We start from the raw sequence: 50,579 nt of genomic DNA, 5'->3' as shown, positions 1-50,579 counted from the left end.
CTGCTTTTTGGTCACAGCCCCCAAAGTGATGAACTGATTACTACAAAGAAAATATAGCAAAACTACAGTAAATACAAATGCAAAAGTACAATGCAATAAATATAAAATAAAATAAAATAGCAACAACCCAGACATACTAGCAGGGCTCTTGTGAGTTACAGTGGTTTGACAGACCCCAGGGTAGCAGGAACACTTTCACCTGCTGCATAACTATTACCTGGGAGTAAACTTCATTTAATTCAACAGGACTTACTTCTGAGTAGACATGGTTAGGCTTGCGCTGCGAAGAACTCAACGCAAGGCCTAGTGATATCTAGGACTACCAGATCTAGTAATATCTCTCATTTTTCAAATGTTGCTCTTGGCCCCGTGGTAAATATTGGGGGGGGGGCTTGGAACCCTAAAACACCCAACTATAATAAAAGGGTGAGGAAATAAGGAGTGGATGCAGCCTGCCTAACAAAGGATCTGAAGGAGTAACCGCGGATTTGGGTTGAAGCCGCAGCTCTCCTTTCTCCAGCGAGACCCCCCTCCCATAAGTACTCTTGAGGGGAAAGGACCATCTTTCCGAATAGACCCCTTGATAGCAGCTATAGGGTGATGGTGGCGGTTGTTTTCTGAACGAGAAGCGGCTGGAACAGGAGCAGCCTTCGTTGGGGGGCGGGATGCTCGAGGGGGACCCAGCCAGAGGCAAAACGCCCCACCAGCCGACCCCGACCATCCACAGCAGAAAGAGGAGGCGGCGGCGGCTGCCGTAATCCGACGGGACCCGGAAGGAAGGAGCCGGCGAGGGGCGGAGCGGAGCAGAGGAGAAGAGCCGAGCGGAGCGGCCTCGGGCTCCTGTGTTGGTGCCGGGCGGAGCTGAAGACGGACTGGCCCGGATCCCAGGCTCTCGGTAGCGGGTGAGTGGCGCTTGGCGGCGGGGCTGCCGGCCGGGAGGGAGGGAGGGAAGGTGGTTGGCCAGGGACTGGCTCCCCTTTCTCTCGCCGCCTCTGGCCTGTCCTCCGCACAGAGCCCCGCCACGACTCTCCGGCCCCATAGCCCCTCTCTGCCGGGGCTGTCCTGCTAGCCATATGCTCCCACCTTACCTATGCTGCCCCCCACCCCCCCTGTGCCCCGTCCTCTCTTGCCCGACCCCTTGGCTCTGCTTGTGCCCTTAGTGCTGTCTCTGATATTTGTTTGCCCCTTCCCGCAAAAGATCCCTTCTTTCGTCCCACTGATTGTTTCCCCTTCCCACTAAATAATAACAACAATAATAATCTCGTGCTGTTTCTTACCCTCTCCTTTTGTCACTTGCCCCCAATACCCCCTCATCCTCCCTGTCTCTCGATTGCCTGCCCCCCTCTTTATTTCTTTATGTTCTGCCCTGTTTTGTTTATGACGGTGGTTTTTATTTATTTCTTTTAAAATAGATGTTGGTGGCTCCGTAGTTCATCAGTGCTGTCATGCATTTTGCCTAAGTAAAGGACACTTGCAATTTAGAAAGGAAACCAAGTATGGTGCCTTGCCCAGTTGTCATATGATGAGTCAGTGCAGGGAGCAAAGGGTGAAACTGGGTTGGTGATTTGACTAGTAGTAACCTTTGCCGCTGTCACATATCAAGTTGCCACTAATGAATCACTGCTATAGCACACATAACGAGCTAAAAAATGTGTGGCGGTTTCTGTTTCTTTCACCCTTGACAACAGTTCTGTGAGGTAGGCCCTTGTCATTTCCATATACGGATGCGGAACTCAGAGTGATTTGCCCAGGTAACTTCCCACATAAACATAAGTCGGGTCAAGCCAAGCGCACCACCTCTGGACCAAGCTGGCAAGCTGTGCCCATGGCCACACATGTTCTCACTGAGGACATGATGTTCTCAGATAAGATGTCAGTTGGCAAATTCTTCCAATGGATAATTATGAAACAAAAGGCTTAATACTGATACATTCTCAGTGGTCGGAAGCTCAGAAGACACACCACTGCCTGTATGGGAAGAACTTGGCTTAATTGAAAATTAGAAACTGCTGCCTTGGTGCTGGTGGGCTATTATAGTGTAGTATATATAGCAGCTTGGGAGAAGGAGAAAGCACACACCATAATTTTTATAATAACCTTTTTTGTCCCATCAGCTATTTTGTACAGAATTAGATGCATACATGAAGTGATAAATAGCCCATAAACTTATAGTTCGTTTACTATTTTGTCCGCTCTTCACTGCTGTTTCTGGGGCATCTGAAGTCACTTAGAGTAGGGGTGATGAACCTTAGGCTTTCCAGATACTACTGTATTAGACTCCAGCTCCCATCAGCCCCAGCCAGTATGATCAATGGTCAGGAATGATGGGAGTAGTAATCTAGCACCATCTGGAGTATCACTGGTTCCTGCAGCTCTACCCTGGAAGCAAATCAAAAGTATTGTTGGATAGCAATCCTAACACTACTTGCACCAGGAAGGAAATCCCATTGAACTTTGTTTGCTTCTAGCAAATACAATTATAATTTAGCTATTAAGAAGTGCTTCCGTTTGCTTGTTTTCCTACAACTGGTATTAAAACATATTTCATTACTCAACCAGCTCATTAAAATGTTTTCATGCTTCTTATGTGGAAGTCAGGCTAGGAGGCTTTTCCTGGGGAACTGTGTTCCTTTGTTAAAAATAATAGGTATGGATATTAAGGTTGCTTGATACAAATTAGTTCCCCCTGAACATGCTTTAACTATGTAGTGTTTGTAATCAGGATTTTCTAGACTCACCCTCCTACTTTTAAATTTGTTCATCAATGGAGTAGGAATGCAGATATCACATTAATGGACTGATGTTTGGTGGTAGGAATTTTAGGTGAATTAATTTAGAACAAATGAGTGAAAATTTATGCATGTGTCAGAAGTTCAAAAAATGAATTGTACCAGAAGGCAAACTGAAAAATATTATTCACTGATATAAAGCTTCATATATTTCTAATATTTAATGTGGAAAAGAAGGCAGGCATTGTGTTACATTGGTAGAAAGTTACAAAGTCTTCAGAGATTAACAACAGCAAAATAGTATACAAGAAAGAGGTCTGTATTTAAAGAAAACATCAATTACGTGTAGAATGTAATGCATACCAAATCAATATGCTAGTATTTAAATGGACTCTGGAGTACACTAAACATTAACCACACATCTATTTAAAATTGTAAGTTCTGCTGTGGGAATTTGTAAGAAGTTGTTTCTTACTAAGAAGTAATTTTGCAATCTTAGTCATATGTAGGTCACTGTAGGTCAGGCATGGAAGTTTCACTTTGATTTCCTAACATTTAAGAATCTGATGACATATGTCAGTGTAGATTATTTTGCATTACTAACTCTACCTTTTATGGGTGGAAGGAGCATTAGGTGAAATGGAATGAATCAATAAAAAATGAAATTCATTCAAGGTAAATTTAAACAGTATTAAATTACTTTTAGTTGATCACCATTACCACCTCATTATATAATGAATACAGAAGTGCCACCATCTCTCTGATAGTGAATCTAATTGGCATTAAAATCATTGTATTTAATCTGTTATACATATATACCACTACAAAGTGCTATGAAGCAGGCCAGCTTTTTAAGAATGTGTAAAAAATAAGTGTTTGCATGGCATGACCTATATACTTTCTTAGCTTTAGCATTGTAGTAGTGCAACTTCAAGAAAGGTTGCTGCTTACATGTTGAAAGGTAGGAATGCAGTTGTGTTAAAAGGTTGAGACAGAGATGATAGAGACGCAAGGCAATCAAACAATTGCAACACTACTCCCAAGGTGTCCTTATACTTCTGATTACTCAAAACTAAGCAGTGAATGGCAGGGGTTGGATTACTAAATAATTGCCTTGAGCCTTCTGGTATGTTTCTTCCAAATCATCCAGCACTGGCCATGGTCTGAAAGTGACAAAACACGTTGAGTGCCATACATAGAAAACTAACACACACACACACACACACACACACACACACACACACACACACGCCCCTCTACTAGCCCAGCCATATGTTCTTACAACAGGTCACATACAGTGCATAATAGTTATAAAATGTTACTTGAAATGTATATTATATGCAACAGTTATTGTGACTCATATTACGCCACAATGTGCAACTTACATACTGTAAATATGTTGTCATATGTGTCATTTAAATCCCTTCTTAGGACTGTCATAATTCCTTCCCTGAGAATTTAATAATTATTGGGCCTAAAATTTGTACCATGTAGGGCATCTTATGGAGGTTTTGTAAGAAGCTTACAATCTGAAAGACAGGTCGGATGAGGAGTGGATATATGTTACTGCTTTCAAGAGAGAGACAATATATTTAATAGTTGGAAAACCTTTTAGGTTAATTATTAGTAAGTTCAAAATAGGTGTGGTTTGGAAAAGTGTAGAATTGATGTTGCTACTAGAATCCCACCCCATTTCTTGAAGCATATAGGGGCTTCTATCTTCTCCTCAGATATATCCCCCTCAAAAAAAAAAAAAAAAAAAAATGCTGAGCCATACAACCCTGTAAAGTTTGAAAACAGGCTTGAACACAAAGTGTATATGAAGTTTTCAGGTAATTTAAAACAAGCCAAAAACACCGGAAATACTTCCCCTATGGAAAATGTGGTTATCCTGAAAGGATACAGAAGCAGAAATAGCCACTGAAGTATTGGTGTCAGCTGGCAACTTCGTTGTTAAGTTTGAGGCAGAGAAATTTAAATGAAAATTTGTTGGCCAAATGATGCCAGATTATATTCATCGATATGAAATCATCATCTTAAAAAGGGGATTTCTGTGACCTTTGTTTTCCCTGCAAATGATGATAAATGTTGGGTTGAAAAGAAACAAATAATGACATTACAATTTTCCACATGGACTTGATGCTGACCTACAACTTGTCAATGCATAGTTAAATGTCATATACATAGGCTCTTGCTTTGGAGGCATTTATTTGTAAATGTCTGTCATTGAATTGTAACAAGTTATAGTGGTCACAGATCATTTGACAGAAAACCATTTTTCCACAGTTCCCACGAAACATCAGCATATGATTGACTCTTGTCCGTGAAACATTAGCTTTTTACATATATTGCTGCAGATGGATTTCTTTTTTTGATTGGTTTTTTTTTTTTAAAGACAATAACATTATTAAAGTTATAGGTAAATTCTTAAGGTTGCAAGATTGTCATGTTGGTCACATCTTTAAAAAAAAACACAAGAAAAAGGAAGTCTTTAAATTAAAAATACTTACTGATTTTGTTTTGGAGGGAAGATCAATAAAGTTACCACACAAATAGTTTAATGTTAATTGGAGTTCAAATAAAAGTAGCTAAAACACAAATGTTATGTACATAAGCTTCCAGATGTTATATTGGTCACTACGGAGTTGCCCTTCAATAATAGAGTGGCAGTTTTCAAACTGTGTTCACAAAACTTTGGAATTCCATAAAAGCTTGGTAGCTCCACAGTGATAGGATTATTAGTGGTGGGTGAGCTGCCTGATAGACAGTTTGTCTGTCATCATTAGTATTGCCTTGCAATGTGCAGCTGTGAAGGGGTTGAGGTGTGTGTTCTAGGAAGGCCTGTCAGCACATATGGGGCAATGACTAGGTCGAAACAATAACACATAAGGATTCAATGGAAGATGAGCAGAGATTCTGTGAACAGCAATATGAAATGGGATCACTGAAGGTCTGAGAAATTTGAACCCCATTGGTATAGATCACTATGACTATGTTCATTCATAGGGGACACATACACACACGGTGCAGATGGACTAGTTAGAGCTCACTGTTTGTTTATAGCTCCATCAATGCACAAAAGTAATTTGCAAGGTATGAGTGGCATGGGCCCTGTCCTATGGAGCTTACAATGGAAAAGTTGATACAGAGGACAGGGAGGGAAACAGAAGTGGTGTACATGATATACCGGTAATTTCATTAACTTGGGCGTAGTCAATTTCTTAACTATAGTTAAGAGACTGGGTGTGAGCCATTGCAGGCTGGGTACCATATACCTCCCCCTGTCCCCAATTCTTCTGTTCTGGTGCATGAATTGTCACTGCTCATACCCTGTCAGTCTGAAGCCTACCAAAATCTCCATTAGCACTAATTGCAGTTAAGGTTTACCAGGATTCCATTTTACTTGAGATTTGAAACTTAACTGGTTATTGAGACATCAAAGATTGGTAAGCAGTATTCAGTTACAGAAGTTACATAAAGATGCTTAGCATAGCTTGTAGAATTAGAAGCCTGCAGGTTCAGGTCAGCTTCTGTTTTTCAAATAAAAGGTGCTACCTCACCCTTTGGTAGCTCTCAAATAATGCATGACCATCTAATAGGTTTCACTACATTGTACTGTAACCAGATAGCCATAGAAAAAAGGCTTACATAAATCACAGTTTTGATTTATATGGAAATATTTCATTTGGAAACTTTCTTGTTCTCCAAGGTAATTGGATACTACTTAGCTTCCAGAGACCATAATATATTTCTGCTTTACTTGCATAGAACTCAATCATCAATAGAAAATTAGTTGAAAATACAGGCAGTTCTTAGAATGCAAAGTTCAATAAAACTGCTGTGAGTCTTGCAGAGTCACACAGTAGACTTTAAACTTTCATTTGCCAAGCTGTTTCTAGAAGATTGAATTTCTACAATTCTAGGTGCACAAAGTACAATGGCTAAAGTGCAATCAGATTGTGTGTTAACTCTTTCCATAATTTTTCTTAGAGGAGTTTTTACTTGATATTGCAAAACAAAGCTGTTGCTGTTATCTAGTGAATTCTCTTCTAGTTATTTATCATAATTTTGAGAGGGGGATTTCCAAAATAGTAAGTTATCATTTACTACGTTTATAAAATAATTACCTTAGAATTGTCATCCTGTATGCTGGCTAGGAGGAAGCTATGATGTTTAGCATTGGAGAAAGCCACTGTTTCAAATATCCCTTTATTCTAGAATGGGAAAGGGGGAATCTGCTGCCCTCCAGATGTTTCTTGCCTCGTCCTTGACCATTTGCTGTGGGGACTGGGGCTGCCTTCTTCTCGAGGACTAATATAAAGGCATTTAGAATGCATTTTAAAATGTATGCAAGATCCTGTAGGGTTAAGCTGTTTAGATCTAAAAAATGACTCTGCATTCTGAATATGGTAGCTAGGGAGTGAGGCAAAACCTTGGGTGCATATATGGTAGAGTAGAAGGAAAGTGTGCACATGTTTCCATGTGCTTGTGCAGACAGTGTAGAACAACTGTCAACTTCAAGGACCACAGTGTAGGAAGAAGGCATTGGATAGAGTTATGTGGGTTATGCTTATGCAATGTTACTTTCTTGCATCTGCCCTCTCTCTGCCACCCCATGCTGAGTGTGGGCAGCAGCAGCAACAAACATTATACTCTTTGTGAAAGGACACCTATTCCTAGATCATTTCCTATAACATTTACTTGCCTCTTGCTGTGTTTTTAGTAGTCATAGCCATAGGTATTCAGGCAGGAGTGTGCAAATCACATCAGTATCCTTGGCCTGCAGTGAGAGGTTTGAAATCAACCTTTCAAAGAAGCACTGCTGTATATTGATTTATATTTGGCAAAGCCATAGCTTTCTGAAATAAAGAACACCAGCTGTGTTTTGTGGGGTTTTGATACTCGATCTGACCTGTGCAAGCTTCATTGAAAAGAAGAGTTTTAACCACAAGAACCTGGGTCAGGCTGATCCATTTCTTTGGATATCTCAAAACATCACTGCAGAGGCCACATTGCACCAAACACATAGTAATGGACATTAGAATAGGACATTAGCAAATACAGTATTGAAATGTGCAATAGGTAATCAGCAGCAAAACGGGGGAAGGAATGATGCCCTCCCTTACCCTTTGTTTACTTCATGTGATGAGGTGTGGAAGATTCCTCACCCATTCCACAACTTGTTCTAGAGGCCAGTGTTACAAGTGCATGGAAGATCCAGGGTGGGCCCAGTATCTAGACCTGGTTCGAATTCTTGCTTGACCTAGAGTGACTTGGATGAACAAACGGTAAAGCTGTGGTGGGACTTTCCTTCTGTGCCGCAATCTCTGACACTCCTCATGCAGGAGATGCCATATGGGAACTTAAGCGTTTCTCCTCAAACAGCTGCATATGTCTTTTATTTTGGTTAGGCTTGAATATGCCTCAGCATGAAAGACCCAAACAGGATTTTTATATAAAGATATCTGGTGACAAAATCCTTAATAATACATGCCAATAGTACTGCACTATTGCACTTTTATGGTTCTTTCCCCTCCTCTTTTCCATGGTAGATATATTCAATTTCAGTCTTGTAGATTGTTATTGTTGTTGTTACTACTGCATCATTTCTATCCTGTCTGTCCTTCTGCAAGGAGCATAGGGCAGCAATTATAAAAGAACAAACTACCTTTAAGTATCAAGCTTCTCAGTAAGATATGTAATTTCCCATTTAGCAATAGAAATGTCCACTTTGGATGCTGGGTATCTTCTCTACTGTGCTCCCCCTCCATAGTTTGTTTCAATACAATATATTAATTTCCTCTCTTATATAGTGTGTTGCATTTTAGTGTAACTTTAAATAAAATCTCCAGAGGCCTCTGTTTTGATTTACAAGATTGCTTAACCCAAAAGGATCCTTCCAGCTCAACTTCCTAAAGCCGAGTCATGTTATTTTCACCTCTGAAATATGAGCAGTTATTTTGCATCACACCCTGTGGACTGATTTGTACGTTACTTGAGTAGATAGTTTTTCTAAACCTCTTGGAAGCTTTTCCTGTTCGGTATTTTGTTCAGGCAATAAATAAATCAGATGACGTGTATGTACTGCTGTGTTTGCTTGTTCTTGACCTTTGCTTTTCAGTCATGTAAGTGTCAGTTTTAGACGTGCCGTTGTGTAATGTGGAGTTCATGTGATGAGCATGTTCTGTCCTTAATGTTTTCTTTGTAATGCATCTTGTGTCTAATCAGTTGTTGTATAGTTTAGCCTAGCCTTTTACAGCACAATCCCATGCAGTCTTACTTGGGAGTAAATCATATCAAAGTCAGTGGTACTTAGTTCTGAGTAAACATAGGATCAGGTTGTCAGTTTTTTCTAATAAGGGGAAGCACAGCATAGGTCCTAATATTAGTTTTTTCTTGTTACACTTCATGAGATAGATCTTTGCTTTTTATGTTAACAACAGAAGGTTCTGGGGTTTTTTGATAATTAATAATAGTCTTCAGGAATCTAGGAAAAACATAGCTCCTCACTCCTAATAACAGTGGCTATAGAGCTGTTTTAGGTCTTGATCCACTGTTGAATTTTGCCCTGTATCATAATCGGTAAGATGTTATCCCAGACTTGTAAAGAGAAACTACCAGATCACCTATGGTGATTATTATTTTATTCCTGGTGAGCAGGGAGAGGAAGTGTTGTAAAACAGATTTTTTTTTCTTATTCAGCCTTTCTATGTTTCCAGATAGCTAATATTAATGAGGTAAGTGGGATAAATTTGTGGCCAATGGCTATTGTGGATGTATTGCAAATCTGTGAGTGTATATATTTTCATGGGAGAGGCCAGTGTATAGGCATTTCTGGGAGTGAAAGAACGTGAGTGCCACCTTTGCAGTTTGTTTGTGGTAATTGAAAGTATTTCAGAAGTTCAGAGTTTATCTGAGAGCTGTAATGAGTTCTAGGGACTTTAATAAAATAAAGCAGCAAGTTGGAAGCAGTTGTTTTTTCTCCTCTTTCAAATGTTTTTCATGCACAATACTGAGCACTGCAGTTCTCAAAAGAGAAAATAAGGATCTAGTCCTTGCGGTCTGGATATAGTTTCTGGCTGTTTCAAAAAAACTATTGACCATCTATCTCCATATTGCAACACCAGGTGATAGAAAGGTTTAAAGTTTCTCTTATGTGGCTTTCTCGCAGTTTCTATTGTCTTGTCACAAAAATGCACATTGGAGCCTTCTCTGAATCACTGAAGTTTTGATTACACTTGACTACAGCCAAGGGACTCTGAACTCATATCACCTGACCCAATCCACACAGATGTTAGGGGTGAACATTTATAAAAAGTTGTAACCACAGATTCCTGTGCCATCAAGGAAACTGAACCCGATCAGTAATTATCCTGGTGGTGTTGCAATCTGTTTCTGAGCAGGCTATAAATGCAAACACTCAAGGAGCTGAAGACATGTTTAATTTTGATTGGAAGTAGGACAGGGCAGTGATAAGGAAATAAGAGTGCCAGGGTCACTTGGATCCACGTGTTTCCTTAGACACGGCAGTGGTGATAGTGAACTGCTCCCCCAGCAGCTGTTTTAATTGTGCTGCTTCTAGTCGCATTCAGGGTGAAAAGATCTTTCAGGCCTGGCTGTACTCATACCAATTCAACTCTTAATGGCTGATGCAGATGCTTTGTGCAGTGTGTCTGGACCAGGGTTTGCTGTTGGTTCAGGAGTTCCAGGAACAAAGGGACACTTGCTGTACTTTAATGTTTCCTCCCAGTTTTACATTGAAACCCTATAGATATAAGCCCAGCCTGGTACTCTCCACATGTGTTGGACAACTATTCCCAAAATGGCCAGTGGTCTGGCATGATGGGAGTAGAAGCCCAAAACATGAATGGCAGCAGGAAAGGGATGGATGGTATAACCCTAATACAAGTACACCAATCTCATGCAATCTAAACAATTAAGAGTTAAGACTGGAGGGAAGTGTTCACTGGCCAGTAGATAAGAATCTATAAGTCCTGTAGGCTTCCTAGTTTGTAACTAATAAAACCGGCTCCTCCAAATGAGAGATATTATCTTGGTTTGCTCGAAGGATGTGCCCTTTGCTGAAGGCTGTTTAAGACTTAATTCCATACCATGATGTGCTCAGAATGTTGATTAGTTACTGTAACACACTTTTGGGTGAATATTTTTGGCATGGAAAATGGTCTTTCAGGGTCTGTTAGGTGGTGAACCTTATTTGCTGCCCCACTGATTCAAAACCATTTTGTGTGTTCTCTTTTTGAGGTCCCAGCCAGTCATGATTCATGTGGCCACTATGATGTCACTGCAGCATGTAGATTTAATTAGTTGGTTATGTTACAGAAGGCAAACAAAGTCCTTAGCTTTATCTTCATATGGAATGGAGAGGAAGAAGGAATACATCAGTTGTTTAACCCTGCTGTGAATGCTTTTGTGTCCTTTGGAGCCCCAGCAAAAAATGGTCAGAGAGAGTGAAAATTTTAATGATTTCCATAATGCCCCCCCCCCCGCGCGGTTATACTCAGCACTATTGGTTACTTTTCTGAGAACTTTCAGACAACACATCAAGCTGCAATAGTAGAGTTTAATTTGAATAATATTGTGATTTCTTGTGCTACCTGGCTGGTTGGAGAAGGTCACATTCCTTGTATTTTGAAATGGAGATGTCTCACCCAAAATTATATGAAATTGATTATGCTATGCTGGAAGAACTACTTAATTGTTTTTGCTAGCATTGCCAGTTACTCTAAACAAATGACCTGGTTTTCCTCTGGGTCTTTTACCTAGTTAAATAAACATGAATGACCATGAATTTAAATTATGATTCACAAAAAGTACTTCCAAATTTTCATATAGAAGGGAGGAGAGGCATTGTATTTCACCACTTTCATCAAAGTAAATTCTTATTTTGTAAAACATCAAAGAAGGGGTCAACAATCCCTTGGCAGAGATGATACCTCTTTATCTCCTCTGGATGTGATATTCCTTACCATTCAGTCTGCAACCAAACTAGATTTATGCTGTGCCACAACAACAGTTTGGGATGTGGAACCAATGCTAGTCTTAGAGTGAGATTAAAAAGTATAATTGGTTGAGTACATGTTAAGCAATGTTACCAATTGAAGATACATGCTTTTATTTGGAAAAAGATGAAACTGGCATTTCTGGGCTTTGGGTTCTACTCAACTCCCTGTTTGTGCCTTCTGGATTCTGTGATTTCTGAATCCAATCCTATTCTCTCTGTGTTGTTAATAATACAAGGGGGAAAGTGACTTTTGTGCATTAATGGAGCACTTCCACATTAGCAGACCTTGGAAACCCCACTAAATATGTGTGTCTCTGGACTGTAGCCACACAGTCACTTCACTTTTATTTTTACATGATCCCATTATATTACAATAGCTGCTGTAGACTTGGATCCAGGTTATTTCAGATGAAGTCAAGGGGTTTCCACATACTCATTGAGTCTTTTGTGTAGCACAGATGCTTGGCACACCACAAAATTTACTTCAAAATGCCTTTTGGAGATATCTTCTGATGAACAGATTTATGCTAGAAGAACTGTTCCCACAGGCACTCCAAGTTGCATTAGTCACAGAAAGCCACAGAAGACTGCAGCTTTTCTTTCTACATTGTGCTGTTCTTGCAGAGAAAGGCTGTAGGTGAGCAGATTGTATGGGTCTCACATTCATGCATGCGTACACCTATCCCGAGTGCAAGGGATGGAGGACCTGAAAAATGACACTTCAAACCCTGTCGGACATGAAGAACTAGTTGTGCAGAAAGTTTGCCTCTCCAGAATAGTTTTTAAGATTCCAGTCCATCAGTATTGGTGGTTTCACAACTGAATAATAAAAAGTGATTTATCTCTGGATATGTTAATTCTGTCAAGTACTCCACATTTCTCTATTCATTTTCAATGTTATTTCAGTAGAGTGTTAATGCCATTTGATGTATGGGGCTTCTCTTTTGATTTCTTTCAGAACCTGCAAGATTTGGACATGTCCTTTATATTTGACTGGATTTACAGTGGTTTCAGTAGTGTACTACAGTTTTTAGGTAAGACATCTTCATATGGAATAGACAATTCTGATTACTTCCATTTCCATCACACTGATTATATCCATATATTCATGGATGGCTCTTTGATCCAGCAAAGGCTTTCATGAATGGAAGCAGGAGAGGTATTTGGGGGGGGGGTAGATTCTCCCTTTCTATTCAATTACCCATCTGTTTCAGAGACTTGTGGGACCCTCCAGTTTGGGGAGCAGAGAGAACTATGGAGGGAAGGGAAACCAGCAAAATATACCTCCCTCCATCTTGCCTTCAAAGAAACCCCTGCTGATCAGAGAGCTGTCTGTGGATGGAAGGACGGCCTTGGATACAATCAACTGGCATGATACATATCTGCTAGCAGTCCACCTCACTAATGTTCCATTTCTGGTTTAATTTTTCCTTAGCCTATACTGTACCGTGCAACCTAGCTTTACTAGACAAATAAATTAACCTGCTCCTGGCAGTTGCAGTGGAAGGGGAGCCACAGAAATACACAGCATTGTTCTAACCCCATGTGCCATGTTCTTCTCCCTTGCTCTGCAAAACATGGGAAGCTGGAGTGGAAAGCAAAGTACTTTCAGTCGGCAATGTGAGAAAGGAAGCTGCTTGACAGCTGCCAAATTGGGCAGCATCCTTTGGAGAGCTCATTTTCTTTTCTGAAAGATGCCAACTGTAAAGCGTGTTGTGCTATTAATAATATCATAGGAACCTGCTTTATACAGAGTCGGATCATTGGTCCATGCAGTATGATTAAGTGACTAAGTACTATCATAGAATTGTGGAGTTGGAAGGGACCCCAACCTTCATCTTGCCCAATCCACTACAATGCACTAGTTCAGGCTTCCTCAACCTCCGCCCTCCCAATGTTTTTGGCCTACAACTCCCATGATTCCTAGCTAGCAGGACCAGTGGTCAGGGATGATGGGAATTGTAGTCTCAAAACATCTGGAGGGCCGAGGTTGAGGAAGCCTGCATTAGTTAATAATCACTATGGTCTACTCATTACAGACTGACCACTGCCTCTATAAATTAGCTTCTGTACCGCAAATATATACCTTGAATTAGGGGTAGTAATAAAGCTGCAATTAAAAACTAAAATGTAGTAGCATTTTCAATTTGGTCTATAAAATGTTAAAGTGGTCTGTCGAAGCCTTAACTATGTACTTGTTCGCAAGTCTTCCTGAAGAGAGAACACACCTTTTCTAATTGATTGAAACTGCCACTGGTTATTGTAAAATGCTCTTATCCCTGCTGAATTGCCTGCACCCCTGATAGGCCTTCTGACTTTGTCCAGTTTGGCAGCAATAAAGGCACCTTTGTATCATAGTACGCTTAGCAGCAGCGAACTTTGTCCTTCAAATCATTATGAGCTGCAGTTTTGCTTGGGGCAGATCTTTTGTAACAGATGAACTCTTTAAGACTGCCTCTTAAAGCTATCCAGGTTACTCACTAGCATGACAAACATAATAAATTGTACAAACCAGCACTGAACTGCAGATTACACATGTTTACTCAGAAGTAAATTTAAATGATGTAATGGGGCTTGCCTTGCTCAGAAATAAAGATGCATAGGATTGCAGCTCTGGACATTGAAATGGTTTAAGATGGCGCATTTGTAAACTCCTAAAGGAGGAAAATACATCTTATTGAGAAGAATAAATCACTTTAACTTTACATACAAATATACATACATATATTTCAAAAACTATCTGCAAGCACAGCACAACCCCACTATTTGCATTACTGTAGTGCATTGTACTTGGGGTTGCCTTTGAAGACTGTTTAGAAACAACAGTTGGTTCAAAATACAGTAGTTACATAACTGCCTGGAACAGAATGAATTATAATCCAGTTCTTTAAAAAAAAAAAATCCCAATATATTTTCAAATACAGTTTAAGGGAGGGGTAGAGAACCTGCTACCTTCCAGTTGGTTTTACACCCTCCGAATCCCCATCAGTGTCGACTAGCATGGCCAACCATTAGGGATGCCCCAGAGCACCCCTGACATAGTGTTGGTCCAAGGAATTGTGGGAAACTAAAATGGCAGCTTTCATTGGGAAACAGAAATGGTGGTGTTTGTATGCACACTGGAGGGCGCTATGCTAAGGACCTTCTCAAATCTGGTGCAGGCCCTGGATAGGTCTTTTCTGAAGTAGCATCCTCACTTTTAAATTATTTCCCTGGTTGCAAGTCTGGGGAGGAAAGAAGAGATGAAAAAGATTTTTATCCCCCCCCCCCAGCTTTTTAAAGCTATTAGGTCTTTTTAAAAGCTCTGCTTTTGGTGGTTGCTGTCTTTTTAAAAAAAGTGGTGTTGTTTTCCTGATTTTCATTGTGGATTTTAAATTTCATCATAAGCCGATTTGAGAATCTGTTGAACTGAAGAGCAGGGCAGCAAAAGCTAAAATTATAGATTGTATAAACCATTTAGGACCAGCAGTGTGAAGAGCTTCACTGCAATTTTGAAGCAAATGTGTCACATCATTATGTTTATGACACACAGGAGTTCATCTAAAGGTCTGCTGGTGCTTTTCATCACATCCTGAATGTGTCTAAAATAGTATTGTGTTCATAATTCTTACACAGAGATAGTCTATGTGTGCGAAGCATCATTTGTGAAGTTAGCTAGACTTTCAGAGCTGAGGCCCCAAGCACCCTGGGAACTCCCACCACTGCCCCCCCAGTGCTCAGGAGGAGCATTAGTGGCTGTCATCACCTGCTGCCTTTTACATGCTTCTGAGGATTGGGTCCCTCTGGTGGGAACCCTCCTCCTCCTCCTCAGGGGCAGCAGTAACCACGAGAAGGGCTGTGGCTCATTGGTTCGAGCACATATTTTGCATGCAAAAGTTCAAAAAGCAATGCTACTGCCAGTTAGTGTAGACAGCACTGGCTATAGATGGACCAATAGTCTGATACAGTATAAGGTAGCGTCTTTTATTCCTAGACTGGATGGTCAGAAATTTTGCTGGGTAAGCAGAGTTCTCTGAAATCCCCTGCAGCTGCTCAGAGAGAACATAGGAAGCTGCCTTATACCATTCATCTAGTCCACGATTTTCTATGAGACACCTGGGATTTATGGCCCTTCCCAGTCAAGTGTCAAAATTCACCATTTATGGGTAAGTTGTTAAAAGTGAATAACCCCTGTTAGCTCAGTCGGTAGAGCATGAGACTCCTAATCTCGGGGATGTGAACCTGAGCCCCACATTGGGCAAAAGATTCCTGCATTGCAGGGGGTTGGACTAAATGACTTTCATGGTCCCTTCCAACTCTATAATTCCTTGATTCACCTTAAAAAAATCAATACATGGATAAAGCATGAATTTTAAGCTAGGATGTTTTATTTTAGGCTCTGAAACGCATTCATTTTCCATTCATTTTGTGATGTTGCAGCTAATGGAAGGTTGTTTTTTAGCCTTTCAGGCTACATTTTCTTATGATTGAGGGAAAAGCACACTCAAAACTGACTTTGTTCTGCAGGCCTTCAAAGCAATACATGATTAGTAATTTTAAATGTTTCTGAAAAGGAGATAGGCACTGTGGGGGAGGGGTAATTGACTGAGAACTCATTGAGAAAGGAATAACTTTTAGAACTCAACAGATGTTTTATCACTTTTCATCTTTGCAATTTCTGCTTGAAGATTTGTGTGCAGCTCTGAAGCTTTCCCTTCCTCATTTCTTTTTTCACAGTCAGCCTAGCTGGCTCAGTAAAACTCAGTTCAGTTGACTCCTATTCTCTATTATTCATTATTCAAACGGGCTTAAATTAAAAATGGCATTTTAGAAACATAACTATAATTGCATTATAGTCATAGTAATGTGTTAGGAAACATCTGAGGGTTGACTTGTTGTTCAGCTAAGGAGAATGTCTGCCTGGATCAAAACACAAACATTCATAATGTAGATATACATACCCAAGTGACTTCGACTCCCATTATTCCTGACCGTTGGCCATGCTAAATTGGAATTGATGGGAACTGAAGCCAAGCAACATCCAGAAAGCTGCAGGTTCGCTATTCCTGATCTAGTTCAATAGTCTACTCTGGCATTGGCTCCCCAAGATATCAAACAGAGGTTTTCCACATCTCTTGCTATTGGATGCTTTTATCTGGAATTGTCAGGGAATAATCCTAGAAGCTCAGCATGCCAAGCATGTGCTCTGTCACTGACCTATGATCCCTTCCCAAATGTTGTGGAGATCTTAGATGGAGCCTCCTACGCTTGTTGTACTGCATTCTTCTTTTAGTTTTAGCAGATAAACTTGAGCTAGAATGATAGCCTGTCTTAAAGGTGTCATCCTCTTTCCATCTTTTCTAGAGTAACCTGATCCTGAATACTTGCATGGCTGTATTTACATATGTAGAATGTTTTGAGATTATGTGATGATAGGGAAATTGTTGTGTTCCATCCTAAATAAGCATTTAGCAAAACTTAATCATCAGACATTCTATTATGATGAGACACTTGTGGAAATTAGTACTTACTCATCAAATACTTTTATCTTTTCCAGGACTGTACAAAAAAACTGGTAAACTAGTATTCCTTGGTTTGGATAATGCTGGGAAAACGACTCTCCTACATATGCTTAAAGATGGCAGACTGGGTCAACATGTCCCCACACTACATGCAAGTAAGTCAATATATCCTTTCTCTCATACAGTGGTACCTCTGGTTACGAACTTAATTCGTTCTGGAGGTCTGTTCTTAACCTGAAACTGTTCTTAACCTGAGGTACCACTTTAGCTAATGGGGCCTCCCACTGCCGCTGTGCCGCCACCTCGCAATTTCTGTTCTCATCCTGAGGTAAAGTTCTTAACCTGAGGTACTATTCCAGGTTAGCGGAGTCTGTAACCCGAAATGTTTGTAACCCAAGGTGTTTGTAACCCAAGGTACCACTGTAATATGCCCAGTGCTGTTTCAAATCTCAGGACTTTAGTAGACTATTGAACTAGATCAGGAATGGGGAACCAGAATAAACTCTTCCATTCAGTGTGAGTTAGACTGCAACCTTATGCATGCTTGCAGATGATTAGTAGCATTTACTTCCGAGGAAGCATGTATAGGGTCAGTTTCATCACCTTGTCCTATACAGTGGTACCACTAGTAACAAACTTAATTTGTTCCGGAGGTCCGTCAGCACACAATTTCTGTTCTCATCCTGGGGCAAAGTTCTCAACTCGAGGTAACTCTTCCAGGTTAGCAGAGTTTGTAACCTGAAGCGTTTGTAACTTGAGGTACCACTGTAATGCAATATGGTTTATCAGTATGATTATTACCTTTACTAGAGAAGAGTTTGCTGTAAGATAGGGTTTTGAAAAATAGTATTTTCTGTTTCTGCAGCTGCAGAAGAGCTGACAATTGCTGGTATGACTTTCACTACTTTTGATCTAGGCGGACATACCCAAGGTAAGTGATGCTAACATACAGAAGGCTTCTTTTAACATACAGTTAAGCTTCCTTGGTTGCACATCAAAAGTTATTGCATTGCAAGAGGGTTGTGTATTTTCAATTCTGAAAACATTCCTGATTTTATTAAATTTTTACTGTAGTCTGTTATATACACATGTAAGGTGTGTGGGATGTTGGACTTTTTCATCAACACAGAGTGTGCACAGCGACTGGAGCGTAGGAATAAAAGGCTGTCCGCAATATCTTTGCTTCATTTTAATATTGAAAATGTAACATCCAAACTCTGCAAGCCATCACCACTCCTCACCAGCAGCATACAAAACATATGATCAACTTAAATACAGTTTTCAAATAATCAGTTATCCTATCACATCCCTTCCTGCATTCGGTGCAGAGAGTAACTCCCTTTCTAATTAGGCAAAAAGTCGAGAGATCACAGGTGTGCAGCTAAGTAGGTCAAACTGCAAACATACACCTGTGAGCTTCAATTAACCAACCCCGTTCACTGACCACTTTAAGATAAAGAAAAACCAACACACTGACGTGAGCTACAGGATGTTTCAACTGCAATATTTGTACTTAATAGAATGGAAGCGGTGCATTGCACTTATGGTGATAGAATTTTCTAAAAGGTCCAGGATTATTGCAGCATTTAATTTTCAATGCAATACTAAAATAAAAGTCAATGTGTGCCTTTAATTAGTCTCTGATTCTTTAGAGAGCTTAAAGTTGTGAAACACCTCTGTTTTCATTATACACAATAAAAATAGGTTAAGGCAGCAATTTGATCAAGTGGATTTAAGTTGATAGTTGTATCCAATGCAGTTCAATGTGTTCCTGGAACAACTTCGGCTCATGCAATGGAATTCCCCCTTCCTCTCCTACCCCTGTGACCCCAAAATCTGTTCCAGTGGGATTCGGGAACCCCCAGAGCAGATTTGGTAGGCTCTAAATATTTGGAAGAAAGGAGAGAAAGAGGAAGTTCCACAATAACAATGACTACCATGGATACAACCCTCCACCCTTACAGTGAACTGATCCTCAAATATTTCTTGGTTTTGTGTGTAAACACTTCAGCATGGATACTAGGTATCTGGTGGATCGAAGAGGGCATTTTCTAGAATTTATTAGAGGCTGAAACAGAAAATATGTTATTGTCTTGGCTGTAGTTTAATTTTTTTAGGAGATAAATCTTCTTCTTTGGCGATCACTTGTAGCCAAGTAAGATTGCCTTCCATAAACACGTGTTTAGGAGATAAATATTTCAAATGGCGATACGGCCATTTTGTTGTGTTTTTTAAGTTCTACCATGAAGTTTAGCATTCTTTTATAAAACTTGCAAGCCATGTACCATAGCACATGTTTAGAAGTGGATTTATGGCTATTAAGGCTGTTTCTTGCAGTAAAATTAATATGGTTTTTCAGTTTTAAACCCAGTACTTCACACTGTAGAACAAAAGAGAGTGGGCTTTTAAAAAGCTTTTAAATATATCTCCTAATGCCCTTTTTAAAGTTTCTGCTCCTTAATGAGGTGTTACTATGAATAGAGTTAGAAGAATAACAGATAATTTCCTCTTGCAGCTCCTTTATAACTCTCTTTTGTTAGCTCGCAGAGTGTGGAAAAACTATCTGCCTGCCATCAATGGGATTGTCTTTCTGGTGGATTGTGCAGATCGTGAAAGACTGGCTGAATCAAAGCAAGAAATTGATGTGAGTTAGTAATGTACTTGGTATTTGTAAAATACTAGTGAAGTGTGTGACATTTTGATGGATGGGGAAAAGAGGGAGAGTCTGTATTTTGCAGGGACAGGGGGCATTGCATCTGTATGGCTACAGCATCATATATGACCCTACAACTCAATAAAATAAAAATAAAGAAGAGAACTTTTTGGGGAAAGGTTATCTTGGTGGAGACTGGTGCATAAGAGCAAATGGGATGTTGCCCCACCAGTGTTGGTCTTCCTATTTAAAACCACCCCAGGGGTGGTACTACCTGTCAGCTTAATTCTCCTTAGTCTATAGCAGGGGTAGGCAACCTAAGGCCCAGGGGCCAGATGCGGCCCAATCGCCTTCTCAATCTGGCCCGCGGATGATCCAGGAATCAGTGTGTTTTTACATGAGTAGAATGTGTTCTTTTATTTAAAATGCATCTCTGGGTTATTTGTGGGGCATAGGAATTCGTTCATTATTATTTTTCAAAATATAGTCCAGCCCATGAGATGGTCTGAGGGACGGTGGACCGGCCCCCAGCTGAGAAAGGTTGCTAACCCCTGGTCTATAGGTTGTCCTTGTAGAACTCTGAAAATAGGATGAAGGGAACAAAACTAGAATTAGTTGGCTCTGGCTCCACCTACTGTTAATTTCCCTTCCTTCTGCCCCACCGGTCTCATTAGGCATAAGCCGTCACTGGATTATCTTGATTGCATTTGATTTTCACAGCTTTCTATCATATTTGGTATTTCTACTGGGTTTTTTTTTGTGTGTTTTAATTTATTTAATCATTTTTTCAATACAAACAACAACCGCAAAAGACACATACAACAAAAACCATAATAACACTAATAACGCAATTTGACAATTCAGATTTGAATACTGATATACCTATGACTACACCTTTTAAACAATATTTCCCCACCTCTCCTCCCCCTACTTCCCACCACTGTCCACCTTATCGCTTAAATATTCCTTCCAGATTTCTTCATATTTATGCATTCTTAATTTACATCGACATGCAATTCGTTCGTATGTAGCTAGTCTGCCCATATTATCAATCCATGTGCTCAGTGGAATCTTTCTACAGGTTTTATACATTTGTTAAATTTGCAGTTCTGTAAAGCTTTATTTTCTTTCCCTGGTTAATTAATGAATCTTTGTTTAGTTTGATGGAGGAAAGCCATGTTATGGTTGATTAATATGTGGCCATTCTCTCTATTTTTGAATATATTTTGGCCTTGATGTAAGAGTGAGAGAGATCCTTCAATGAAATATTTTTAAAGGTGTCAAAATTTTCTCCATCTTTTCTCCATTGAGTTTCTGAAGCTTCACTTCATGTATGTTGTATGTGAATGTATAAAACCTAACACATGTGTCTTTCCTCTCTACATAGGCACTTATGACAGATGAAACTATTGCTAACGTGCCTATCCTAATTCTTGGTAACAAGATTGACAGACCAGAAGCCATCAGTGAAGAAGGGCTACGAGAGATGTTCGGTTTGTATGGCCAGACAACAGGAAAGGTATTAATTGTCCTGTTCCCATTGCTTCAAAATACATAATTTCAATGTGCCTATCATTTTCTCCCCTCAGTGTTTCTGTGGTCTGCTTTACTGAAAGCTTGCATATACAGTGGTGCCGCGCAAGACGAATGCCTCGCAAGATGGAAAACTCGCTAGACGAAAGAGTTTTCCGTTTTGGAGGTGCTTCGCAAAACGGATTTCCTATGGGCTTGCTTTGCAAGACGAAAATGTCTTGCGAGTTCCTGCGGACTTTTTTTCCTCCCCCCCCCTTTTTCTAAGCCACTAAGCTGCTTATCCGCTAAACGGATAAGCTGCTAAAAGCCGCTAAACCGCTAATAGCGCTAATCCGCTAAGCCGTCAATGGGCTTGCTTCGCAAGACGAAAAAACTGCTGGATGAAGAGACTCGCGGAACGGATTCTTTTCGTCTTGCGAGGCACCACTGTACCGTATTTTTCCGTCTAAGACGCCCCCATGTATAAGATGCCCCCTATTTTGGGGGACTCAGGTTTAAGAAAATGGGGGGAGATGGCCCAGAGTATAAGATACCCCCTAATTTTTGACATTATTTTAAGGGGAAAAACCTAGTCTTATACACGGAAAAATACGGTAATTCTTTGTCGGTTCCATATGGTTCTCAAGATGCATTTTTAAAAGGATGCTTACAGGACTTCATAGATTCCTTTTTAAAATAAGTCACTAACAAGTAAGCCTTTACAGATTACTTGTTCACCATAAAGCCAAGCTGGCTTTGTTAAATTGTACTTTTAATATAATACAGAATTTTTAGAGCTAATTGTCTAATGGAAATATGAATTGTTGCCTTGTGAAATGTTCTTGCTAATGCCTCTAGCAATAAACCGAAGGGTTCCAATTTTAAACAAAGTTTATTTTAAATATTTTAATTAAATATAATTATAACCCAGGTTGTGTCATTTACAATAGGCAACTTTTATGTTTGAATACCAGAAGCAGATTTCTCTATTATTTCTTGGGCTTCTGAAAATGTTACCACCCACTCATCTGAAACCTACTTTTCTATGCTCAGGAAATAAGCCCTCCGTGAACATGAATGACAATGGAGAGAAAGACACTTGCCTTCTAGCGCTAGGGGAACCTATTCCCTCAGTGGTTGTGTCTTCATGGAATCATAGAATTGTAAAGTTGGAAGGGGTCCTGTTGGTCATCTCGTTCAACTCTCTGCACTTTATTCTGCTAGAGGCAAGAAATCCTGTTAGTATAGTGGAGAGGCCTCAAAACTAGTACAGAACCAAAACATGCAGCAGTACTGCCCTTGTAAGGTGCTTACGGGGGGGGGGGGCAGAGATGGAACCTGAGTTTTCCCAGAAAATTTGTTTTTATTGAGAAAGCAAAACAAAAGGCAGTTGTGTGTTAACCAGGCTTTCTCAGCCTCAGCCCTCCAGATGTTTTTGGCCTGCAACTCCCATAATCCCTAGCTAGCAGGACCAGCGGTCAGGGATGATGGGAATTGTAGTCTCAAAACATCTGGAGGGCCGAGGTTGAGGAAGCCTGGTGTTAACTGTTGAAGACAGTCCCAAAGAAGAGAGGGGTAGAGGTGAAAAGAACTATAAGGCTGAATTGTTTTCAATTATAGCTCCTCTACCCAACTTCTAGGTTGGATTACTGTAGTGATCTTTAACAGGGCTTGGAGAACTGGCCAGAAGAGGGTTGCGGTCACCATATTGGTCTCAGCTGATAGGAAGTCATTCAGTTTGGCTACTTGAGGCTCAAAAGGTACAGAGAAATGGGAAAGATTGAGTTTCAATTTATTGACCCACTTTCTTCTTTTTTATGTCATTTTCAGGGGAATGTTTCAGTGAAAGAATTGAACACCCGACCCTTAGAAGTCTTCATGTGCAGTGTGTTAAAGAGGCAAGGCTATGGTGAAGGATTTCGTTGGATGGCACAATACATTGATTAATGCCAAAATCACACTATCCCAAGCCTGTTCATTATTTGATCTCTCAGTGTACATAACTTGAACTCAATAGACTTTGGTTACAATAGCGTATTTTTTTTTATTATTGTATCAATTGTGTTAAATTTTAAGTGTAAAGACTGAAAATGGATTTTAAGCAAGTTTGTCAATTTGGATCTTGTAACATTAGTCTCTAGTCCTATAAAACCACTTTCTTTTGGGATTCATAGCTTGTCTCTTGTCTGCAGTCCATTTTTGTGTGACCGTGACTTTCTAGCTCGGTATGGTTTTTTTTTAATGCAGTTTTTAACAGCTCAACTCTGCAGACTTGTTGGTCATATATAATGCTCATCATGTTAAATTTTTATGTACTTTTTTCAAAACTGGTTTTATAAATGTAGAGTGTATAACCACCTCTCAAAGAATAGTAATGAATCAGCTTACGGATAATTGCATGATGCCTTACAGTTTTCAATAATATACTTTCTTATGCAACGTCATGCAATAAAACTAAATCCCGTTTCTTGACATCTTTAATGGGAAATACTTCATTTTAATGTGTCTTAACCTAGTAAGGATGTCTCAAAATGTGAATATGTGGGGTAGCTTTTTGAAATGCAGTATAATTTCAGTGCACTGTAGATTTTTAAATTTATTTATCTGATTACTTTTTTGCTGGGAATTAATCCAATTAATTTTAACCATGTTTCCTGAATATCAGCATTCATTCACAGTTTTCCACGTTGTACAGCAAGAGGTACCATGATCTCACTGTATCATAGTACTAGTGAATGCCTGGATTTCGTACAGGAATTTAAAGAACCACAGGAAGAATGAAAGGCTTTGTGCCCTGCTGCATCCATAGGTTAAACAGTGTTTTGCACAAGCTTCTGGGATATGGCAAAGGTGGATAATTTAGGATGGCAGTCTATTGGCCTAAGGAATAGGGCAGTGTACTCAGCACTTAAGATCTACAAGATTTTGTTTTTCTGGATTTTCTAATTTTTTCCTAGATTTCCTAGATTTTATTCACTAGGTTGAGGCCTCTGAGTGTAGCTGTTATACCCCCTACCTTGAGCAGTTTTCATTCCTCTTGGAAGTGTTTGTGCATTCTGTTAGTTGCTATACAGTGTTTGTTATCTCTTATCAGCCAGTACTCCCTAGGAAGGAGATTCCTAGTTGCCCATTTTGGCTGTGATAAAATGCTTTCTTTAATGAACTGTTCATGGGTTGATGATAGCTGTCGTGCAGAGAAGAAGCTTTGCAGTTACCTCATTCATGAGTAGGTACTATGTTGTGAATTTTGTATTAGCAAATGGAATAGTTTAAGATTCTTGGCAGAGTTGATTGATCTGGGGTTCTACCTACAAAAGTAACCTGGCAGAGTAAGCATCTCCTTAATGAAAGAGTCATGTGAGGAGCAGGGACTTGGCTCCTTCCTGTCACAAGAAACAATTATTGTGGCACCCGAACTTAACCTATGTCATGTAATACATCGAATACTTATTTTTGAAGTATGGTCAGAGATCGTTATAATGTTGAGACTTCAAGGATAGCTTTTCTATGTACCTATATCCGAGTATGGCTGCTGCTACTTGGTACCTGATTTTAACTCTGCTTACCACTGTACTATGCAAGTAAAACCATTTTAAACTGGTTTAACTGTGTGGCATTCCCTAGAGAAAACGATGGACTGTAATTTTGAAAGGCTGCTAAGAATTTTAAGATTTCTCCAACTTCAGTACAAGGTTGCAGTTTCTACAATACCTTGGAAGGGAGGAACTGAACTTACAGTTTGGTTATACTTCCCATATTGCTCATTCTGCATATTTCTTCTGTAGCCTTGTTCAAAGTGAGTGCTCCATTTTTTTTCCATGGAAAGAAGAGTCTTTGTCTATTTAGAAGGCTTTCAGATATTGAAGACATCTTTTCAAGAAGTACAAAAAATTCTTTCACTAAAATCAAGTGAGGGCCGATGTAGTGCTTTTGAAAACAGGTGCCTAAATATCAGATGTTGCAAAAGAACTTGAAATATGGCTTATTGCTGTTAACGTGTTTAATATTTTTCTTGATTTCTCATTTTAAAATATAACACTTCCAGGTTTGTTGGTGAGAGACAGAGTAATTCTTTAATTTACTTGTGCTTGAATCACCATCTGAGTCCCAGTATTGTACCAATAAAGTTAATTTAGGGCTTTGAATACATTTATACAGATTATTGTTGATACTTTTTCTGGGTGTCTTGACTTTCATTGGAATCCTTTCAGTAGTCAAATATGAGGTGTTGTTGGGCTCCAGTGTGGTGAATGGTCAGGGATGATAGGAGTTACAACCCATCAATACCTGTTGGGTCACAGGTTTCCCCATCACTGAATTATGGACTGAGCACACAATCCTATTAGTTGATAGATTGGGCAGACCTTCATATATGAGTGTAATTATCACATAATATTTCACACATGCATAAGGAAATACAACAGCTAAAGGTTTCCACCTTGTGACCTAAACAATTTTTCTAGGGTTTTAAAATAGTGGTGTGACGACAAGAGCATTTTGGAGACTAGGCCTGTCATGTCACTAGTGAAGAAAGACACTATCCTGTCAAGATATGTTGTTTAATGGTGCAGGAATGCCTTATCAGTCTCATTCTGAGCTGTAACAGTAGGGGAGAGGTATTAAGAATTAAAATGAATAGGCTAATACTTTAAGAAGCATTATGTAAGGTTTTGTTTTGTTTTTTAGCACATGCCCCTATTATTCTTCACACCCTAGGACCCCAATTTCAGGACTGCTCCACACAAGGCATTAAGAAATTAATTTCACATGTGGGGCACTTTCATGGATCCCCAACTGGCAGCAAAGCAGAGGCTTGATACATGGGATATAACAAACATGTGATAAGCATCAGTAGACGCCTGTATTGACAATTCATGTTCCAGCCTAGTAGTGTTGTTGTTTTTAATGTGATATTATCATCCTTTTTCCCTTTGGGTTTTTACAGTCTTCTCTTGGAGTACCTTGCCAGTATTTATAGAATGAGAAATCAGACACTGGTTATGTTTGGACATAACACTAAACTATGGTTTAGTTCAGGACAGTGAATCTGTGGCCCTCCAGCTATTGGCCTACAACTCGAATCATCACTGATCATTTGCCGTGCTGGCTGGGGAGTCCAAAAATGTCTGGAGGACCACACATTCTCTATCCCTGGTTTAGTGCTTTAAAAATGAGCCTAGACTCCTCCTGGGCTTGTGTGCTCTCTTCTCCTTCTCCAGTGTGATGGTGAGGAAGAAATTGAAAGCTTCTGTTTTAAATTAAGCACAGTTTAGGGTTCAAGCTTGTTTGTATTCATTAATGATAACCACTAGTTATGATAACCAACTCCCCCTCACAGCCATACCAGAGAACAAGTGGAAGGACTAATTTAGTGTTTTGTCCAAACCAGCCACTCTCCTGTTAACAAAATGACTTTGTTAGCAGGTTTAGGTAGAAATGCCAAAGAAAGAGATGAAGGAATTATTCTCCCACTGCTTTTGTTTCTTCAGCATGAGGCAGTTTTAGTTTATTTAGCAAGTTAAGCATTTATTTCCAGAAAGCAGACAGTTCCTAAGGTTATTCAGCCATTATTTCTGTGTTTTGCGGGGGGAGTTGGCAGTGTTTCATACTTTGTTTTGCCACTCAGAGTTGGCTTGCTAACTCATTTAAAAGGATAGTAACTCTTAAGACTGTGCTGGAAGAAACTCACTAATAAAATGTTAATATGAATGAAGTGTGTCTAATTTAATTTTTCCTACAGTGGTTTCAGGTGCCCCGTGCATGCCGCTGTCATTAGTGAGACTAAAGCATACATATTTGTTGAGATGCCTGCTTTGCAGGGGGTTGGATTAGACAATCCTCAGAGTTCCTCCCAATTCTATGATTCCTTGTGTTATAGTCACTAAATTGGGATTAACATTTGGCTGTACAATACTGATATATTTTAACTCTAAGTCTTTCTTGGCATTATCAGTATTGACTTAATAAATGCTAGACAGAAAAGTCGGTGGATTGTGGTTAGATTTGTGGGGTTTTTTTAAGATTTAGAATTGCTTCTCATTAATTGTTTGCTTCTCATTAATTCTTGTAAATATATATTTACAAGAGAGGCAATGAAGTAGAGAAATTCTGGAATTAGTACCTTGGTTTCCTACATCCGATTCCAAGTTTCTATCCACAGTGCCTTCCCATTGGGCTGTGAAGTAGAATTGCCACTATGATTTTCCAGTATTTAGAGACTTACGGTTTGATTAAACTGTATCTACTCTTAAAACCAAAAGAAACCCTTTATATTTTGCTTCAGTGAAATTTGGATTATGTGCTCGGAATGTCAGGCAAATTATGTAAATATGCACACTTCATCCTAATTCTCTAGTCTTACAATTTCATCAGTGCTTTTTTCCCTCAGGGTACGCAGTACCGGCACCTCCCCCCCCCCCGAAAAGCATTGGTTAAAATTGTGGCACTTACTGTAAAAACTTCATGGTGAGTACCAGCACCTTTTTTTCTAGAAGAAAAGCACTGAGTTTCATGTTTAAAGATGTGGAATTAATTGCTAAGGACTAAAATGATTGTGGGAATATAGGCTAAGAGGAAGGCCTGAAGGTCTAAGAGAAACTCTAGCTATAGCTTTTTCTATATATTAATGTTCTATGCACCAAATAAATGGATCTTTTGTATACCCTCCCTTATTGGTTCTGAATTATCTCCAGGCTCCATTCACAGGTGTGAAATGCAGAAAAGGCAATGGAGAAAGCAGCCTGTTGAGTTTCTGCGTGTAAGGCAGAATGTCAGCAAAAGAAAGAAGCAATTTTATCCTTGGAGTGTTCTTTTTCAACTGTTTGCGGAACTGTTTTTGTTGTGTGTGTTTGAACACTTCCTTTGGATGCAATGACTGTGGACAGACAATACTGTAGTGGAGAATTCCTGTGTTGTGCCTCTTTAAAAATTCAAGAGAGCTGTGCTTAGTGTTGTATTAATAACTCTTCACACTCAATAGGTAGTCTTTCTGCTTAAGCTGGAGTTTGGAACTGTGACGTAGCAAACTTCCCGAGAGGAGTCTACCCCAGGAATCAAAGCTGCAGTTCAAAGCCAGGACTCTGTGGAGTAAGCTAATGGCACTGAGTATTTAACTGTCATGGACACCAGCCTTCTTGTCTTACATATCCTTCTCTAACCTTATGCTCCTATTTCAGCATCTCCTCAGATGTGTCCTTAATAACTGACTGACGATACTCGAGTCTCTTTTCTGGAGCTTAGCGATTCAAATATTTTCCCATACTGGGAAACACTAGTTAATAGCCTAATATCTGCAACATTGTACAGTAAGAGGAAGTGGTAGACTATCAAACAGCTGATTCTATATCTGGAAATGTAGTTGTAGCCTTTGATTTAGATTTAATCTACGCTGGATGAAACCAATACCTTATGGCTGCACTGCCATTACATAAATTTCAAAAGCAGGAGAGGGTGTGTTATAACCACAGCAGAGATGAGCTTTGCCTGCTCCTCTTTATTCCAAGAAAATGAAACTAATCTTTCCCCATGTGACAGCATTATCAGATCTATTTATATGACTGTAAACATGAAATCCTGCATGGGTTGTTTTTACTGAAGTCCTAACCTGACCTCTTAGGAAGTCCTAATGTGAACTGTTAGGAAGGCTGCCCTACAAAATCAGTGGATAAAAAGAATTCACCAGGACAGTCTGATTGCACAGAATATAAATTTACTGCAACTATTATTTCCAGTGTATTCCTGGAGAAGAGATTAAAAGATTTGTATATCAGAGTTGGTTCCAGATACAGACTTGAGGTGTGCTGCACAACTTCCAAGTACAAAGCTTAGCATTATGGTTCTGAGCTTTAATAAAAAGCAGTGCTTTATAGTGCTGCCTGTTACCTCATTTCCGATCCCTAACTGGGACAGTCATGTGATTTAAGCCAGTCTTTCAAATTTATGTAACTGAACAGTGAATTATCTAACTTCTGTTGCTCTCTCTTGTATCGTTCAACTTGCAAACCAAGTTGATAATTTGAAAATGGAGTACCTGCAGGCCTTTCCCCTAAAATCAACCTGCTGTTGATTTTAAATATTATAATGTGGTGTGGGATTTGGAAATAATAGTCTAAGAAACTATACAGTAAAAGACCACAAGAAAGTTGTGAAATGGCTAATTTCATAACTTTCACATGGTCTTTTACTGTATAATTCTTCATATTCTTAAATATTAAATATTCAATCCACCTTCCCCCTCCCGACAGAAACATCTTTCTGCTGTTAAGAGCTCCATATTGTGCAGTGACTTTTTAAAATCAGTATTTACCGGTAATTATTACTTTTTAAACAGATAGCCTCTGCTATAGAATGCATTATGATGCACTTTGCACTCTTAAGGGCCAGGCCCCAAGCAAGTTTTAACCAGAAATGTGCTCCTGATTATCACAAAAGATACTGCCCAAGTCAACCATAGGGAACATGGTTAGTAGCCAGGTTGGGCTGACAACAAAAGACAAACTGAACTCAACAAGCAACTGATGTCTGCTTAGAGGAAAACATGAAAGGAGTCAAGGGTGTGACCCTGAGTTGTTTAAGCAGGGAACCTCTCATAAGGGTAAGTGAAAAAGGACAAACATGCAGGATACAGGCATGTTAGTATCTGAGGCAAAGAGCAGCATGGATAGAAAGAAGGTATGGGAATTAAACTGAAAGGCAGTATTGGAAAAAGGCCATGGAATGCTTTGCTCAGGCAAAAGGTGAAGTATCAGCCAGAGGCTTCTAAGGCCCTATTTCTGTCTTGGGGCTTAAGCCATGCCCAATCTACAACACTGCAAACAAAAATAGTGGAATTAGCAGCTGCAGGATTCCCAGTTCAAGCCCCTGGTGCCACTTATGTTAACTGGAAGATAGAACAGCCTTAAGGAAGGAGATTTATTATTAAAAACCAAATTTTTGGTCCTCTGCCAAAGATCATAGCACACTATGCTATGTAAGAGTTAGAATAGTTGCCTGAAATATTACAATCTATTATGTTCTTTTAGTAATAGTGGTTATGGTGGGAGCAGAGTGGGGACACAATCTGCACCAGTGGCGTAGCATGGGTTGTCAGCACCTGGGGCAAGGCAAGTAATTTGCGCCCCCTAACCCGTGGATTTTAGAGAGCTGCGAGTGCGAGCGCGCCCCCCCCAGATGTTGCGCCCGGTGCGGCCGGCCCCCCCCCTGCACCCCCCACGCTACGCCACTGATCTGCACCAAAGATTACTGGATAGGATGAAACGTGGTGGTTGGGAGGGAAATAGCGGACAAATTCAAAGTTCAAAAACCTAACAGTTGTGGGCAGTGATATTGTGAAGAAGCTTCACATGTGAGAAAATAGTTCAGGCCCAACCACTTCTGCTTGAGGAAAGCAGTTGCCTTCTGTTACACCAGACAGCTGAAGCCTTGACAATTCTCTGGTGCAAAATAGCTCTTGTCTAATTGCATACCTAGAAGGAATATTCACAGTTCTAGAGAAATTTCCCTTAATGTCTCTCTAGTTCCTTCCTACTTGCATCTTAAAAACTCCCCCAGTGTCAAATTAACCCCATTTCCCTTCCTCTTCCTGGCTTCTTATTTGAGGCTGTCCACATAGGCTATGCCATGTCCACACTTATGCTACATTGGCTCCAGTTTTCGGAAGGGGGGGGCAGCAGTGGCATAAGTAAGCTATGGCAATTCCTCACTGCAGTGGCAAGCCCCCCCCCCCCCTTTGCTGGCCATTTGTTGTTGAAGACATGATATAATGCAGAGAAAGCTATTTAAAGGGTTTTTTCCAGGGTGTCCTTATTACTTCCCATCTTTAGGTGGCAGCAACCCATAAACACTGGACCTTCTCTCATTTTACTGTGGCTGACTTCAGCTGATAATCAAACGTCAGAAAATAAGTGAGCAATTTCACAAAGTATTTTCTGATTAATGGGGGGGGGGGAGAGAAGAAATTCCACAAAAACATTAAACAATATCCATATGTACGTATTGCAAAAATATAGGAGTCTACCTATTGGAAGTCTTTCGAAAGGCAAAGGGATTTTAGTTTTTTTCATAACCAGAAATGCATTTAATTTTAATATCCTTATTCCAAGCTGATGCAAAGGGTATAGATAGGATGGGATTCTCACATGAAACACAGAGCCACCCCTTTTAGCATTAGTGTGTGTTTTTTTAAGGCAAGTAAGGGGTGGGGTGAAGAGAAGCTGTACATCCTGCTGAGAAATTAGAAAGGAATTTTTTTTCTCCTGCTCTCATAATCTAAAGATGCCAAATGATAAACGATTCAGGACACAGTTGATGTTAAACGACAGAATTTGCTTCTGCAGACAGATGGAATAATGGCCACCAACTTGGATGGCTACTTATCACGATAGCTGTATATTTTCTGCTGCATCTGAGGTAGTAGGTCTCTCAATGCCAGTTACTGAAGAACAATTGTGGGAGAGGGCTATTGTCCTTATGTCCTGCTTGTGACCTTCCCATAGGCAACTAGATGATCACTGTGAGAAACAGGCTATTGGATTAGATCGGTCCAAGTCACACAGGGCTCTTCTTAGGCTCTTAGCCCTTCCTTCCACATTCACACCATACATTTAATATATGATCCTGCCTTAAACAGGCATGTCCTCCCCCAAATAATTCTGAGAGCTGTAGCTTCATTAGGGTGCTGAGAGTTTTTAGGAGACCCTACTTCTGTCACAAGGGACGCGGGTGGCGCTGTGGGTTAAAGCACAGAGCCTAGGACTTGCTGATCAGAAGGTCGGTGGTTCAAATCCCCACGACGGGGTGAGCTCCCATTGCTCGGTCCCTGCTCTTGCCAACCTAGCAGTTCGAAAGCACGTCAAAGTGCAAATAGATAAATAGGTTCTGCTCTGGCGGGAAGGTAAACGGCATTTCCGTGTGCTGCTCTGGTTCGCCAGAAGCAGATTAGTCATGCTGGCCACATGACCCGGAAGCTGTACACCTGCTCCCTCGGTCAATAAAGCAAGATGAGCGCAGCAACCCCAGAGTCGACCACGACTGGACCTAACGGTCAGGGGTCCCTTTACCTTTACCTTTACTGCTGTCACAGAGCTACAAGTCACAAGGTGGTTTAACAAATCAATCCCTCCACACAGGGAACTCCAGGAATTGAAGCTCTGGGAGGGGAATAAGGGTCTTCTAACAACTCTCAGCACCCTTACCAAACGACAGCTCCCAGGATTCTTTGGGGGAAGCCATGACTATTTAAAGCAGTATCCTAGCGCTTTAAATGCATGGTGTGAATATGGCCACATATACTTGCAGATGGAAGGGGTGAGGCAAGCAGGAGAGTATGCACTGGGGGCAGAGCTGGTCAACATGGCTGCATTCCCTGTGCCACCTTTGATAGAACACATTAGCAGTTCACCAGAATCTTAAAAGCCCTCTTTCCTTTCTTCTCCCCCAGTTCACTTCTTGGGCACACCTTCAAAAACTGCTCTAGAGGGTTGGAGCAGATTTAAGAGCATGTAGTGGGAGGAAGGGGAAGCCCTGTTTCAGGAGTGGAACTCTACACACACACACACACACACACACACACACACACACACCCCTCTGTGCTCCTGTGAACCAGGATGTGTCATAATACCAGAGTGTGATCCCACCAGAGAGCCAAAGGAGGGATCTTTGTTTCCTATAGGCAGTTCATGGGCCTTGTCAGACTTGCTGAGCCTCCATCTCTTCCCTTTGCTTTCCCACCACAATCTCCACCGCAGTATGTTTGCTGTTTCCAGTTACTGCCAACACCAAGAGCGGATGTTACTGGACATGTCATGGGTGGTTCTGCTCCCCCATGAAATAACTGTATGTTGGAATACAACCTCAATTTTTGCCCTGTGAGCAGTGGTGACGTGACCCATGAAATTTGTGGGAGAAATACAATGCAAAACACCCATAATTTTCTGGATTAATGGAGTTGCAAATGGATTTTTCCAGTACTTATGGAAAGAAATGCTAAACGTCTGCTAGATTCCACTAGATATTGAGAAGTGGCTTTTCTGTCATGTTAAAGATCACATAAAATAAAATTATCCAGTAATGAAATATCAGGAAAAATAAAATGCTGTCTGAATGCAGCCATATTTAAGGGTTATTAGGTTGTTGTTTTTTGTTCTAGTTTTTATTATGTATGTTGTGTCTTTTATCTTGTATTTATGTTGTGAACTGCCCTGAAATCTGCAGCTAAAGGACGGTATACAAATTTAATAAATAATAATTTTGAAGGAGATTACTATTAAACTTTTTAAAAGGGGTGTATTTTGACCATGTTGCAGATAGCAACTAGGGTAGGAAATGTAGTGTCCTCCAGATGTTTATCAGCTCTAGCCAGCACAGCTAATGTTCAGGGGTACTGGGAGTTATAGTCTAGCCACATCTGGAGAGTACCACGTTCTCTGTGCCTGAGACAGATCTTTAGCTAGCAACAACCAGAATTTTACTTGTTGAAATTTGTGGAAATGTCAGATAACGACAAGAAGCCTATGTCTTACAACAGGTATTGAGACTCAAAGTTAATTTCTCATTTTGGTGTGCTCCTGGCTCAGGTGCCTCTGTAATTGGCCATGCCAGCATCTATTAACCCAAGTCATTATCTTTCACAGTATATTCCTCACTAATTGCTTAGTAATTTATTCACATATATAAGGTGACTCATCTGAACAGGCTTTCTACCAGCTTCCTCTGCCTGCTGCATTAAGTTTTAAATATGCTTAAGAATTACATTAACTTTTCCCTATTATTGGCTGAGTTTAGACACAACACTAAACCAAGTGTTTTAGTGTTATGAGAGCAAATCTCGGTGAGCCTAGGCTCATGAGTCCTCTTCCTCCCCTCCAGCAAGATCACTTCTGCTTAAACATGGTTAAGTATATTTTCTGAACCCTAAAATATGATGGATCATAACTATGACTAGTTGAAACAGCTCAGTTCCATGGATAATGGTCTAAAGTCAGCTTGTTTCAACAGACTATACAGTGGTACCTCAGGTTACATACGCTTCAGGTTACATACGCTTCAGGTTACAGACTCTGCTAACCCAGATATAGTGCTTCAGGTTAAGAACTTTGCTTCAGGATGAGAACAGAAATCATGCTCCGGTGGCTCAGCGGCAGCAGAAGGCCCCATTAGCTAAAGTGGTGCTTCAGGTTAAGAACAGTTTCAGGTTAAGTACGGACCTCCGGAACGAATTAAGTACTTAACCTGAGGTACCACTGTAGTACCAATTAACCACCATTTGTCTGGATTTAGACATCATGGCAAACTGAGGCTAATCTAAAGTGGAGTGGAAGCTTCTGGTTATCTCCTTGTGACCACAATGTATAAGTTGGGGGAGAGCATGTGAGTCCAAGGATCGCTGTCACTTGTTCTTTTAACACAAAACAATGGATTTGTCGTGTCTGAAAAAACTGGCAGCAGACATTTCAGTTTTGCTAGTGCCTTGTCAACATAGCTCTGAATCTGCTTGGTGATTCTGCCCATAGAATTGGCCCAAACCATTACAGTGGTACCTCGGGTTACATACACTTCAGGTTACAGACTCTGCTAACCCAGAAATAGTGCTTCAGGTTAAGAACTTTGTTCAGGATGAGAACAGAAATCGTGCTCCAGAGGCGCGGTGGCAGGAGGCCCCATTAGCTAAAGTGGTGCTTCAGGTTAAGAACAGTTTCCGGTTAAGAACGGAGCTCCGGAACGAATTAAGTACTTAACCCGAGATACTACTGTATATCGTTCTTAAAGAGAAGAGCATTTTGCTACATCTTTTAATTCAGTACCAGGAATGGTGGAATGTGATTACAGCTGAATTCATGGGCAATGGATGCTCTATTGCTTTTGGAACTTCAAATCCCTTCGGTCAAGATTGGCTGGGGTGGGGTGGGGGGAGTATTAAGATGCTGCATAGTCTGGTAGTGTCTCTTATGTACTTATCTGCCTTGAAAGAACTTATCTAGTTCAATAGGGAGTAGATGGATAAGATTTATTCATTTACTGACACCTGGAGGCACTGAGATGAGAAGAGTGGATTTTCCAAAGGAAGTTAAACCATCCTTTTTGAAAATTGAATGCACATTAGCCATTCCTTTGTATTTTAAGATGTGACTACATTAAGGACAGTTGAATATGTTTTCTCATTTTCCCATTCTTAAGTTCAGTTGTCCACATTTCCATATCAGTTTTTGATTTTTTTTTAAAGTGAAAATTCAATAGCAGTTTAGTGCAAATTGCTCCTAATATGCAGTTTTTAATACAATTTTTTCCTAAAATACACATTTTTGCAAATTAATATAATAACAAACACTTTATCCTAGTATATGCATTTTTATGCACATTACTTTACTGGAGAACTGCACTGCATAATTCAGAAAGTGTAAATTTGAAAGGATGGCTGTGTTTCAGTTCACGTATTTTTTTTGGAAAGTGAGAATTAGATATATTGTGAGAATTAGATATATGTTTTAAATTGGAACTGAATAGCATTACTCCCCCGTGCCTAATCTCAATGTGCACATTGTAGCAGTGAGCTCACAGTGTAAGCATCCACCATGCTTTGTTCAGAACCCTCATGGCCCCTTCCAACTTTATGATTCTATGAGTCTAAGAAGTACTCCCTGAAATCAAGTTGGGGGGGGGCATAATTTCTGGTTTTTGCAGAAACAAGTGGTGGGTAGCACTGATTGGTTGGGAACTGCTGATGTTACTAACTTCCTCTTTCTTCTACAAAGAAATTTTTGTCAACATTTCAAAATTTTATTCTGCCCTTAAAGGAAAATAGAAGAAGAGGGTGAAGGTACATTACATTTAATAACAGTAAACAAATTAAAAATTGGACAGATTGCCTGAAACATGAGTAAAAAGAATAAGGAGCCAGAATGTGATTCATTGGCCAGTGCGTCTATCAAATGGGTCGCAAATTCAGAGAGAAGCTGGGCTCAAACCACAAGAGGAAAAATCATTTTGAGTCCTGATTTGTGTTTACATGTCCATGCAATCTTAGTGTTCATGCTGATTCATCACCCACAAGCTAAAGTGGTCTAAGATGAAGCTCAGCTTATTTGCTACAAAAGGAAAAGAGCACCAACAGCTCCTGGAGACAACCCTTTACTTCTTCCTGATGCCTTAGCCAGTCTGCAGAGTTTCTTCTCCTGTCACAATTAATTCACTCGCAACTGTCAGCTTCCAGAAGATGGCATCTTAGTATACAGCTTGCATGCTGCAGTCTGTCAGCACAGCATGAAATACTGCCTGCAAGGAAGAATAAATACCTCTGCCTTTCTAGGCTGAACTCAAAATTCCTGGATTAACAGTAGTAGTAGTAGCAGGTGACAGGAAGTGGAGCAAAAGAAAAGGACGACTCAGCAATCAGTCATCTTCCACCTTTTTATCTCTCGTTTGCTGACAGTGCAGAGCAGAAACAGACTGAGATATAAATGCCATCGGTGGGATGAGCTTAATCTATAAGAAGTAGAGTTAAGTAGAGTTTCCATATGTCCAGAATTTCCTGGACATATTCAGAATACTGCAGTCGGCAGCAGTGTCTGGATGGAAATCAGTAAAAAAAGGGGGGTCCAGGGAAATCCAGACATATGGCAGCCCATGTTGGCAGTGTTGCTTTGACCGGTTTTCCCAAAAACTCAACAACTTTGCCAAAAACAGCTCAACAACTTTTCTGTACATATTCTTGCTGTTTGAAATATGGCCACCCTACATTAAGACATGCCCCCAAACTCCAGTTCTCTAGATTCTGGCCCACACAAAATGTGTTGGCCTTTAAAGTTTTCATTACACTCCAAAAAGAGAGACATTACAGTTAAATATAGTTGTTGTGGGGTCTGTCTGTGCAGGGCTAGAGCTTCACCACACAAACAGTAAAAAGTATGGCCAAGAACTAGAGAGGCCTCATTAATAGTTCATAAATCATAGAGCTGAAAAGACCTACAAAATCAATGACTGCGACTCCATAGAGATGCTTAAGGACATTCAGATCAAGGGACTGAAACATGCCTAATGCTGTGTGAGATTATGGCCATCCAGTTCCACCCTTTCTCCCCACAACTACCATCACTGCAGATTCTTTCACATCTTACCACTCCCCCTACATAGCCCCAACAACAGTGTGTCACAGATAATGCAATGGGACTTTGCTCCCCTCTTCTCCCCTTCCTCCTCCCATCGGCTCTGGGGGAAGCAGGAGAGTCCCCAGAACAGCGTGCAGTGGGGAGAGAGGGAGGGTCATTCTGCCAGGTAAGAAGGAATGCTTGTGCTGATGATGTTGAATTCCAACCTATGATTTAAAGAACAGCAACCACATTCTAGCTCCATGGGGAAATTACGATATAGACCAGGCAGAAACACAAGGCACTGATGTATATGAAGTCAGACCACTGCTCAGTACTGTCCATAATGACTTTCCAGGGTTTCAGACAGGGAAATTTTCCAGACCTACCTGGACATGCCAGGGACTGAACCTGGGACCTTCTGCATACAAAATATTTGCTGTACCACTAAGCCATGTCTCTTCCCTAATGCAGGAGTTCCCAAATAGTACCACCAGGTCCTTTCTTCTCTGCTTGCTTTGGAGGAGACCTGTTAGTTTCCAAATACTACCACAAATAGGCACTGTGAATGGCTGGGGAGTGGTTGTAAGATCATCACTGTGAATGAAGAGGGTGAGGTGAGGTGGAGAAGAAATAGACCACTCAACTGGTCCCGAACGCACCAAAATGCCATCTTAACTAGCCTATAGCTATGAGGAAGGAGCTGCATCTTTGGGGAAAGAATATTTAAGAGGGTGTGCTAAAATGCCTCCCACTTACTATCTTTAGGCTGGATAGGATCTGATGAGCCTGCAACTTTATTGGAAGGAGTAGTTAAATTTCCACTCTCCTTTTCAGATATTGTGTTTCAATATTTGGCCTTTCCCTCTTGAGAATAGGATCGGGCCACAACTGCAATGTCACGTGGCACAGCATTTCCCAGACATTTTTCTAATTAAATCATGAGAATTTTCTACCTAATTGCTTTATACATTTCCCAGGAATAAAGCTCGCATTAAGATTTAATAAGACTCAGCTCCATTCACCCCAGAGCAGCTATCCAACATGATTGCCTCTCCTAATGTTCTCAGCAATTCCTCAAGAGCCAATTGTAATGATCATTAAGAAATAGAGGCCCTTCCGCCGGGTATTAAGTGTACCTCTGTGCACCTGGTTCCCTGCAAATGATCCACAACTATACACTACCTAAGGGATAATAATAACAAAGATGCTAATTACCCCATGGCTGCATCCTGAGAAATTGTGTCATCGATTCTTCTGGGAGGAGGCTCAAACAGTACCATTTTCAAGAAAGGGACCATTCTCAAATGTTTCTGCTTTGGAAGCCAAGTAGCTCAGATACATGCATTGTGCACATCCACCATCCCACTCATGCAACACAGGAGAAGAACCCTCTCTCAGTAGCAGAGCAAATGCTTTGCATGTGAAAGGTTCCATATTCAATCCCTGGTGTCCCTAGATAGGGCTGGGAGCCTTTGCCAGCTCAGGTTGACAATATTAAGCTAGATGGACTAATGGTATGACTTGCTGTAGAGCAGCTTCCTATATTATCCCTTTCCAGTTGGCATCTGTTCCTCTTTTCTGTCACACATGTACGTTGCAACCTGACACTTCTTGCCTTTGCTTGACAAGATCAAATGTAAGTTAGGAGCACAGCCATTGAGCCTCTGAGAGAGGTATAGTAGGGGTCCAAAGGGAAAAGCAGCATGGCCTAAGTAAAGGAGCTCTTAGAATATACAATGTACGCTGCCTGATTGCTATGTGGGAATATTTTCTGCTGTCACATACATATTAGCATTATTTTGGAATGGGGAATGAGTCACAGTAAGCTTTAAAGATCGGCACTAAAAAGAAAACACTGTCAAGGGACTCTGCATTGCCTCAAGCAGTCAGCATTATTCTGTTGGAAGCCATTTTAGCTATTGAAAACAACATTCACCTCTAGGGGCAGGATCAAATGATGGGAAGAAAGATGGTCAAGACATGTCAGTGAAGAAGCAAGGCAATAACTTTATTGTCTCTCTTAAACAGGAATAGAATAGTACCTGACTCCACCCCAAGTCCAATGGCACCAGTGATTAAGGTATATAATTACATGATCCACTAACATTTCTGGGCTGCTTAAGAACATAAACATAAAAACAGCCTGTTGGATCAGGCCAATGGCCCATCTGGTCCAGCATTCTGTTCTCCCAGTGGCCAAACACAAGCCTGTGTGAAACCAGGGAGCAGAACATAATCACAAGAACCCCTCCCGTAGTTTCCAGCAACTTACATTCAGAAGCATTACATGTTTTGCCATGCTCAATCTCTGCTGGGGTTCTCTCACCAAAGAGTACTTGCCCCAAACTTGGATCTTGGCTTCCAATGAATTTTTCCATCAGAGACTATGATCAGATTCAGACCTTATGGCATCAACATCAGTCAAGTTGTGTTCCCCCGCCCAAACCATCTGGCTTGATGAAGAGTTTTGGATAACTCAAAAGCTCACACCCAGTATTTTGTGACATTTTGACTGGCCTATTAAAAACATTGCTTCAGATCTCACAAAGCAACAGCACAACCTCTTCCCCAGCTGCTTCCTCTAGCTACAGACATTAAATTCTCTCTGCTTATCTCTTTGTCCTAATTCAAATAACCAGCTACTTACTTTTCTCACACACATACCCCTGAGCACACACCCTCAGACCCCATTTTGCAGATAGATTTGGGGTTTTTTAATGAATGAGTCATTTATTTTCTCCCATCGAAGAAAGATCAACCAATCATCTCTGTTAACAAGCAATCAGCTTAACAAATATTGAACATCCATAACACTATGCAAGAGTGGACTTTTATAATAATAATAATAATTATAGTTATCATTATTATTATTATTATTATTATTATTAATTTATACCCTGCCCATTTGGCTGGGCCTCCCCAGCCACTCTGGGCGGCTTCCAACAAAATATTAAAATACAGTAATGCATCAAACATTAAAAGCTTCCCTAAACAGGGCTACCTTCAGATGTCTTATAAAAGTCTGGTAGTTGTTCTCTTTGACATCTGGCGGGAGGACGTTCCACAAGGCGGGTGCCACTACTGAGAAGGCCCTCTGTTTGGCTCCCTGTAACTTGGCTTCTTGCAGTGAGGGGACCGCCAGAAGGCCCTTGGTGCTGGACCTCAGTGTCCGGGTAGAACGATGGGGGTGGCGACGCTCCTTCAGACGCTTTTAAGCAAGAACAACTCCGTGTAATAAGGAGGGATACCAGGCATTCCCCCCAACATTGTCCAGCACAGGCTTCCTCAACCTTGGCCGTCCAGATGTTTTGAGACTACAATTCCTATCATCCCTGACCACTGGTCCTGCTAGCTAGGGATCATGGGAGTTGTAAGCCAAACACATCTGGAGGGCCGAGGTTGAGGAAGCCTGGTCTAGCACCTCATTTTCTTCTCTAGTCCTCACTCACAGTATATTTATATCTCAGGGGTACCAACTTGAATAAGATATTGTGGGGGCCCAGATAAGCCCCGGTCACATAATCGATTACATGACGCAGTGCACACACACCATTTGAATGGCAATGCCCATCAACTTTAGGAGGCCTGGCCCCCTCAAGTATTTTATTGTGGGGGGCCAAAGCCCCCAAGGCCCCTAGGAGTTGGCTCCTATGTTGTATCTAATGTGTCTAGCAAAGTCCTTGCTCTCCTAATAATGGCCACTGAAACTCTTTCACTACCCCACCCTCCTGCCACCTAGTTTTCATGGACTTTCAAATCTTGCTGAGGACCCCCCACCCATCTTTGCCCACTCCAGCCCTAAAATGTGAAATGGCATCATTAAACACCATCTCATCTCCTGGTATTCACATGTCACTTAGTGCTGATTGGCACGGTCCCCTTCTCTTCCACTGTTCTGTGACCTCAGCCAAGCAGGGCTCGCTTGAACTTTTCACGCCAAGGGCATATGTTCTTCCTTGGACTCTCACGCTTGGAAATGCAGGAGCTAACAAATGTCCATTGCCCCTGGCTCTGCAGGCCTTACCAGCTGCTCAGAAAAAGGAGAAGATTGGGGGGGGGGGGGACGGACACTGGAGTTGAGACAGCTCAGTATATTTTGCTTCGGTGTGCTGAGTCATCCTTCCACATTTGCCTATGTGGGTGGGGGAGGCTGGATAGAAATTGGTGGCAGGGTGAGGCAGAGGGTTATTCTTCTCCCACTCGCAAGCTGGGAGAAAAACGTCCTTCATTCTTGTCTTTCCAAAGCAGCTTGAGCCAAGAGCTGCAAAGAGCTTTGCAGCCACTGCAGTAAAGAACTTCAGCTAGATTTCGCATGCACCCTTTTTTAGTGTAGTTAAAAAAACAATGTGTTTTGTTTTACTGACCCTGTATGGTGCCAGTACTATAAAAGGCACAAATAATCTGTCCTTTAAAGTGACTAGTTCAGACCAAAAGAGCAAACATAATTGAAAGTGTGTGTGTGTGTGTGTGTGTGTGTGTGTGTGTATTAAAATAAAAGGTGCCGACCATTAAAAAACAAATGAAAAAAGTGGCTCAAAAGGAGGGGGGTTGTGCTGTCAAGCTGATGCACATTTGGGCTGCTTCCGCAGGCAGGGAAATGGGACCCCATGTCTCTGGCTGACAGAGGCAAAGTGTGTTGCAGAGATGACTCATTCATTTCACAGGGAAGATGATGCTATCTGCTGCGAGAGATCAGTTCTCCCGCTCTGCTTCTATCCTCCTCCCCCACCCCCTCAGGTGAACTTGCTACAGCATTCTCCTCCAGCAGTTATGAGCAGACAGATGACAGGGAGGAGGTGGGTAACGGACTGAGATTTAAGCAGGAAGCTCTGTCTGTTGTTAGCCTTTGTTAACAAGGAAACTGATCTCCCTCCTTCTCTCCCCCCCCCCCGCAACACTCCCCCCCTTGCCTACTCAGGGAGCAGGGTTTGGAAAATTACTTGGGATTCTGGGCCCAAGGCCAAAATGCCAGATGTGTGTCAAAGGCAGAGCTAGCTAAGAACAGGCACAGGAGCCGCCATGCCAGGACAAACAGCCCCACTCCACGCTTCTCTAACTGGCTTTACCCAACTAGAGCTTTCTTTTCAGATTTGGGCAAGATTCTACCCTGGTGCCTGCAGCACTGACCTTCCTTGTACATTCCTCTCAGCAAGGAGGATTTGATGTAGTGGCAGCAAGCAGTTATTATGGGGTGTATTTCCCCTGAGCATGCTGTCCTGTCTGTCAGCAATGTGTGAAAGGATAGCTTCGACTAAAGCTGAAATAAATGTTCTTCCCTCAAGTTCTCAAAATTGCCCCTTGAATTTTGTTGTTGAATATTCTTCTGTCTCTCGGTTGTCTAAATATTTCATCTGCCCACTCTAAGAAGAATAGAGATGTTGTCTGGAAACTATGTGCAAATAAAGAGTTGCATTCTCTTCCCTGCCCCTCTCACATACCCTCTCACACACAAATACACAAACCTTTTCCAATCCTGCTTGTCCCTACAGAAGTGGCTTTTCTTATTTATTGTAGGTTGTTAGGCTTATATTATACACACCTGCATGCACTGTCTGGTTGAGCCTTCTGAACAGGAATATGAGGTAAAAATACAGACCATACTGTGGCACCAGAATCCACTGTTACAATCCTCACTAGCTGTTAATCTAGAAACATAGTGCATTGTTAAGCTATTGAATTTGCTACCAACTTGGGCAACTTTAAATGGGGCTCAGACGAATTCATGGACAGTAAAATTATAAATGGAGACTAGTCATGATGTCTGTATACAACCTCCAGTATCAGAAGCGATATGCTTCTGAATATCAGTTGCTGGAGGGGAGGACATGGGTGGGGAAACTGCTATTGTGTTAATGTCCTGTTTGTGGGCTTCCCACCTGTATCTGGTTCATCATCGAGAGAACAGGATGCCAAACCAGATGGGCCTTGGGCCTGCTAAAGAAGGGCTTTACTTATGTTCTTTTTATGTACTGGGGCTGTTACTCCTGCTTGTTCTGTTCACCAACCCCACTTACCTGCCAATCTGCTTCCCACATACCTAGCCAACCACTGCTCCCTTTACACTTGACCAACTCCCTCCCTTTACCCCTTGCCTACCTCCTCCCAGCACACCCCCACCCTATTTTAAAGGAGAGGGGCAGGCACATCTGAGAATGGTTTGCCAAACCATTTTTGGAAGTACGTCCCACCCTCCTTTAAACAGTTTGCCTTGGCCCCCGGCCCCCAGCCCTCCTTGCTCGATCACCTGCTTGCTGTTTTGTCTTCACGCTATTGGAGGCCACATAAACTGCAGCATGACAACAGCATTGCAATTTTATTATACAGCCCAGTAAGATAAGCAGAGAAACCATTGTTTATTGTTTGCAAGCTGCTAATGTTTTCTGTCACTGTTCTGAGGGAGCTTATGCTGGTATTTTTTGTTTATGTTTTCTCTGTATGAAATATTAATGTCCTATACGATCTCCCTCCTCTTTTCTATAGTATAATGTATTTATTTTTTTACCAATATAGACTGCTTGGAGACCCTTTGGGTCTCATAACTCAACACGAGTTCACTACTGTCATGGACTGACTGGATGCAGGGGAGCGATGGGAGACACCAGCTGGGGGAACCCCCAAGGGAACTCTGAAGGGAGGAAGGCTCAGAGCCAGGGGATTGTTGGTAGGTTGATGGTGAGTGGTCAGAGGGAGAAGAGGGAACAGACTGGGAGGAGGAGGTGTCAAAGCTGAAGAGGCAACAGTGAGCAGGAAGAGGCTTTGGCAGAGAGCAGTTCAAACTCAGAGGCAGGAGAGGAGTGGGGGCGAGGAGATAGAGATGCTGCTGAAGAATCTAGGAAGTCTCCTACTCCTCCTGCAACCAGCTCCCCTCTTCCCATGTCTCCCAGAACATGCAGAGAAGTGAAGAGAGTGGAGTGAAGAGAGACAAGACAAAGGAGCCTTAGGCTGCTGGGGAAGGAACCGCAGGAGGAATCTTAGAGAGCGGTGGGAAGGCAGGGATCTTCAGTCCTCACAACTGCCCCATTGGAGCAAGACCTACTGGGAAGAGTTGTTCTGATTACTAGGTCTGTGCTGTTTTTGTTTCTTTGAATAAAGAATTAACTTCACTGATCAGGGTTTTTTTTATTACTGATTACAGCATGGGTAGGCAAACTAAGGCCCGGGGCCCGGATCTGGCCCAATTGCCTTCTAAATCCAGCCTGCAGATGGTCTGGGAATCAGCGTGTTTTTACATAAGGAAAATGTGTCCTTTTATTTAAAATGCATCTCTGGGTTATTTGTGGGTCATAGGAATTCGTTCATTATTATTTTTTTCAAAATATAGTCTGGCCCCTCAAAAAGTCTGAGGGACAGTGGACTGGCCCCCTGCTGAAAAAGTTTGCTGACCCCTGGACTACAGCTCCTGACAACTGTTTTATTTTAATTTATTTCAGTTTTTACAGTTTTAACTCATTTTTAAACTCATTTCAATCTCCTGTATACTGCATAGTCAAATGGTATATAAATTGTTAAAATTAATTAATTAATTAATTAAAAATATGATTCAGATTAAGATCTCAAGCATAAAGGTGAAGCGTCCATGTAAGTATCTGACAAGAGTAACTACGTAATTTATGGCTTAATTCTACCCTCCTTTTCAGAGGCTCTAGCACCAGGAAGAACATGCAAGTGTGGGAACCACACACACCCAAGCTTATAAAGAGCTGCTTTATACCCAGATTAACAATCCACCCAGCACAGTCCTGAGTATTTTAACTGGCAACAGCTCATTAAAGTCTTTCCCAGAACTCCTACCTGAGAGATCCTTTCGACAGTATTAAACATGAGACTGCATATATGCACAATTTAGCAAAATATAACTGAGATACGTACAGGTCCTGGCTTCTTATAAGCAACACAAAGTCTCTCTGTCTGACTGTCTCTTTTTCTCTGTCTCACACACAGCCTTGCTGTAGCCTTTACTGTGCCATCAGAATTGTGGCTGTTCTTAGGATGCTGCATGAGGACACAGGATTCTGGCAATTCACAATTATAGGGTCTGTTCACATATTTTGTGCACAAAAGAACATTCGCCATCTTTCTCCCAAAATAGAGAAAGGAAAGTTGTATGAAAATATACCTTTTTTTATTTCCAGAGAGAAAATATGAATTTTATTGATTGTAGGCAGGGGCTCTCCGTGAAGTAACTGAGAGGGCCCAACTGAAGTATTTATTGAATCATTAATTTACTTTTATTTTTATTTTGTATATGCACTACAGTCTACCTTTCAGCCCATCAGGAGTCTAGTAATGTTAACAAAGATGTCAGGGGTAGGAATACGTAGTCTTGCAAGAGATCTTCAACAGAAATAAATATGGTGCAAGTTAGCTAACAAAGTAAGAGTTATTCATTTCATTTATTTATGAAATGTATATCCCACTCTTCATCGTAAAGGACCCCAGGTCCACTATTCTGATGATTGTTTCAAATCTGGAGATTCACACTTTTAGGGCAGGGGTTAGTTTCGTCCCAAACCAAGGGAAAGAAGTCATAGAAATGGGTGGTGTCTTTGTGATCACCTGTGTGTTTGCAACTGTGCTAATTGAGGGAATTTTTATTTATACCCCGCCCTCCCCAGCCAAGGCTGGGCTCAGGGCTGCTAACAAGCAATAATAAAAACAAGTTGAATGAATACAACTTAAAAACAAAATTAAAATACAACATAAAAATATTGAAACATTAAAATATTAAAATGTAGCCTCATTGCAGGAGGAGAAAGGAAAAGAAAAAAGAAAGAGGGGGAGGGAATCAAATTGGCTCCAAGCCAAAGGCCAGGCGGAACAACTATGTCTTACAGGCACTGCGGAAAGAAATCAGATCCTGCAGGGCCCTGGTTTCATGAGGCAGAGCGTTCCATCAGGCTGGAGCCAGTGTTGAAAAGGCCCTGGCTCTGGTTGAAGCCAATCTAACTTCCTTAGGGCCCGGGACCACTAGGGTGTTGCTATTTATGGACCATATTTATAGAGATCCATCCAGCCCAAGCAGTGCTGCTTCACACAATCTCAAGGCTCTAGTAAGCTCATCATACTGCTTTTCACAAACACCTCTTTATAACACTTAACTTTGCCCATGTACAACAGTTTTTCTACAATGCTCACACAACTTTTTCTCCTGGGTCATTGATGGTTTGAATGCCCCAGCACCTCATTGGGCCCCATACAGAAGAATTAAATGTTTTGTTGTTGTTGTTTTAAAAAACAAACTTGCAATTGATGCCAGATAGTCCTGCGAAAAGGTCACACCCATTACTTTAGTGCTGACAAAATGTGATTAAACTTTGGTGCCACAGTCCTGCTCTGTATGAACTGCATATTTGATGTTACAGCAATACTGCATTTCAGTATGAACTGTGGTTGAAACAGATGGGCTAAAATTTATTATAGTGCTGATGACACAAGAGGAAGGGAGGGTTCGTATACCATTCAGACAGTGTCATTAGTGTCCTTGAGAGTGACTTCACAGCCGGATGAAAGATATTGCTTCTTCACATATAACTGTTTCCTTTCCTCCATAGGTATTGCCAAACACAAATAATGTCTGAAGACATTAGAAGTAATTGTCAAGGAGGTGAGTACTGAAAATAATTTGCAATTCTTCTGCTGTTTTTTTGATGCCAGCCAACCAAGCGTAAGAGACTTCAGCTCAATTTTATGAAAGTGCAAATTTAAAAATAGACCCTGGAGTCAAGGGATATTGACTGTGCCAAGGATAAAACATTTTGCAGCCCTGGCCCACATTACGTGACTAGAGCTGGTAAGCAAATGTCACTTTCTCAGACCAACAGCTTGCCACTTTTGTTTTTTTTACATGGATCTCACACTGATATCAAGAATATCAGATATAATTAAAGAAGCCACACACAGGGCTACAGCAAAGCATCCCATCAGATTTCATTCTTAACAAAGTATTTAATCTGATTAAACAAAGGAAGTCTTTCCAAGGTGATCAAAGAGCCTGAGATTTAGGATTCAAATGAAAACAAAACTCAAGACTAAAAAGAGGTACCAGCAGGAATCATAGCAGGTAGTACAAAATATGAGAGCCAGTGAGGTCCATTAACATAATTTGTTTGGGTCATGCAGGCAGTCAGTCAGTCAGTCAGTCAGTCAGTCAGTCAGTTAGTTTTATTGCACATAGCCAAAGGCTGCTGCAATGTACACAGAATCATTCAACAGTTAAAGGGAAATATGCTGGGCTAATACAAAAAACTTAAAACATTTACCGGTATATTATCAAGACATTACCTACTCTAAACAGAGTTATAAAAGTACCTTAATATACAGGTTCAGACTTTAAACAATAAAATTTATAGGCTAAAATCACCACATGGCCACTAATATATTAAAAATAATGTTAATTAATACAATGTACAATTACATTGTACTTTTATAACTCTGTTTAGAGTAGGTAATGTCTTGATAATATACCGGTAAATGTTTTAAGTTTTTTGTATTAGCCCAGCATATTTCCCTTTAACTGTTGAATGATTCTGTGTACATTGCAGCAGCCTTTGGCTATGTGCAATAAAACAATTACATTGTACAAGAGAGAATATAGCTTGATGTAGGTAGGGTCAAATAATTTCATCTCCTTTACAGTTGGTGGCTATCTTGGCTATACAATTTGCTATATAATTTTCCTAGAGGCAGTTGCAAAGAGTGCTACACGCCAGAGTGCTACAGCACATACTTATCTATGTCTGCGAGGAGATATAAAATCATGTCAGAGGGGTTCTAGCCAGGGGACCTTGTCATTATAGGTGCTAAAACTTATTCTCTTGCTTCATTATATAAGGAGCAGCGCAAGATATAATGCATAAGGTCCTCTACTTCAGGACATCCCCTAATGCAAACACGTTTGTTTGTTGGTATGCCTCTGTGTCTCCCATCTCTATTATCAGAGTTTATTGTATTTAATAGTAACTCTGTAAAAGCTTTCCGAAGTTGTACAAAAGTCAGTTCATTAAGGTGTTTGTTCATGGGCTTCTCTAAGTTTAAAATATAATGGGGCGCATGTGGATGTGTACATAAAGTTTAGGTCATTTTTAATTGCCACTGCCCTTACAGTTCATTTAAAAATATTTATCTGTGAATATAAGGGAAGTTCTTTGATCTCGGTCACTGAGAGGTCATATTTGCCCATCAGTTGGGCAGCGTGATGTACCCAGTTTTTAAGGGATAATCCATTCGAGAGCTCAATCAGGCATTTTTTTTTTTGTAGTGTAGTGTTGTCCATCTGTTGAATTCTAAACCAGTAGCAGAGGATCTATTTGGCTCTCTATGCTCAACATGCGAGTTTCCAACCTGAGGGTCATGCAGTCAGCTCTTGCCTCATTATGTGGTGCTACTGGGTGTCACAAACTTTCAGAGTCAGTTATCCCAGAGTCAGGGCAATTTAAAGATAGCATCAGCATTAACTTTTGCTTCTCTAGTTTGTATGGAACTTCCTCATTGTTACCCTAAGAAGTAACTTGTTTGCATTTTAGAATCACTCCTAGTTGGCTTTTTGGTAAGTTGCAGGAATAACGCAGTTGAGTGATTCTGCGGAGAGGCAACTTTCTGTAGGTGAGCCCCTAATTAAAATGTTCATGCAATGAAGTTTAAACTTTGGACAGATTCACTCCTAATTAGAGCCAAGGTCATGGTAAATGGCTGTGAGATGAGCTCAGGATCCTGGGCTGGCTCATCCCTGCTCCCTTTCTGTCCTCAGAACATCCTGTTTTGGAGCTTCCTGCTGGTGGGGAAACTGCCAATAGGCCTCTCATCTGCAAGTTCAGCCAGCAGAGCTGAGTAGAGGAACACCTCGCCCAGCCCAGCATAAGGAGGTTTGGACTGCTCTGCCTGACAAGATAATTAGTCACGGGACCCTGATTTATGCACTCAAATGCAGTATTGGTTTGAAAATGTGACCTGCCATATCTTAACAGAACTTTAGAAACGGAGATGAGTCAGGCTGCAGTCTGGACTCCTGACAGAAATTTCGTAAACCTGACTTGGCTTGCCAAAAAAGCTGAAGAAACCAACTTGCGTTGACTTCAGCCCCTAAAAAATGGTCCTTTGTCAAAGGAGTTGTGACTGGTTACACTTGCCAGAATCTGCTGAAAAACTCAGCTTGTTCAGATGAATATAAAAAAAATTTGCAAAATGAAGTGATCCCAAAGTTCCCTTTCCCCTTCACTTGCTAACTAAGCCAACTGTGTTGCTACATCCAGAATGGCTCAAGCAAATTAATAAAAAGGCCCAATTCATTCATTACCCTTGTTATGAAGCTGTTGCCCCAAATCTGCTCGCTCATGGCTCACTCCCACACCACATAGATAACTTTTTATTCATTCATTCATACATACATACATTTATTTTCATTTGTGAATTGCTTCCCATATAACATCCTGAAGCAATGTAACAATAAAAACATAAAAATACAATTGTAGTCCAATCTATATAAAGACTTGGATAAAAATTTGTTGGAAGAGGAAGATATTCAATAGGTCCTGGAAAGATGCTCCCCCAAAAAGGATATTTAGCTAGCGTCAAACTGAATGCTGTCCTATTTACATGTATCTGAACCCCCTCAGGCTAGGGATTTATACCCAAACAAAGATGATAGAAAAAGAAGATAATTATAAATGTAGTTTTTAACAACACTGCACAGCAGCATATATATCTAGGTACAGTGTCAGGCACACATAAGAATATTCAAACATACTCACATTTCTGTCTTAAAGAAATAAGAATTCTAAACTAAAAAGGAGGGAATAGCACTAAAAACAGAGAGCGTTGCAAAGTTCATCTCTTCTAGTGCTGGCTAAAGTACTCCATATATATATATACACACACACACAATTTTTATTAAATTTTTTCTTTTACTATTTTGAATACTTACTTAAACATCCTTAAAATATCAATATCTTCCCTTCTTCTTTCCATGGTTCATTTTGCATACCATATATCCCTGCATATTTTACATAAACTAAACCATTTAGTATTCCATTATTACATCCATCAAAACTTATTTACATTGTTGTATTTATCATAATGCTGCCA

At 40.8% G+C, this 50,579-nt stretch overlaps 1 protein-coding gene and 2 long non-coding RNA genes across 4 annotated transcripts; 2 read left to right on the top strand and 1 right to left on the bottom strand.

Moving 5' to 3' along the window:
* The first annotated feature begins 744 nt into the window (after positions 1–744).
* SAR1B (secretion associated Ras related GTPase 1B) lies at positions 745–27,126 on the top strand. Its single transcript, XM_081851166.1, has 7 exons — positions 745–902; positions 12,710–12,785; positions 17,288–17,407; positions 18,118–18,183; positions 19,793–19,896; positions 21,293–21,424; positions 23,248–27,126. Exons 2-7 carry the CDS (start codon positions 12,728–12,730, stop codon positions 23,362–23,364), a joined length of 597 nt encoding a protein of 198 aa, XP_081707292.1. The 5' UTR covers positions 745–902; positions 12,710–12,727; the 3' UTR covers positions 23,365–27,126.
* LOC309335894 lies at positions 24,680–33,733 on the bottom strand. The gene is made up of 2 exons (XR_014153790.1): positions 27,961–33,733; positions 24,680–27,452 (listed from the first exon to the last, which is right to left on the bottom strand). It is a non-coding gene; the product is annotated as an uncharacterized lncRNA (long non-coding RNA).
* Positions 33,734–44,212: 10,479 nt separating this feature from the next.
* Positions 44,213–50,241, top strand: LOC309335403. Of its 2 annotated transcripts, none has more exons than XR_014153475.1 (3): positions 44,213–44,560; positions 47,051–47,103; positions 49,246–50,241. It is a non-coding gene; the product is annotated as an uncharacterized lncRNA (long non-coding RNA). The 2 variants fall into 2 exon arrangements; XR_014153476.1 differs by lacking the exon at positions 44,213–44,560 and adding an exon at positions 45,482–45,872.
* The last annotated feature ends 338 nt before the right edge of the window (positions 50,242–50,579 follow it).

Source organism: Podarcis erhardii (genome assembly GCF_964252035.2).
Source record: "Podarcis erhardii genome assembly, chromosome: 2".
NCBI lineage: Eukaryota > Metazoa > Chordata > Lepidosauria > Squamata > Lacertidae > Podarcis > Podarcis erhardii.
The sequence above is the reverse complement of the archived record's forward strand: the minus strand, read 5'-3'. Positions and strand labels throughout refer to the sequence as shown.

Coding starts and splice junctions, on each gene's coding strand:
- SAR1B (XM_081851166.1), top strand. CDS start 12,728: ATGTCCTTTATATTTGACTGGATTTACAGTGGTTTCAGTAGTGTACTA. Junction 12,786..17,287: donor TAGTGTACTACAGTTTTTAG/GTAAGACATCTT, acceptor TATCTTTTCCAG/GACTGTACAAAAAAACTGGT. Junction 17,408..18,117: donor TGTCCCCACACTACATGCAA/GTAAGTCAATAT, acceptor CTGTTTCTGCAG/CTGCAGAAGAGCTGACAATT.